At 44.2% G+C, this 72,089-nt stretch overlaps 3 protein-coding genes and 1 pseudogene across 3 annotated transcripts; 2 read left to right on the top strand and 2 right to left on the bottom strand.

The window, feature by feature from the left end:
• Nucleotides 1–9,678: 9,678 nt before the first annotated feature.
• Nucleotides 9,679–10,410, top strand: LOC115643073 (olfactory receptor 52R1-like). Its single transcript, XM_030546884.1, has one exon. The coding sequence runs from the start codon at nucleotides 9,679–9,681 to the stop codon at nucleotides 10,408–10,410; it is 732 nt and encodes a 243-aa protein (XP_030402744.1).
• A 1,029-nt stretch (nucleotides 10,411–11,439) lies between these two features.
• LOC115643072 lies at nucleotides 11,440–37,401 on the top strand (annotated as a pseudogene).
• A 4,195-nt stretch (nucleotides 37,402–41,596) lies between these two features.
• LOC115643076 (olfactory receptor 52R1-like) lies at nucleotides 41,597–42,589 on the bottom strand (the record flags this gene model as incomplete). The annotated part of the gene is made up of 1 exon (XM_030546886.1): nucleotides 41,597–42,589. A coding segment is annotated over exon 1 (987 nt), but the record flags the coding sequence as incomplete, so codon positions are not given.
• Nucleotides 42,590–61,422: 18,833 nt separating this feature from the next.
• Nucleotides 61,423–62,370, bottom strand: LOC115643081 (olfactory receptor 52M1-like). Its single transcript, XM_030546890.1, has one exon. It carries the CDS (start codon nucleotides 62,368–62,370, stop codon nucleotides 61,423–61,425), a length of 948 nt encoding a protein of 315 aa, XP_030402750.1.
• Between the last annotated feature and the right edge of the window lie 9,719 nt (nucleotides 62,371–72,089).

The following is a 72,089-nucleotide window of genomic DNA, read 5'->3' as shown; positions in this document are numbered from 1 at the left end:
GTGGCCAGAAGTCATTGCAAAACCTTGTGGTGCCATCAGGTTTGGGCACCAGCACGACTGGGCTGGACCACTGACTGTGGGATTCTTCGATGATCCCCAACTCCAACATTTTTTTTACTTCTGCTTTTATTTCCTCCCTTTTTGCCGCTGGCACCCGATAGGGCCTCATTGTTCTTCTGGTCCCAGGGTTCGTGACAACGTGGTGATATATCTTGGTTGTCCGACCCAGTTTTTTCGAAAACACATCTTGGTTCCAGAAGATCATCTCAGAAACCTCATTCTTCTGGTCTAGTGTTAAATCAGGAGACACTCTCGCCTGTTTGGAAGGCTTATTTTCCTGGGTTAGGTCTTTTTGGACACTTATGCATGCTTCTTGTGCATGCCAGGGTTTCTGAAGGTTGATGTGATAAATCTGTTCTTGTTTTCGGCGTCCTGGCTGCCGCACCTTGTAGGTTACTTCTCCCACGGGTTCAACCACCTCATAGGGCCCCTGCCATTGGGCCAGAAGCTTGCTTTCTGCCGTGGGTACCAACACCATCACCCGATCCCCTGGTTGGAACTGTCGGACTTTTGCCTGGTGATTGTAATAGGTTCTCTGGGCCTCCTGGGCCTTTTCCAAATGTTCCCGTACAATAGGGGTGACACGGGCTATCTGGTCTCACATCTCTATTACATGTTCTATTATATTTCTCCTCTCATTGGGTTCCTCTTCCCAGATCTCTTTGGCGATGTCTAGTATGCCATGGGGGTGACGCCCGTATAATAATTCAAAGGGGGAAAACCCAGTTGAGGCCTGAGGTACCTCCCGGATAGCGAACATAAGGTAGGGTAGTAGGGTGTCCCAATCCTTCCCGACTTACTACCTTCCTTATCATAGCCTTGAGGGCTCGGTTAAACCTTTCTACCAATCCATCAGTCTGCGGATGATAGACTGAAGTTCTCAGGGTATGTATATGGAGCAGCATACAGAGGTCCTTCATTAGTTTTGACATAAATGGGGTTCCTTGGTCTATTAATATCTCCTTTGGTAGCCCCACTCGGGCAAAGATCCCCACCAGCTCTTTGGCTATTGTTTTAGAGGCTGTGTTCTGCAGGGGGACAGCTTCTGGGTAGTGAGTAGCATAGTCCAAAACAACAAGTACATATTGGTGGCCCCGACCCGTCTTCTCCAGGGGTCCATGGCTATTTGCTCAAAGGGGACCTCTATAATGGGAAGGGGTACTAAAGGTGCCCTCATGTGGGGATAGGGACTGTGCAGCTGACACTCTGGGCAGCAAGCACAGTACCTCCGTACTTCTTCGTGTACTCCGGGCCAGAAGAACCGTTGTAGGACTCATGCCAGGGTCTTCTCTACACTCAAATTCCCCCCAAAAAGGTGACTATGAGCAATATTTAATACAGCATTCTGGTGTTTGTGAGGTACTAGGATCTGCTGTATCTTCTGCCCCTGTACTGGTGCAAACCGGTATTAGAGATTCTTCTTCATTATGAAGTAGGGTCCTGGTCCCTGGGTTTTCCCTTCCATGGGGACCCCATCTATTTCAGTCACCTCCTTCCTAATGTTGTCATACCTTGGCTCTTCGGCCTGGTCTAGTCCAAAATTTCCTCTTCCGGGACTAATCTGTCCAAGATCTAGGGGCCCAGTCTCTGTTGCCTCTACTGATTCAGAAATGCTAGGGTGGGGGTCAGACTCAGGTGCTTCCCCCTCCGGGGTGGCCTCCTTTTCAGCTGCTCGGGTCCGCCTGCCTACGAAAGCGACTCTCTGGCTTTGAGTCATTATTCAGGTTCCAAGGCCTTAGCTGCCCTCCTTTCCCTTTTCGACTTTGTACCATGACTGGGAATGGAAAATAAATCTGGGAATATTTCAGAGAAAACCGGCGGTTGACAGTCTACTATGGAGGCCTCACTAACTTCAGGGTTCCCTTTTCCTCCAATCATCCTACTGGGAGTAAGTTTCCAAACCCTGGGAAGTCCCTCCCTATGAGCACCAGGTATGGGAGTTTAGGGACTACACCTGCTGCTACCTCAGTAGTGTTCCCCTGAATTTCGAGTTTTACTGGGATGGTGGGGTAATAACCAACTGTCCCTTGGACGCATGTTATCCCCATACGCTTAGCCCGCAGCAACTGACTACACTTCACAAGCTTCCCCGAGACAAGAGTGATAGCACTCCCCGAATCAACCAGTGCCGTGGTCTCTACCCCATTTAGCTTTACTGGTCTGGTGTACATATGTGGGGTTAGTGAGACCCACACAAGGTGGATTAGGTAGCCTGGGTCTGCCCAGTTCCCCAGGTTACACTGCATCGGCTCCTCAGTACTGGGACACTGTGCAGCTATATGTCCCCATTCCCCGCAGGCATAACATCTGTATGGAGCCCTAGGCATTCCCCGGTCTCTTGGTTTGGGCAGTCCAACCTCATGATCCTCTTCTCTCTCAGTTCTCTGACTCTTTGTGGCGTCTGGTGAGCCTTCAGCCCCTCTCTTTTTCCACCTGGGCTCCCCTGGTGGCCCCATCACCTGAGCTCTAGGGCTTGGTGCTGCTAGTTTAACCCGGGGTGCTTCTTCCTTAACTGGTTGGGTCAGCTCCCTCACCGTCCTTCGTCTCTCTACCAGTGCAACAACCTCATCATAGGTGGAGGGTTCGTTCTGGCTTACCCAGGCACGAAGGTCTGGCATCAGTCCCCTCATGAATCGGTCGATGACCAGAACTTCTAGTATCTCTTCTGGACTCCGGGACTCCGTTTGCAACCACTTTCCTGCGAGATGGATGAGGTCATACAACTGGGACTGTGCGGTTTTGTTTTCCTGGTACCTCCACTCGTGATACAGCTGGGCCCGCATTGCAGTCATTACCCCGGATCTGGCCAGGATCTCTGCTTTCAGCTGGGGGTAGTCTGCTGCAGCCTCTTCAAGCAGATCATGGTAGTCCTTCTGGGCCTCCCCACACAGGAATGGGGCAAGGATGCCAGACCACTGATCTCGAGGCCAGGCCTCCCATAGGGCTGTCCTCTCAAAGGCCAAAAGGTATGCCTCTACATCATCCTCCCATGTCATTTTCTGCAGCCAATGGCTGGCCCGTATGAACTGCGTCCCATCATGGCCATGGTTCAGCTCTGTAAGGGTCTTTACCTGGTTTATCAGTTCTTGCAACATAGCTCAGTCTTGAGAAGCCTGGTCCATCAGCAGGCGATTAGTCTCTTGCTGCAGCTGCATTGCCTCCTGTTGGGCAGCTGCCTGGACACGGGTAGCCTCTTGATGGGCCGCCGTAGCTTGTATCAATGCTCGCACTAAGTCTTCCATTGTGGTGAAAAAAATAAATCCTCTACCTTTTTTTTTTTAAATCACCCTCCTTTTTCTGCCGTGCTGTGCACACTAAGATCCCACTTCTGACACCAGTTGTGACAATGTTCCTCCTCTACCTTGGGGGGGTCCTGCGCTTATTGGCAGATTTGCTCACCTCAGTGATCTCCCCCACAGTCTGGATCAACTCCTCCTGTGTCTGATCAGGAGTTGGGAGGTTTGGGGGGAACCCGGGCCCACCCTCTACTCTGGATTCCAGCCCAGAGCTCTATGGATTTGCAGCTGTCTATAGTGCCTCTTGTAACAGCTGTGTGACAGCTACACCTCCCTGGGCTATTTCCCCAAGGCCTCCTTGTGACGATGCAGTTCTGGCGGGACCCAACTGAGAGTGCCAATTCAGGACCAATTACTTAAACAGGACAGTAACAGCCCTAGGCTGGGGTTTTTCCACCTCTAAGGCAAACCAAACCAGCCAGACAAAAATGACTTTGGTTTTACCCCACTGGCTAACCACAAGTCACACAAGCAATTTCCTTAAACACTCCAGTCTCCCAGTATCACCACCAGTGCCACTCGTCCTGGGGATGAATGGTTATGAAAACCAACACCCCAGTAAAAGAAAAAGGTTCTCTCGATCCCAAGGGACCAAGCCCCAGACCCAGGTCAATATACACATCAGATCTTACCCACAAATCACACTGTTGCCAATCCTCTAGAATCTAAAATCTAAAGGTTTATTTATGAAGGGAAAAAGATAGAGATGAGAGCTAGAATTGGTTAAATGGAATCAATTCCATATGGTAATGGCAAAGTTCTTAGTTCAGGCTTGTAGCAGTGATGGAGTAAACTGCAGGTTCAAATCAAGTCTCTGGAGAACATCCCCAGCTGGGATGGGGCATTCAGTCCTTTGTGTAGAGCTTCAGTTTGTAGCAAAGTCCCTCCAGAGGTAGGAAGCAGGACTGAAGACCAGAGGGAGATGAGGCATCAGCCTTATATAGGCACTTCCAGGTGTAAGAACACTTCTTTGTTCTTACTGTGGAAAATTACAGCAAAATGAAGTTTGGAGTCACATGGGCAAGTCCCTGCACACCCTGCTGGGTTACAAGGCATATCTGCCTCCTCTCAATGGGTCAATTGTGTAGCTGATGGTCCTTAATGGGCCATCAAGCAGGCTAAGCAGAACTAACACCAACTTGTCTGGGGTGTTTCCCAGAAGACCTCAGGAGCCAGATGTGTGTTAATACACAGAGAGTGTCGCCTCCTGTTCTTGGATTTCAGGGCTTGGCTGTTAACGAGTGAGGGGGATTGGAACTGTTACCTTCATTTAATTTGCTGGAAAGCATAGAGGTGATAGTGTTCCTCACTGGAATAATTATTAATTTTTTTCTACATGAGCAAGACATGTTTTCTCCTAGCTTTATTAATGAAGTTAGTTGAACTGTTATGGCTGAAACTTTCAAAAAACAATTCAGCCAGAAGCAGAAACCCGGTATGGGAATTTTCAGTCCAAACAGTGACAGTTTGGTAAACTTATAAGCAACTGAAAATAAGGTCTTCAAATTGAACATGTCAGACTGCCCTAACTAAAAGAAGTGCCACCATCACTATGTAAAATGGCCAACCCTAAGAAAATAAGAACATAAGAATGGTCATAATGGGTCAGACCAAGGGCCAATCTAGCCTAGTATCCTCTCTTCTAACAGTGGCCAGTGCCAGATGCTCCAGAAGGAATGAACAGAACAGGCAATCATCAAGTGATCCATCTCCTGTCATTTATTCCCGCCTCTGGCAAACAGAGGTTAGGGACATCTTCCCTGCCGATCCTGGCTAATAGCCATTGTTGGACCTATCCTCCATGAATGTATCTAGTTCTTTTTTGCACCCTTTTATTTCTTGGCCTTCAAAACATCCTCTGGCAAAGAGTTCCACAGGTTTGTGCATTGTGTAAAAAAATACTTACTTTATTTGTTTTAAACCTGCTGCCTATAAATTTCATTTGGTCACCCCTAGTTCTTGTGTTATGAGAAGGAGTAAACTATCTACTTTCTCTACACCAGTCATGAGTTTACACACCTCAGGCATATCTTCCCTTAGTTGTCTCTTTTCCAAGCTGAAAAGTCCCAGTGTTATTCCTCTCTCATCACACAGAAACGCTTTGTAATAATTTTTGTTGCCGTTTTCTGAACCTTTTCCAATTCTAGTATATCTTTTTATGAGATGAGGTGACCATATCCTTTCACAAAATTCAAGATGTGGGCATACCATGGATTTATATACAGACAATATGATATTTTCTGTCTTATTATCTATCCCTTAATTATTCTCAACATTCTCTTTGCTTTTTTGACTGCAGCTGGACACTGAGTGGATTTTTTCAGAAAACTATCCACAATGACTCCAAGATCTCTTTCTTGAATGGTAACAGGTAATTTAGCCTCCATCATTTTATATGTGTAGTAGAGATTATGCTTTCCAATGTGCATTACTCTGCAATTATCGATATTTAATTTCTTCTGCCATTTGGTTGCCCAGTCATGCAGTTTAGAGAGATCCTTTAATTGTTCTTTGCATTTGGCCTGGGTCTTAAGAATCTTCAGAAATTTTGTATCATCTGCAAATTTTGCCACCTCACTGTTTACCCCTTTTTCCAGATCATTTATGAATATATTGAATAGGACTGGTCCCCGAACAGACATCTGGGGGTCACCACTATTTATCTCTCTCCATTGTGAAAACTGACCATTTACAACATTTATACTATCCTTTGTTTCCTATCTTTTAGCCAGCTACCAATCCATGAGAGCATCTCTCTCTTATTCTGTGGCAGTTTAAGAGCCTTTGGTGAAGGAACTTGTCAAAGGCTTAATGAAAATCTAAGTACCCTATATCCACCAGATCTCCCTTATCCACATACTTATTAACCCCATCAAAGAATTCTAGTAGATTAGTGAGGCGCAATTTCCCTTTACAAAACACATGCTCACTCTTCCCAAACAAATTCAGTATATCTACATGTCTGACAATATTGTTCTTTATTATAGTTTCAACCACTTTGCCTGGCACTGAAGTCAAGCTTACCAGCCTGTAATGGCTGGGGACACCTCTAGAGCCCTTTTTAAAAAATTGGCATCACATTAGCTATGTTCCAGTCATGCATGCCATTATTAACCCCAGTTCTCTCAGCTTCTCATCGTAAGTCTTGTGCACCAGCCCCCTAATCATTTCCATTACCCTCCACTGGACTCTCTCCAAATTTGTCCACATCCTTTCTGTAGAGGCGGGACCAAAACTGGATGTAATACTCCAGATGTGGCCTTACCAGTGCTGAATAGAGGGGAATAATCACTTCCCTCAATCTGCTGGCAATGCTTCTATTAATACAGCCCAATAAGTCGTTAGCCTTCTTGGCAACGAGAGCACACTGCTGACTCATATCCAGATTCTCATCCACTGTAATCCCCGGCTCCTTTTCTGTGGAACTGCTGCTTAGCCAGCTTGTAGCAGTGCATGGGATTCTTCCTTCCTAAGTGCAGGACACTGCACTTGTCTTTGTTGAACCTCATCAGATTTCTTTTAGCCCAATCCTCCAATTTGTCTAGCTCACTCTGGACCCTATGTCTGCCCTCCAGCGTATCTACCTCTCCCTCATCTTAGTTTCATCTGCAAACTTTCAGAGGGTGCAATTAATCCTATCATCCAGATCATTGATAAAGGTGTTGAACAAAACTCCGCTTCATACCAGTTGCCAGCTAGACACACAGCCGCTGATCACTGCCCACTGAGCCCGACAATCTAGCCAGATTTCTATCCACTTCATAGTCTATTAATCTAGTAATCCATACTTTTTTATCTTGCTGGCAAGAATACTGTTGGAGATGATATCAAAAGCTTTCCTAAAGTCAAGATAGATCATGTCTACTGCTTTCCCCATATCCACAGAGCCAGCTATCTAATCATAGAAGGCAATCATGTTGGTCAGGTATGACTTGCCCATGGTGAATTCATGTTGATTGTTCCTGATCACCTCCCTCTCTCCAAGTGCTTCAGAACTGATTCCTTGAGGACCTACTCCATGATTTTTCAAGGGACTGAGGGGAGGCTGACTGGCCTGTAGTTCCCTGGAGCCTTTTTCCAGTCATCCAGGACCTCCTCCAATCATTATGAGCTTTCAAAGATAATAGCCAATGGCTCTGCAGACAAATCAACCAGCTACTCTAACACCCTCAGATGCTGTTCATCCGGCACCATGGACTTGTTGTCTTCCAGCTTTTCTAAATACTCTTGAACGACTTCTTTCTCCACAGAGGGCTGGTCACCTTCTCTCCATGCTGTGCTGCCCAGTGTAGTAGTCTGGGAGCCGACCTTGTTCGTGAAGACAGGGGCAAAAAAATCATTGAGTACTTTAGCCTTTTCTACATCCTCTGTCACTAGGTTGCCTACGCCATTTGATAAGGGGCCCACATTTTCTCTGACCTTCTTCTTGTTCCTAACATACCTGAAGAAACTCTACTGGTTACTCTTAACATATCTTGCTAGCTTCAACTCCAAGTGTTATTTGGCCTTCCTGATTTCACTCCTGCATACCTGAGAAATATTTTTATATTCCTCACTGGTCATCTGTCGAAGCTTCCACTTCTTTTTACCTCTTCTTTGTGTTTAAGATCAGCAAGGATTTCACTATTAAGCCAAGCTGGCTGCCCACCATATTTACTATTCTTTCTACACATCGGGATGGTTTGTTCCTGCAACCTCAATAAGGATTCTTTAAAATACAGCCAGATTCCCTGGACTCCTTTCTCCCTCATGTTATTCTCCCATTATACATTCAAGTTATTATGGTGTCTTTAAAAAGTTTCCAAGCAGCTTGCAGGGATTTCACTTTTGTCACTCTAACCTTTAATTTCTGTTTAACTAACCTCCTCATTTTTGTGTAGTTCCCCTTTCTAAAATTGAAATGTGCTCACTTTATTACTACGTCAAGAATTGCCTCTCCTCATGTGGGTTCCCAGAATAGCTGCTCCCAGAAGCATCCTGTCCTTAGGTGACATGTACCCAGTTAATGTGGGAATAGTTGAAATCCCCCATTATCAATTAGTTTTTTTATTTTAATAGCCTATTTAATTGCCCTGAGTATTTCATAGTCTCTGTCACAATCCTGCTCAGGCGCTCTGTAATATACCCCTACCGCTGTATTCTTATTATAAGACATGAAATTTCTATCTATAGAGATTCTTTGGTACAATTTGATATAGTTAAGATTTGTACTTCATTTGATTGTACACTTTCTTTCATATATAGCATTATTTCCCCACCAGCACAACCTCTTCTGTCCTTCCAATATATTAGTACCCTTGTATTACTGTGTCCCATTGATTATCCTCATTCCAACAAGTTTCTGTGATGCCTCTTATATCAATCTCCTCATGTGATATGAGGCACTCTAGTTTGCCCATTTTGTTATTTAGAATTTTAGCATTGGTGTATAAGCATTTTAAAAACTTTAGTCCTTTTAACTGTCTATAATTACAGGATGTAATTGAATGGGACACTTTTTCATTTGATTGTTTCTCATGAGATCCTGCCTGTATTTTATCATTTTCCATCTTCTCGTCCTCAGTAAGACTTAGAGAATCTCCATTAATAGATCAGACCCTTAGGGATGTCTTTGTCTGAACCACGTTCCTCTGCACCTGTCGGCTTTCCCCGAACTCTTATTTTAAAAACTTCTCTATGACCTTTTTAGTTTTAAGTCCCAGCAATCTGTTTCCACTTTGGTTCAGGTGGAGCACATCCTTCCTGTATAGACTCCCCCTTTCCTAAAAGTGTCCCCATTTGTGAATCCCTTTGAGCTAAACGTTTTAATCCAATAATGGCTGAGCGACAGAGTGGGGATACAGTCTTGACAGGAACAATATGGATAAACAGTATGCAGAAACATGTTTCCTGCTGGTGCCTATTAAGGTTTCTCAGACCATGACATGTAGGAATTAGTGATGCAAGGGGCCCCTTAAAATTTGGAATTGGCATTACTAGGGTCTGTTGCTCATAATTCATTTCATGTGAAGAGTGACCAATCTGCTTCACCCATGGGAAGAGCCACCCGTTAGCATAGGAAGTAGTGTCTCACATTAACATTGTCTCTCCATCCAGGCATTTGTACAGCGACCATCACCTGAGAGCCTGGGAACATACAGAAAGTTTGGGGAACGTACAGTACATGCAGGAGAGATATTTCTGCTTTAGAACTGGTCACCTTCTCCCCTACTGCATGTCAGATTCCAACACAACCCACTTCACCAACCCCTCCACCTTCATCCTGCTGGGCATTCCTGGCCTGGAGGCTGCCTACGTCTGGATCTCCATCCTCTTCTGCACCATGTATGTCACAGCAATCTTGGGGAACTTCACCATCCTGTTCACTGTGAAGACAGAGCCGAGTCTCCATGGGCCAATGTACTATTTCCTTTGCATGCTGGCCATCACCGACTTGGTTGAATGTACGTCCATTGTACCCAAAATGCTGAGCATCTTCTGGTTCAATTCCAGAGAGATAGATTTCAGGTCTTGCCTCACTCAGCTGTATTTCATTCACTGTTTCTCAGGGATGGAGTCTGGGATCTTCGTGGCCATGGCTTTGGATCCATATCCCTTCCTGGTAAGGCAGTGGCCTTATTGCAGAACCAACATCATCCCCCAGCCGTACTGCGCACACATAGCCGTGGTGAAGCTGGCCTGCGCTGACACCCGCATCAGTAGCTACTATGGCCTCTTTGTGGTGTTCTGTGTGATGGGTCTGGATGCGATTTTCATTGCCCTGTCTTACACCCAGATCCTCAGGGCCATCTTCAGCCTCCCCACAAAGGATGCCAGGATCAAGACTTTTGGGACCTGCATCTCCCACCTTTGTTCCATCTTAGCCTTTTACATCCCAAGTCTCTTTTTCTCCCTCATATACCGATTTGTTCAGAATGTACCCCTGCATTTCCACATTCTCATTGCCAACGTTTACCTCTTGATGCCCCCTGTGCTAAATCCCATCATCTACGGGGTGAAGACCAAACAGATCCGGGACAGGCTGCTCCGGCTCTTTACTCGTAAAGGGACCTAAAATTTTCTCCTGGTCCTCTGGCTCTAAGACCTCCAAGCAGAGCTGGCTGGTGATGTGGTGCTGGAGAGTCAGAGAGACGTTAAATCCTTTTCTGACCTTACTATGCTATGTTGGTGTGGAAAATTAGGGAATTGATCTATATACTATTCATAGAGTTGACACCTTTCTAATCATTGGTAAATGCTCCCCCTCTTCAGCTGTGGCCCCAAACCTGTCACATGAAAAAGAGCCATTTCAGATTTTCCTAGGAATGGCAATTTTTTCCAGTTTTTTAGGCCTCACCTCAAATTGCTAAAACCATTCAATCATTGTTTCAACAGACAATCATTCACAAGTTTATCTCAATAGGCAACTCTCCAATCTGCCCAGTACAAAAAACAAATGAGTCGTGTCATCTTACCATTGACTATCAAAAGTTGAATCAAGTAACTCCAGCTTGTACAGCTGTTGTATGCAAAATGCCTGACCTGATTAAATCTATCAATCCCGAAGGAAAAAGATTTTCTACCACGTGTCTAAGAAAAGCCAACGTTGCCCAGCTTTCACAGTAGAAGGGGGTCAGTTTCCATTTCAAGTCTGGCCCCAAGGGCTACATAAAAATTCATCCATTTTCTATGGGTAAATGAAATGAATTTTATCAAGGTTTTCAGAACCCTCTATTCTATTTTAATATGTAGATGACATTTGCTTAGCAACAGAAACTCAAGAGAAACACCTAGAGTATCAGCTGAACTTTTTCAAATCATCAAGGACACAGGATTAATGGTCCAAGCAGATTCCTTTCTGGGTATCACATTTTCTCAAGAAGGTCGATCACCTGCACACCAAAAGATGGATTCAGTTCGGGAACTACCCATGCCCACTAACATAACTGCTTTACATTCATTCTTAGGTTTTGCAGGATACCATGGAAACTTCATCCCTACCTTTGCCCACATTGCACTTCCACTCTATAAACTCTTGAAAAAAGAAATTGCTTGAATTTGGACAAACAAACATGCAAACATAGGGACATGATCTATTTGGTACATGACGTACCATCAGAAGGCCGTCAAGTGGTCGAAGAAAAACATGCAGTGCCTCAACTCGATAGGTTGGTGGCCATGCATGAAGGCAAATGTACAGCTGTACAGTAAAAATTGTTCAGTTTGTTCACAGAATAATCCTACTCCAACAGAATAGAATGCTCCTTTAAGATCCCAAATATATGAAGTTCCATGGAAACCAATACTTTCTGGTTGTCATTAACATTCTCTTAATAGGCGGTAGCATTTCCTTTAAAAGCAAATACGCTGTAGCCACAGCAGAGGCTCTGACTGACCAAGTATTTTCTCATTGACATCTCCCTGCTAGGGTGGAGTCAGACAGTGGAACACAGTTTACTGAACAAGTTTTCTAAAAAGGCCTACATTTATTAAGAGTGCAACAAAAATTCGATATCCCATACAGATTTCAATAATCAGGGATGGTAGAGTGAAAAAATCATACCATCAAACATACGCTGCAAAAGCTGGTAGATGCTAATGGACACAGTTGAGACCCCCTGATTCCTCTCACTTTAATGGCATTCAGGGAATCTCCAGCTGCCTCCACAAATCATACACCCGGTGAAGTTATAACTAAACAAACTATGCATGTGCCAGAGCATCTTATATATCATGCCAGTGGCACACAGCTAAAGGGAGTAAAGCTTGGAACCTGTCTGGAAGCATTACAGAAACATCTGAATCAGGTAGTTTGCAAATTGGAAAAATTCAAATGAAAGGCAAGAGCCTATTTTGACAAAATTAAAAAAAAAAAAGCTTGTGAGGTTGGAAATCAGGTTACGCTTTTATTCTATGGTGGATCTGAACAACACAACTTGTGTAACCCATAACCTGGGCTATTGACTATTGTGGACAGATTAAGTGCCTCTGTGTATAAAATTAAAATTGTACCAAGTACCAAAAAAGTACATAAATATCACAATGCGAATCAGCTAAAGCAGTATCTGAAGGGAAATATCTTTCCACAGGCACCAGAACCAAAGATGGTGCAAGAAAGCCAACACAAAAGAGCTCAGTGACAGACACAATAAAAATGCCACTCGCACCTACAGTAACCCTATATGTCTGCTTGAATGCTGCAGATGAGCTGAATCACAGGCAGGTTCTCCACCAGAGACACAAAATGGTTGCAGTGGAGTAAAATGTTATTGTGGGACTAAACTCAGATTTGCCTATTAAGGCTAAAAATTCACAGATAACAGTGACTTGGATACAAGAAAGAGTAAAACCAGGCCAAGAGTCATTTAAAACATCAGGCCTGTCAACCGAGATTTTCTTTAATTGGAATTACCCACCAGACCAAGAACAATTCATAGCTAATATTTGAGACAGGACACTCTTTACCGCACGGACTAATGATACAACTGTAACAATGTGTAAGGTACACAATCTTATGTCAGATTTGTATAGACTAGGGTTACATGTAACATTAAAAGATAAACAAAAACTTGTATTATGGAAAAATTTCCCACAGAAACATACTGTTGCCCGGAGACATTAAGTAGCCGAATGCCTCATCATAGGTTTTATCAACAAGTCAAAGGAAAAGTAGGGAAACATATAGTTCTTGCCTATGATATAGAAGAAAATAAACAAAAGCCTTATGTAGATTGGAAAAAGGATCGTTCCTTTACTGAAGATAGGATAGTCAACCAGACGAAGGACAATTCAAATCTAAAATTTTGGACAGAACACTGTTAACTGCATGGACTAATGACACAATTCTAACAATCATAGAATCATAGAATATTAGGGTTGGAAGAGACAAGTTTTGTCTCAGGAGGTCATCTAATCCAACCCCGTGCTCAAAGCAGGACCAACACCAAATAAATCATCCCAGCCAAGGCTTTGTCAAGCTGGGCCTTTAAAACCTCGAAGAATGGAGATACTACGCTCTCCCTAGGTAACCCATTCCAGTGCTTCAGCACTCTCTGAGTTGAAATAAATGTAAGATACAAAATCATATGCTGGGTTCATATAGACTAGGATTATATGTAACATTGAGAAATAACCAAAAGTCTTATGTAGATTGGAAAAAACAAAATCTTTCCCTTACTGAAGAAGTCTAGCAGGGGAGAATGTAAAACATATATCTCAGGAGAAACGCATTCTTTTCCAGCCAGTGGTGGAATTCCATATGGATTATGGGAAAATAGAACCAGATGTCGAAGCTCAGTAAAAGGTGGAACAATGGCTATTCATGACTCAAAACAGGAGGATGAGAGAGAGTCTAAGACCTGTATCAAAATTAAAATTTGGATGGAACTGGAGTTTTTAACAAATACTTGAAGATGAAAGTATAGGCAATAAGAGTTAAAAGGGACCGTGAACCTCAAAATTCAGTAAAATATCCAAAATTACAGGAAGGGCCTATTAGTGGTCTGACTGCCACAGCAGTGCCACGGGTGTTAATCAATCAGGTATATTTCATGCATAACCCTGTTGTGTTAAATCTATCTTATTGGCAAATAAGAAAGTTCAATTCCTGCAGAAACACCAAGGTGGCATTTGTTTTTTTCCTCAGTACACTGTGTGGATAAGGTTACTGCTTATCAACAAGTGCAAGATATAATTAATTTGGATTGAAGAGAACACAATAATCTGCATGCTCCTAGAAGAAAACACAAACACCAAATCAACTGGAAATCATAAGCAGTATTACAAGGTTATGTGGTACAAAAACCTCAATTTGAAATAAGGAGAATGTTGAAAAAACAAAACACAAATTAAGTCTGTACTTTAGGAAGAAGTTAATCAGGTAGTTGATTCAATATTGAAAGGGATTTATGGATTATCAACTAAGAAAAAATTGACTGTGTATAACATGCATAAAATCACTAGATTATTTAATAAAAACCAAGAGAAGATTAATCAATTGGTAAACTACAATAATGATCAGAACAAAATTCATTATCTTGGAGGAAAACTTAGTTGCTTTCAATATTTAGAATGAAAAGGGTATCAAAATTGATTCAAAACCAGCAAATTATAAATTGGTATTGTCCACAGTATATTCAAAGGTATGGAGAAGAAAAAGTTGAATGCCAAATGGATTCTAAAAAAAAATGTCATTTGGGGCAATCAGAAACCTAGGGTTTATGACCTCACATCTGAATCATGGTGTGTTTAAAAAAGACCCTGCGACATGTCATAATTCTTATATATATATTTTGTTCAATATATTATTACTATTATCATTGTGTTTGATCCAGATAAGGCTGGTTTTTGATCAATTGGCTACTGTCCAATCCATAGGCCACCTAGAAAATATTTACAAGGAACAAATGCAAGTACTTCTGCTAATAGTGTATCGCTACAATACCCAAACACGGAAAGTACCACAGATTATTTGTTGCTCTCAAAAAAGGCATCAGTGGATCTCTAGGTGCAATGTGTTTGAAGTAATAACTCCACTAGGTGGTCTGCTGAAAATGTGCCAACAATATTCCCCGGCAGTGAATGTGACGCAAGCATCATGCCCAGTACAACCAACTAAATGGAGATCTGTAATGGGACAAACGGCCTATGCAGAAAAACAACAACAACAAACAGTATTACATGGTAACCATCATAAAGAATTTTATCATGGTCAACGTAGACCAAATTTTTGTTTAAAAACACAGGTACACACAACAATTGGTCATACAACAATACCTCCGATACCCACTTTTGAAAAGTGGGTGTTCACCCACGAAAGCTCATGCTCCAATACATCTGTTAGTCTATAAAGTGCCACAGGACTCTTTGCTGCTTTTACGGATCCAGACTAACACGGTTACCCCTCTGAAAATAAAATTGTTATTCTTAATAACCCTGGCTATCAGGATTTGATCAGACAAAGCACTCTGATCTTTCACAGCTATATATCACCACTAACATTACTGCTGAAACAATTATTAGAAAAAAGAAATTAATATTTAATTTAAATTAGCAATGCCATGGATAAAGCAAAACAAGCAATTATCAAAATTTTAGACCATGATAATTCACAAGATAAAAGGAATGAGAATCGGATGGAAAGGATGGATTATTTGCCATAGTACCCTTAGTATGTGCACCATCATTGCCTTCTGTTATATGGGAGGAAAATTTAAAATAATACGTGTGATGGGCTAACCCCTTACCACCTATACTTTTTATTCCCTTACTTATGTGGTGAACTGTCACAACACCAGCAACAGCCAGGCACAATAGGAGAGAAGGGTGTAAAGAGATTGAGACTTATAAAGAAATACAGAGCATGAGTCCACATCCAATTCCAGAAGCACCCTATGATTACAGTCACGTACCACAGTGCAGAGGAGTGATTACTACAGCAATTGAAAGAGTCCCAAAAGAAGGAACTAAACCCTAGTAATAATGTAAATTAATGACACGTGGATAAAATTAAGTTACATATAATCTTTTAGGCATACATTTCAAATGACATATACAATTGGATTATTAATTAATTAATTAATACCATTGCTGTATGTTGGTATATGTATGTGACCGAGCACTTATTATCTAATCATCATTTGATAATGAGATAACTCTCCCTCAGCGTAACCAGTAATTTTAGTTTCGTATTCACTTATTGTGTGGTGTTATGATTAGTCAATACGTTATACTCGGTGTATTTACTCTATGTTAATCAAAATGGACATACAGAAATTGGTTTATGGAATTATAAAAGTATAAGATTAAGCAAAACATAAGGATGAGTAATAGCTAAAGGAAGTAGGTGAGAAATCAGACAAGCTGAAAAACAAGGAAACTGTAGGCTAAATCCAGTAAGATCTAGCCAAACTATTTAAGGCCTTAGATTCAAGAAATGGCCCAGGAATGACCTAAGGCCCTCACATTCTGGTGACATTGCGAAAGCAAATTCAGAAAAGGTTAAAATTAAACATAAAATTTCTGCAACAATGAAATGTGTTCATAACAGGTGCCTGACCCACAAGGCGAAGGTGGCACATCACCCTACACAGCCTGTAGAATCCAGAGTCCCCCGTGTGGGGGACAATAACAGCGCCTACATGCACAGAAGTAGATATAGTCAAAGTTAGTGCATAAAAAGAGGTGCCCAAGAATAGCAAATTGAGCTCCCTGTGGGAGACTCCAGCAGGAACCCGTATTGACAAACAATCCATGTATGGGCCAAGAGACTATGAGAGGGACAACACACTCACACACCTCCTAGGAGGATGTGAGAATGTTTATAGTAACAGTTAGTCAATGGTACTGATACGTTTTTGGAATTATATACGCTGTTACTTTCATGATTTGACATAAGCCTTTGACAAGGACCCTCAACAAAGGCTCTTACATAAATTAAGTTGTCATGGGATAAGAGGGAAGATTCTTTCATGGACTGAGAACTGCTTAAAAGACAGGGAGAAAAGGGTAGGAATAAATGGCAAATTCTCAGCACGGAGAGGGGTTACTAGTGTTGTTCCCCAAGGGTCAGACCTAGGCCTAATCCTATTCAACTTATTCATAAATGATCTGGAGAAAGGGGTAAACAGTGAGGTGGCATAGTTTACAGATGATACTAAACTGCTCAAGATAGTTAAGACCAAAGCAGACTGTGAAGAACTTGAAAAAGATCTCACAAAACTAAGTGTTTGGGCAACAAAATGGCAAATGATATTTAATGTGGATAAATGTAAAATAATTCACATTGGAAAAAATAACCACAACTATATATACAATATGATGGGGACTAATTTAGCTACAGCTAATCAGGAAAAAGATCTTGGAGTCGTTGTGGATAGTTCTCTGAGGATGTCCATGCAGTGTGCAGAGGCGATCAAAAAAGCAAACAGGATGTTAGGAATCATTAAAAAAGGGAACAGAGAATAAGACGGAGAAAATCTTATTGCCCTTATATAAATCCATGGTACGCCCACATCTCGGATACTGTGTACAGATGTGGTCTCCTCACCTCAAAAAAGATATACTGGCACTAGAAAAGGTTCAGAGAAGGGCAACTAAAATTATTAGGGGTTTGGAATGGGTCTCATATGAGGAGAGATTAAAGAGGCTAGGACTTTTCAGTGTGGAAAAGAGGAGACTAAGTGGGGATATGATAGAGGTCTATAAAATCATGAGTGGTGTGGATAAAGTGAATAAGGAAAACTTATTTACCTGTTCCAATAATATAAGTACTAGGGGTCACCAAATGAAATTAATGAGCTGAAGGTTTAAAACAAATAAAAGGAAGTTCTTCTTCATGCAATGCACAGTCAACCTGTGGAACTCCTTATCTGAGGACGTTGTGAAGGCTAGGACTACAACAGTGTTTAAAAGAGAACTGGATAAATTCATGGAGGTTAAGTCCATTAATGGCTATTAGCCAGGATGGGTAAGGCATGGTGTCCCTAGCCTCTGTTTGTCAGAGGGTGGAGATGGATGGCAGGAGAGAGATCACTTGGTCATTGCCTGTTAGGTTCACTCCCTCTGGGGCACCTGACATTGGCCACTGTCGTTAGAGAGGATACTGGGCTGGATGGACCTTTGGTCTGACCCCGTATGACTGTTCTTACTGTATTGGTAACTTTGATGAAATTACTAAAGGAGAAATGCTCTTGTAATTGTATGTGTTATGTGCTTGTGGTTTTCTGTATTCCTATGGGCTCTGGATCTAAAACAAATGGAGATAACTTTGTTGAACTTAAGACTGCAGCCGCCAGAGCTGAACCCAGGGAAGGGTGATTAACTTTAAATAGAATAAAAGCTACAAATCTTAAGCGAACACATTTGCTAGGATTGGGATTATCAATCTCTCACTTTGACTGATGATACAAACAGGCTTACAGATTCTCACTCCCTTCCCCTGTTCAAAGTCCTTTGTTTTCCAGAAGTTCTTTCAGGTGTTGAGCTATGGGGAAGCGAAGACAAATGATGATGTCACTCCTCATTGTTTATAGTTTCTTCCAGCTTGCTGGAAAGTCTGTGCATGTGACATGGTTGGTCCACTCACATTGGCCAAACACTTTCCATTGTATCCATGCTCCCTCTGAGGAGGCTTCCTTATAGAGAGTCCCTGTGTCAGTGGATTCTTCCCTGGATGAATGCAGATTACAGAAATTAACACTGTCTGGCTACTCTATTGTCGTACCCAAATGGCTGCTTTTGTGTGTTTCCAGCCTCACACCATACTTTAATAACTCATACATAGCAAGATTTCTAATGCCACATACAATGATAGCAATGAGCTCTTAATATTTAGCAGATCAAGACTTTTAGAATGATACCTCACAAGACATACTTAGTACAAAACTTATCATAATTCCATCACCACCGGAAATATGAGGAGATAACTGCCTCTGTGGATGAGGGGAAAGCAGTGGATGTGTTATTCCTTGACTTTAGCAAAGCTTTTGTTACGGTCTCCCACAATGTTCTTCCCAGCAAGTTAAAGAAGTATGGGCTGGATCAATGGACTTTAAGGTGGATGGAAAGCTGACTAGATTATTGGGCTCAACGGGTAGTGATCAATGGCTCCATGTCTAGATGGCAGCTGGTATGAACCGGAGTGCCACAGGGGTTGATCCTGGGTCCGGTTTTGTCCAATATCTTCATTAATCTGGAGGATGGCGTTGACGGCACTCTCAGCAAGTTTGCAGATGACACTAAACTGGGAGGAGTGGTAGATACGCTGGAGGGTAGGGATAGGATACACAAGGACCTAGACAAATTAGAGGACTGGACCAAAGAAATAAGATGAGGATCAACAAGGAGAGGTGCAGAGTCCTGCACTTAGGTCAGAAGAATCCCATTCACTGTTACAGACTAGGCACCGAATGGCCAGGCAGCAGTTCTGCAGAACAGGACCTAGGGGTTACAGTGGATGAGAAGCTGGATAAGAGTCAGCAGTGTGCCCTTGTTGCCAAGAAGGCTAATGGCATTTAGGGCTGTATTAGTAGGAGCATTGCCTGCAGATCGAGGGACGTGATCATTCTCCTTTATTCGGCATTGGTGAGGCCTCATCTGGAGTACTGTGTCCAATTTTTGGGCCCCACGCTACAAGAGGAATGTGGAAAAATTAGGTAGAGTCCAGTGAAAGGCAACAAAATGATTCGGGGGCTGTGGTATATGATTTATGAGGAGAGGCTGAGGGAACTGGGATTATTTAGTCTGCAGAAGAGAAGAATGAGGGGGGATTTGATAGCTGCTTTCAACTACCTGAAAGGGAGTTCCAAAGAGGATGGATCTAGACTGTTCTCAGTGGTAGCAGATGACAGAACAAGAAGCAATGGTCTCAAGTTGCAGTGGAGGAGGTTTAGGTTGGATATTAGGAAAAAACTTTGCACTAGGAGAATGGTGAAGCACTGGAATGGGTTACCTAAGGAGGTGGTGGAATCTCCTTCCTTAGAGGATTTTAAGGTGAGGCTTGACAAAGCCCTGGCTGGGATGATTTAGTTGAGGATTGGTCCTCCTTTGAGTGTGGGGTTGGACTAGATACCTCCTGAGGTCCCTTCCAACCCTGATATTCAACGATTATATGATTTATTTTGTCCTTCATTCTCTGTGTGACTTTTCCCAATTCACATCTCCCTGTTCCTCAGTTGACCAATCTGTATGATGGGGATATATTCATAGTGATTTTCCTCTGCTACTTATTTTGAAGATCCTTTAGTAAAAGGTGCTACAGGATATGATGATACTCATTACAGATCTGTGATCTATTAGTGACATCCCCATGTACCTGCAAAAAGAGCTCACATCTCCCATCAGTCATTTATCTCTCGATATCTCTGTTTGCTACAATGCATCCCCCCTTGGCATTTGCAGGGCATCAGGCCCTGTGGAGATCTAGGCATTAGCCCTTGTTTTCTTAGCAATCAACTATAATTCTTAATTTACACAAATGCACAGAGCAGCCAATTCCTCTCTGACTCAGCACAGAGCCTCAGAGTTCTCATCTCCCTTTGGAAAGGTTTGTTAATTACTGATTACTCCTAAAGCTGCATAAAGGATACAGAAGCCCAGACAGGCTTGTCTCCAGCCTGTTTGCATCCAGAGGCTCCCCTAGAGGCTGAGTGAACTACACTGCGATTGCACAGAGCTATGTTATAAATAGTGCACATCTCTGTGTCACTTTCAGTGTGGGATGCTGCTGCAGATGCTGGAGGGACAGAGGTGTGGGACCTGGCTACGTGAGAGAGATTCCCAGAGAAGACGCTTCCATCTCACCATTCACAGGTACTCATCTTTTGCTGAAGAGCTCACCTGTCCGACAAACCCAATAGAACACAGGCATGATGGGATAGAGATTAGGTCTGTGATCCTTTCCGCCATGCACAGGTTTTAAACATCCCAGGTCTCTGGACACAGGTGGTGAGTTTGCTGCAGTATCACTGGCCAAATTGTCCCTCTTCGCTGCTCCCTCCAACCCAAGCTGATGACCTCCAGCCTATATGTGTCTGTATTTCAGTGACACAGTGGATCCTTCAGCATGAAAGATGTTAGTAGATGGACAATAGAAGGCCAAATTCAGAGGCCATGGCCCAGAGTTTGCTCAGGCCCCACTGAGGCAAAAGTCTCCTTGGAGTTAGAACTCAGAAAAGAGCTCAGGAGCCAGCTGTGCGTTAATACACAGAGAGTGTCACCTCTTCCTCTTGGATTTCAGGGCTTGGCTGTTAACGAGTGAGGGGGAGGGGAGCTGTTACCTGACTTTAATTTGCTGGAAAACATAGAGGTGATAGTGCTCCTCACTGGAACAATTCTACGAATTTCAACATGGGCAAGACATGTTTTTTTATAGCTTCATTAATGAAGTCTAAAGAATTGTAATGAGATGTTGCAGACGACAGTTAATAGTTCTGCAATTTCACATACGGGTTCCTTCAGAACTCTTGGGTGAATCCCATCTGGTCCTGGTGACTTATTACTTTTTAAATTTTTAAATTTGTTCCAAAACTTCCTCTTATGACACCTCAATCTGGCATAATTCCTCAGATTTGTGACCTAAAAAGAATGGCTCAGGTTTGGGAATCTCCCTCACGTCCTCAGCCGTGGACACTGATGCAAAGAATTCATTTAGTTTCTCCACAATGGCCTTATTGTCCGTAAGTGACCCTTTTTCATCTTGATTGTCCAATGGCTCCACTGGTTGTTTAGCAGCTTCCTGTTTCTGATGTACTTAAATAAAATTTTGCTCTTAGTTTTTAGTCTTTGGGTAGTTCTTCAAATCATTTTTTGGCCTTTCGAGTTATATATTGACACTTCATTTGCCAGAGAGTTTATTCTTTCTGTTTTCCTCAATAGTATTTATCTTCCACTGATTAAACAATGCCTTTTTGCCTCTCAATGCTTCTTTTACTTTGTTGTTTAGCCATGCTGGCACATTTTTAGTTCTTGTTTTATGTTTTTTAATTTCGGGTATACATTCAAGTTGTGCCTCTATTATGGGATCTTTAAAAAGTCTCCACACAGCTTGCAGGGATTTTACATTTGGCTCTGTCCACTTTAATTCCTGTTTAATTAACCTCCTCATTTTTGTGTAGTTCCCCTTTCTGAAACTGAACACTACATTCTTGGGCTGCTGTGGTGTTTTCCCTAGTACAGGGATGTTAAATTCAATTATATTATGTTCACTATTACCAAGCAGCCCAGCTGTATTTACCTCTTGGACCAGATCCTCTGCTTCACCTATCACTACATCAAGCATTGCCTCTCCTTTTTTATTTTCCAAGAATAGCTGCTGCAGGAAGCAGTCCTTCAAGGTGTCAAGAAACTTTTTCTCTGCAACATGTCCTCAAGTGACATGTACCCACTCAATATGGAGATAGTTGAAATAACCCATTATTAGTTAATTTTTTGTTTGTTTGTTTGTTTTAATTTTAGTAGCCTGTTTAATCTCCCTGAACATTTCACTGTCATGATCACAATCCTAGTCAGGTGGTTGGTAATATATCCCTACAGCTACATTCTTACAATTTGACATGGAATTTCTACCCATAGAGATTCTATGGAACATGTGGATTCACCTAAGATTTTTACTTCATTTGATTCTACATTTTCTTTCACATATAGTGCCACTCCCCCACCAGCAGGACCTTTTCTGTCCTCCCGATATATTTGATAGCCTGGTATTACTGTGTCCCATTGATTAGCCTCATTCCATCATGTTTCTGTGATGCCTATTATATCAATATCCTAATCTGATACGAGGCACTCTAGTTTGCCCATTTTATTTTTTAGAATTTTAGCACTAGTATATAAGCACTTTAAAATCTTGACTCCTTTTATCTCTCTGCCATTACAGGATGTAATTGAATGGGGCACTTTTTCATTTGATTTGATCCTGCCTGTATTTTATCATTTTCCATCCTCTCGTTCTCACTAGGACTTAGAGAATCTCTATTAATAGATCCTTCCCTTAAGGATGTCCTTGTCCAAACCACATCTTCCTCTGCAGCTGTCGGCTTCCCTGCAGTTATTAGTTTAAAAAAACTGCTCTATGATCTTCTTTAATTTTAAATCCCAGCAATCTGGTTTCATTCTGGTTCAGGTGGAGCACATCCTTCCTGTATAGGCTCATCCTTTCCCAAAAGTGTCCCCATTTGTGAATCCTATTCAGCTAAACACTTTTATCCAATAATGTCAGTGGCAATGAGTTCCACAGGCTAAATATGGATTCTGTTAACAATTTTTTTTTCTCGCTGTCATGTGTTCAGACTTTCAATGTAATTGAATGTTTCCCTGTTCGTGTTATAAGGACACAGTAAACATCATTGCCTGATCCACTTTCTTTACTGATAGATTCACAGGGTTCAAGGTCAGAAGGCACGACAAAATCATCCACTCTGTTCTCCTGTATAACACAGGCTATTACATTTCACCCAGTTACCCCTGTCTTGATCTCCAGGACTTCTGTTTGACTAAGTCCTGATCCTCACTAGGAGATGACATTGTAAAATCATAGAGCCACAGGATGAGAAGGGGCCACAAGGGTCGTCTAGTCTAACTGCCTGCCATGATGCAAGATTTATTATGACTAAACCACCCCAGACAGATGACTTTCCCTTCTCCTTTAGAAAACCTCCAGCGAAGGAACTTCCACAACCTCCAGAGGTGTCTGTTCAATTGTTCTCCTATTCTTACTGTTAGGAAGGTTTTTTCCTGATATTTCATCTAAATCTGCTGTTCTGTAGTTTGAACCCATTGCCTCTTCTTCTGCCTTCTTCAGCAAGATAGGGCAACTTTCCTCCAGATTTTTATGGCAGCCTTCCAACTATTTGAAGACTTTGATTATGACCCCAGCTTAATCTCCTCTTTTTTTCAACTAAACATGCCAGGTTCCTTCAGCCCTTGCTCATATGGCTTGTATTTCCTCCCTATCATCATCTTTGTCACTGCCCTCTGGATCCCCTCCAGGTAATCTACATATTAATTCCTACTGTGACTTGCATGCTATCCCTCCGCTAATACAATCTAACATTGCATTTGACTTTCTTTGAAGTAGCAGAAAAAAATCCAACCTCTGAGGCCTGTGAGTTTATTTTGAATTTATCAGTCTTTAATATAATTAACCCTGCACCTGTCCACACAAACTTTACTTCAATATAAAGTAACTGCGATAGAAATTGGAGGATTCTCCAACTCCCCATGTCTGCAGATCCAGAGAGTCAGTCCTGCCTGGAATATCATGGCAGCTGGAGGCTTCTGCCTCAGGCTGCTCTCCTCAGTCAGCAGCACCACGCGATCGCGCCTACCCCTTGCTACCAGGGCTCACAATCAGACACTTAGACTTCTACATTTTGCTGCAAATAAAAAAATTAAGCTGCCATTTAGAACTGTCCCCCAACATACATATCCTGGGACATTTTGTATTTTACCAGTGTCAACAAAAGGCCCACACACAAATGGAGATTCAGTCCTGCCTGTGCTTCTATCCTAGTGCTTGTCACAGATTCCCATTTTCAGCTACGGTCTGAGCAAGTGCAGAATGGTGGTTCACTCTACTTTGCTGTAAGCCAGTCGCCCTCCCCTCCCACCTTTGATCTCCGCTTGCAGAGGCAATGAAGTCAATGTTGTTTATTATTCATGCATTCTTTATTACTGCATCACACAAATGGGGGGATAGCTGCCACGGTAGCCCAGGAGGAGTGAGGGAGGTAGGAAACAATGGTTGGGGTTGTTGCAGGGGCACCCTTAGAATGGCACACAGCTCATCATTTCTGTGGGACGTCTGGGGCTCTGACTCAGACTGGACGTTTGCCTCTCTAGTTCTTTAGTAGGCTTGCTTGATATTCTAGGCAGGACTAACTCTCCATTAGACAAAACTTAAAGAAGAGAATGACCTGGGGAGTCATTCTCATTTTTGTCCATGCACCCCCGACTGACCTCACCGAAGCTGGCCAGGAGCACCTATGATAGCAGCAGATTGTACAATATGACTGGTAACTGTCTTTGTCAACTTGCAAAGCAGCAGACGGTACAGTAGACCTGGTAACCGTCTTTGCTAACTTGCAAAGGCAAGGGGATACTGCTGTGTAGCACTGCAGTACCGCGTCTGTCAGCAGCATCCAGTAGACATACGGTGACAGTGAAAAAGGGCTGAACAGGCTCCATGGTTGCAGTGCTATCGCATCTGCCCAGGCAATCCAGGGAAAAGAGCGCGAAATGATTGTCTGCTGTTGCTTTCACGGAGGGAGGATTGAGTGATGACATTTACCCATAACCACCCTCGACAAATTTCAGGCATTGGGATCTCAACCCAGAATTCCAATGAGTGGGCGAGACTGCAGGAACTAAGGGATAGCTCTGGAATAGCTACCCACAGTGAAATGCTCCGGAAGTCGACGCTAGCCTCGGTACATGGACACAGACTGCCAAATTAATGTGTTTAGTGTGACCATGTGCATTCGATTTTATACAATCTGTTTCCAAATATCGGTTTCTGTAAAATCAGAATAATCCCATAGTGTAGACATACCCAGAGAGATGTAGTTATATCAGTCTAATCCCTGTGTAGACACCATGAGCTCAACAGAAGAATTCTTCTCTCAATCTAGCTATCATTTCTCAGGGAAGTGGATTACATACACTGATGGGAGAACCCCAGCCATTAGTGATAGACTCTACACTGAATTGCTATGACAGTGCCACTGTAGCATTCCAAGTGTAGAGAAACCCTCAAGCAGATCTTCTAGAAAAGGGACTAGTCTGGATCTGCAGGCATGGGGAGTTGGAGAATCCATCACTTCCTATCGCAGTTTCTTCCAGCGGTTAATCACCCCAGCTTCCAGTCACTGGTTCTTGCTCTGCCTTTCTCTGCTATATTATAGATCCCATTATTACAATTGAATGTGAATAAATGAAGCTCGTTAAGTCTTTCACTGACAGGCATTTTCTCCAGCCTCCAATAAATTTCATAGCTTTTTTCTGCCCTCTCTCCAATTTTTCAACATCCCTTTTGAAATATGGACCCTGCGACTGGACGCAGTCAATTTCACCAATGCCATGTGTGAGGTAAAATCCTTCCCCTGCTCCAACACACCACTCCCCTGCTTATGCACACAAGGATCATGTTATATCCTTGGGGGCAGTCGGTTTAGGAAGAAATCACTTGAGGCCAGACAGCAGACAGCTATAAAAACTTCCATTTATTTACGCACACAGAGCTCATCTAACCGGCTGAAGCAGGCTAGGCTATCCCCTAATAATCTAACTCAGTTGCCATGGGAACAAAAACCATGACAACCAAATACACAACATATTCATTCCCCCCTAATAAGAACATCCCCTAAATAAAACACACACTAGACTAGAGAAGGAGGGTAGACTGGCTCCATTCCCGGCTAAACCCTGGGGATTATTTTGCCCCATAACCATGGGTTCGCCCTAGCTAAAGATCCAGCTGATGACAAGACCTTCTGTCTCTAGGTGGATTACGGTGAACTCCTGGTGTTGTCGCACGCAAAAGTACCATGGGCTCAGGGTCCGCAGCACGAACAGGTGAGGAGGTGGTATCAGCTCGCGCTGGGCAAAGGGGTATCTCAGCCGTTGGCAATAATGGAGAACAGTCAGAAACAGGTGATTCATGATTTGGTGTCTCACCAGAAGAGGTGAAATCAGATCACTCAACAGCAGATGTGTCCTGAGGACTGGCATGACCTGGCAACAGCTGATCTACATGTCGCCACCAGGTTAGATTCTCTGCAGTCCGGACTGTGTAGGAAACAGGTCCTGTTTGAGTGATGATCATGACAGGGACCCATTTAGCTCTGGAAGTATAATTCTGAGCCAAAACTGGCTGTCCCGGGCTAAAGGTTCGGTCTTTTGCTCTGGGTGCCCGTCTGATGACTTGATATTGCTGCTGACGTTGCACAATTTGTCGGGGTTCAGAAGGTTTCAGCAGATCAAAGCAAGTGCGCAGCTGTCGTCCAATCATTAGAAAGGCTGGAGATGCCTGGGTCGTAGCATGAGGTGTGTTTCTATAGGAAAGTAAGACAGTATCCAGACGCTTTTGAATGGAGTGTTGTCCCCTTGCTGATTTCAAAGCGTGTTTCATTCTCTGCACAAATCTTTCAGCTAATCCATTGGTGGATGGATGATATGGTGCTGAAGTGATGTGGTGTATCCCATTTGCCTTCATAAAATTTTGAAACTCCTGAGAGATGAACTGTGATCCATTGTCGCTCACAAGTTGTTCTGGAAGATCGAAACGACTAAAGAGTCCCCGTAGTTTTTGGATAGTACTCTCTGCAGTAGTGGACTGCATTATAGAGACTTCTGGCCATTTAGAATGGGCATCTACTGCCACCAAGAACATGCTTCCTTCAAGGGAGCCAGCGAAATCAATGTGAATACATTGCCACGGGATTTCAGGCCAGTCTCATGAGTGTAGGGATGCCCACTGTGGTGCATTCCTCACACTCTGACAAGACATACAAGCTTTTGCTTTCTCTTCAATAGCATTGTCCAATCCAGGCCACCAAAAATAGCTTCGTGCAATTTCCTTCATGCGCACAATTCCACAGTGACCGGAATGTAGCTGTTCTAACACCTGTGATCTCAGTGATGGTGTAATAATGACACGTCTCTCCCACAACAAACAACCAGATTGGACCGATAACTCCGTCCTCCTGGACATGTAGGTAACAAGGTCAGGTGAGACCGGAGAGGTTTGTCGAGATTTTCCATGCATCACCAGGTCCATAACTTGGGACAATACTGGGTCAACGTGAGTTGCCTTCTTTATCTGAGTAGCAGTGATGGGTGTATTCTCTACCTGTTCAAAGTAGAAGATTTCCTTTTGGGCACTATCTTGATGTTTGACCGGCAAAGACAACCTGGAGAGGCCATCTGCATTGCTGTGCAGAGTGGATTTCCAATATTTGATTTCATATGTATGTGCTGAAAGTAACAATGCCCAACGTTGCATACGACTAGCAGCTAATGGGGGAATGCCTGTGTAGGGTCCAAAATTGACGTCAGAGGTCGATGGTCTGTGAGAAGAGTAAACTTTTGCCCAAACAGATACTGATGAAATTTCTGAATTCCAAAAACAATTCCTAGTGCCTCACGTTCGATTTGGGCTTAGATAGTTTCTGCTTTGCTTAGAGTGCGTGAAGCAAAAGCAATAGGTGTCTCTTCTCCCGAAGGCATAACGTGTGACACAACTGCTCCCACTCCATAAGGGGAGGCATCGCAGGCCAATTGTAGGGGTAAGGATGGATCAAAGTGCGTTAGAACTTCAGAATTTAGCAATGCATCCTTAGCTTTGTTAAATGCAACATCACAGGCTTCAGTCCACTTCCAGGCCTTGTTCTGCCCCAGGAGCTCATGAAGTGGTTATCAGTAGTCCTAGAAATGAGCGCAGCTGGCTTACATTTCGAGGTGGGGGAGCCTCCACAAAAGCATTAACTTTTGCATGGGCCTTATGAAGACCTGCAGAACCAATGATATGTCTCCAGTGTTTAACAGAGAGCTTGAAGAATTCACACTTGACTTTGCGAACTTGTAGGCCATACTCTTCCAGGCTTTGTAGAGCAGCCTCTAAATTCTTTAAGTGATCCTCTTCATTCCTTCCAGTGACCAGGATATCATCCAGATAGCACTGAACTCCTGACAAGCCACACAAGATCTGGTCCATAGCCCTCTGGAACAGGGCGGGAGCAGACGTTATTCTGAAGGTTAGGCGACAGTATCAATAAAACCCTCTATGAGTCACAATAGTCAACAACTCTTGGGACTTTTCATTGACATGCTTCTGTAAATATGCTTGACTCAGATTAATCTTACTGAACTTTTGTCCTCCAGCCAAGCCTGCGAAGAGGTCATCGATGTGGGGAAGCGAGTATTGCTCTGCACACAACACTGGGTTGACAGTGATTTTAAAATCACCACAAATCCGGAGAAAGCCATCTTTCTTCACTGTTGGGACTATAGGAGTGGCCCATGAGCTACAGGGTTAGACTGGTTTCTTCTTTAGTCAGCCGGTGCACTTCTGCCCAGTTCAGCTGAATCTTTCCAAGCCAGGACCTACCCATTAAGGCTGGGTAGTTACCTCTCACCACAAACAGTGGCAATTTAGCAGCCTGTCCATTGAGCTCCACCTTAACATCAATAGTGCCCAGCATGGGCACAGCTTCCCCCATATAAGTCTTCAGAACAGTTTTTGTTGCCTCAAGCGGAAGATGCTGTAGCTTTTCTTTATACACAGTCTCAGAGACAAGCGAGACGGCTGCACCGGTGTCCAGTTCCATGCGTACAGGTTTGCCGTCCAACAACGGGGTTATCCAGTATTCATGTGAGCCCACCGCCAAAGACAAAACATGCAGTGGCACTTCCTCTTGCGATGAGGTGTCACCTTGATCATCCTGGTCTGCTCTAGGGTATGCAAGGTTCCTCTTTTTGTTGGCCAGACCACAGGCCTCTTTTTCTTTTGTTTACAGGCACACTCACTGTGTCCCTTTTTGCCACAATGTCGACACACCAGGTCCTTACACCTGCATTCTGATGCCTGGTGACCCGGCTTACCACAGCGGTAACATTCCTGACTCTGCACAGTTTTGTGGGTAGGTTCTTGTGACACTTTTTGCACCCTAGGGGATGCACCGATATATTGTGCCTCCCTTGTAGCCAGTTCCATGGAGACAGCAATGTCAACAGCCTCCTCTAATGTAAGCTGAGCCTCTGTCAGTAGGCGCTTCCGTATAGTTTCACTGTACAGGCCACACACTAACCTGTCACGCAGGGCATCATTTAACATCTCTTTAAATTCACAGTGTTCTGCTAGCTTTTTTAAAATTGCTACAAATTGTACAACTGTTTCATCTTCTTTTTGGTCTCTTGTGGAACCGATATCTTTCAGCAATTACCAGTGGTTTTGGGGAAAAATGAGACCCCAGGATTTCCACAACGTCACTGTAAGATTTAGTCTCAGGCTTACCAGGGTGTAGTAAGCTGCGTAGCAGGGAGTAGGTTTTAGCCCCTACAACACTTAAGAATATTGGCACCTTCTTCGCTTCTGTAATGTCATTTGCAATAACAAAGAGCTCAAAATGCTCAGCATACACAGGCCACTGCTCTACATTCTCACCAAAAGGTTCCAGTGGCCTGCTCAGAGTAGCCATGATTTTTAGTTTCACTTTCACAGTCAGTGCAAACAAGCAGTTTTTTGTTTTTTTTTAATTTGACTTCTACTTCCTTCTGTTACTGAAGCAGCACCAGAATCCCACCCTCGTCGCCACGTGTTATATCCTTGGCGCAGCCGGTTTTGAAGAAATCACTTGAGGCCAGACAGCAGACAGCTAAAAAACCTACCATTTATTTACACACACAGAGCTCACCTAACCCGCCGAAGCAGGCTAGGCTATCCCTTAATAATCTAACTCAGTTACCATGGGAACAAAAACCATGACAACCAAATACACAACATATTACATCATCGTTTTTAGCTGCAGCATTGCACTGGGAGCTAATGATGAGTGTGTTGCCCGCAGTGACCCCTTAATCTTTGGAAGGTCTCTTCATGTCATAATATTTTTTTTGGAGATCTGGTGCTGATTGACTGTGTACTTCTGGTTCCGAATGAGATGTGTGGTGCATCAGTCAGTTTGTAACTCTGGCGTTTGTAATTGTAAGGTTCTATTACACATGTTCTTTAACATCTTCCTGGACAGCTAAAGGCCTGGAGAGTGTTTCATCACCTTAGTGATATGAGCACCTCATGCTGCTTCTTTACAAATGCAGAACAAATATATTTTTGAATACATCTCCTTTTTCTGCAAGATTAACAAGTTTACTTTCTCCCTCTAGGAATCAGTTTAAAACTTTGTCTAGGATGTCTTTGGTTCTTTATATACTTAATAACCTCCTTTTTGTGATCCTGAACACTGTCTAGCATGGATTTTTCCCTTGTGTTTTTAACAATTTGTATTGTTTTCTGTCTATTTCCCATTTCCCCATATGCTCTTCTTGGATCTCCCCTCTCATCTGCTGCCTTCACTTTGCCACTGAACTGGGGTTGGTCCAAAGTTCTCTATTTTCTTGACTGTGGCATCGTGACTTTTTGAATATTTAATCAACTCTTCTGAAAGAACTGCCAATTTTCCTTCCTGTTTTTTTGTCTATATTTTTCCTCCCAATCAGTTTTGTTGACTATTTGCCTCAGCTTTGGAGAATTAGCCCATATGAAGTAATAACTGTCTATAGACATTACTGGTTGGGAACTCTTCTCTGTTTGTCCATTTAAATGTCATCAGATCATTCTTCATTTTGCTCTCCGCTATCATACGCCTCCTTCTTTCTCTCTTCTCTAAACAAAACAGTCCCATACTTTTCAATCTGTCTGCACATGGCAACTGTTTCAGAGAGACTGGGTAACCAGAACTGAGCACAAACCCAGAGCAGAATATGCTTCATCCCATTCCTTAGGTATCCGAACGTTGTCTTTGTTTTCCCACTTCTGAGAACAAGCATTTGTTTCTATGGAACTGCTGTCAATGACGCCCACTGAGGTATGGGCGTTCATACCTCCCGGGATGAACGGTCAGGGCGACAGATGGGTGTCTCTGTCCCCCTCAGCAGAGAGTCTCCAACCACCACTGATAAGAAACGTAGGGTAGTGGTGGTTGGAGACTCTCTGCTGAGGGGGACGGAGACACCCATCTGTCGCCCTGACCGTTCATCCCGGGAGGTATGCTGCCTGCCAGGGGCCCGTATCCGAGATGTTACAGAGGCATTGTCGAGGATTATCCGGCCTTCTGACTACTATCCCATGCTACTCATCCATGTGGGCACAAATGATACTGCAAGGTGTGACACTGAGCAGATCAAGAGTGACTACAGGGCTCTGGGAGTACGGGTTAAGGAGTTTGGAGCGCAGGTGGTATTCTCTTCGATTCTTCCTGTTGAAGGTAGGGGTCCGGGCAGAAACAGATGCATCGTGGAGGTGAATGCCTGGCTGCGAAGATGGTGTCGCCAGGAGGGCTTTGGCTTCCTCGACCACGGGATGCTATTTGAGGAAGGACTGCTAGGAACAGATGGCGTTCACCTTTCGAAGCGGGGAAAGGCCTTATTTGCGCACAGACTGGCTAACCTAGTAAGGAGGGCTTTAAACTAGGTTCGACGGGGACAGGTGAGCAAAGCCCACAGGTAAGTGGGGAACAAGACCTGGGAGATGGGTTGGAAACAGGAGGGAGCACGGGCTATAATGGCAGAGAGGAAGGAGGGTCAGGGCAAAGCTGGGAGGCAAGATCAAACCAGTATCTTAGATGCCTTTATACAAATGCAAGAAGTATGGGTAATAAGCAGGAAGAACTGGAAGTGCTAATAAATAAATACAACTATGACATTATTGGCATTACTGAAACTTGGTGGGATAATACACACGACTGGAATGTTGGTGTGGATGGGTATAGTTTGCTCAGGAAGGATAGACAGGGGAAAAAGGGAGGAGGTGTTGCCTTATATATTAAAAATGTACACACTTGGACTGAGGTGGAGATGGACATAGGAGACGGAAGGGTGGAGAGTCTCTGGGTTAGGCTAAAAGGGGTAAAAAACACAGGTGATGTCGTGCTGGGAGTCTACTACAGGCCACCTAATCAGGCGGAAGAGGCGGATGAGGCTTTTTTCAAACAACTAACAAAATCATCCAAAGCCCAAGATTTGGTGGTGATGGGGGACTTCAACTATCCAGATATATGTTGGGAAAATAACACCGCGGGGCACAGACTATCCAATAAGTTCCTGGACTGCATTGCAGACAACTTTTTATTTCAGAAAGTTGAAAAAGCTACTAGGGGGGAAGCTGTTCTAGACTTGATTTTAACCAATAGGGAGGAACTTGTTGAGAATTTAAAAGTAGAAGGAAGCTTGGGTGAAAGTGATCATGAAATCATAGAATTTGCAATTCTAAGGAAGGGTAGAAAGGAGTACAGCAGAATAGAGACAATGGATTTCAGGAAGGCGGATTTTGGTAAGCTCAGAGAGCTGATAGGCAAGGTCCCATGGGAATTAAGACTGAGGGGAAAAACAACTGAGGAAAGTAGGCAGTTTTTCAAAAGGACGCTATTAAGGGCCCAAAAGCAAGTTATTCCGATGGTTAGGAAAGATAGAAAATGTGGCAAAAGACCACCTTGGCTTACCCTTGAGATCTTGCGTGACCTACAAAATAAAAAGGCGTCATATAAAAAATGGAAACTAGGTCAGATCACGAAGGATGAATATAGGCAAATAACACAGGAATGCAGAGGCAAGATTAGAAAAGCAAAGGCACAAAATGAACTCAAACTAGCTATGGGAATAAAGGGAAACAAGAAGACTTTTTATCAATACATTAGAAGCAAGAGGAAGACTAAGGACAGGGTAGGCCCACTGCTCAATGAGGAAGGGGTAACAGTAACGGGAGACTTGGAAATGGCAGAGATGCTTAATGACTTCTTTGTTTCGGTCTTCACTGAGAAGTCTGAAGGAATGTCTAGTATAGTGAATGCTTACGGGAAGAGGGTAGGTTTAGAAGAGAAAATAAGGAAAGAGCAAGTAAAAAATCACTTAGAAAAGTTAGATGCCTGCAAGTCACCAGGGCCTGATGAAATGCATCCTAGAATACTCAAGGAGTTAATAGAGGAGGTCTCTGAGCCTCTAGCTATTATCTTTGGGAAATCATGGGAGACGGGGGAGATTCCAGAAGACTGGAAGGGGGCAAATATAGTGCCCATCTATAAAAAGGGAAATAAAAACAACCCAGGAAACTACAGACCAGTTAGTTTAACTTCTGTGCCAGGGAAGATAATGGAGCAGGTAATCAAAGAAATCATCTGCAAACACTTGGAAGGTGGTAAGGTGATAGGGAATAGCCAGCATGGATTTGTAAAGAACAAATCATGTCAAACTAATCTGATAGCGTTCTTTGATAGGATAACGAGCCTTGTGGATAAGGGAGAAGCGGTGGATGTGATATACCTAGACTTTAGTAAGGCATTTGATACGGTTTCGCATGATATTCTTATAGATAAGCTAGGAAAGTACAATTTAGATGGGGCTACTATAAGGTGGGTGCATAACTGGCTGGATAACCGTACTCAGAGAGTAGTTGTTAATGGCTCCCAATCCTGCTGGAAAGGTATAACAAGTGGGGTTCCGCAGGGGTCTGTTTTGGGACCGGTTCTGTTCAATATCTTCATCAACGATTTAGATGTTGGCATAGAAAGTACGCTTATTAAGTTTGCGGATGATACCAAACTGGGAGGGATTGCAACTGCTCTGGAGGACAGGGTCAAAATTCAAAATGATCTGGACAAATTGGAGAAATGGTCTGAGGTAAACAGGGAAGTTCAATAAAGATAAATGCAAAGTGCTCCACTTAGGAAGGAACAATCAGTTTCACACATACAGAATGGGAAGAGACTGTCTAGGAAGGAGTATGGCAGAAAGAGATCTAGGGGTCATAGTGGATCACAAGCTTAATATGAGTGAACAGTGTGATACTGTTGCAAAAAAAGCAAACATGATTCTGGGATGCATTAACAGGTGTGTTGTAAACAAGACACGAGAAGTCATTCTTCCGCTTTACTCTGCGCTGGTTAGGCCTCAACTGGAGTATTGTGTCCAGTTCTGGGCACCGCATTTCAAGAAAGATGTGGAGAAATTGGAGAGGGTCCAGAGAAGAGCAACAAGAATGATTAAAGGTCTTGAGAACATGACCTATGAAGGAAGGCTGAAGGAATTGGGTTTGTTTAGTTTGGAAAAGAGAAGACTGAGAGGGGACCTGATAGCAGTTTTCAGGTATCTAAAAGGGTGTCATCAGGAGGAGGGAGAAAACTTGTTCACCTTAGCCTCCAATGATAGAACAAGAAGCAATGGACTTAAACTGCAGCAAGGGAGATTTAGGTTGGACATTAGGAAAAAGTTCCTAACTGTCAGGGTAGTTAAACACTGGAATAGATTGCCTAGGGAAGTTGTGGAATCTCCATCGCTGGAGATATTTAGGAGTAGGTTAGATTAGTGTCTATCAGGGATGGTCTAGACAGTATTTGGTCCTGCCATGAGGGCAGGGGACTGGACTCGATGACCTCTCGAGGTCCCTTCCAGTCCTAGAGTCTATGAGTCTATGAGTCTATGTTTTATTTCGGATGATTTCCCCGGGCACATGTCTTGGCAATGGTTTGGGTTTTTTTTCCAAATCTCAGATTTTGAGCAAGCAGGTGAATTTAGAACTCCTTACAGCATGGATATTTTACCCTGGGTTTCATTCCATTAAGGAACTGTGATAAATAAAAGGGTGGGGGTAGCTTCCTTTGATGGACACCCAGCAAGGCAGTTAGCTGTAAAATCCCTCTTGGTAGCTGTTCTTTACTTGCTTTACCTGTAAAGGGTTAAAAAGTCCCTCAGGTAAAGAAAAAAAGTGGGCCCCTGACCAAAAGAGCCAATGGGAAGGTAAAACTTTTTAAAATTGGTCAAGAAACTTTCCCTTTGTCTGTTGTTCTCTGGGCAGGAGGGATTGAGCAGACATGCTATAGGCAGTGTAAGCCCGATATGATCATACATTATCAGATTATGCCTAGAACCACTTATCTGAACTTCAAATGTGTAAGTAGATCAGAATGTTTAACTAAACGCCATCAGGATTATTTCTTTTATTTCTTACTGGCTTGTGGACTCTTCTGTGATCATCTCAGATGCTTTTGTAGGCTCAAAGCCTTTAAGGTGGCCTCTCAAGAGAGCTATTTTGGGTGCTTGATTTTGAAATTGCTCTTTTAAAATCTAGCAAAAGCCTAAGTTCCAGATGTATTTTCTTTCTTTTTACTTTTAAGAACATTTACCTTTTTTAAGAATAGGATTGGCTGTTTGGTGTCCTAAGAGGTTTGTGCATATTGTTTGATTAACTGGTAGCCACAGCTAATATCCTTTGTTTTCTTTCTCAGCTCTTCCCTGGATGGTACCCCTCAGGGAAGAAGTCACAAGTGCTCCTTCCTGGGATCAAAGGGGTGGGGAGGGGTTGATTTTGGGTGGTGACAGCGTTTGCCAAGCCAAGATAGGCGAAAATGTGAAACTTTGGGAGTTTAGTACAAGCCTTAAACCTTAAGGTAAATAATATTTTTTTAAAATTCTTGTGGGACCCACAGCTGCACTGGGAGTGACAGAGTTGGGATTCAGCCTTAAGAGGAACAATGATGGAGAACCAGTGTTCACACTCACGTTTCCTGCTGGTGCCTATTAAGGTTTCTCAGAGCATGACATGTAGGAATTAATGATGCAAGGAACCCCATACAATATGGAATTGGCATTAGTAGGGTCTGTTGTTCATAATTCATTTATCGAAATAATGAAAATGTCATTTTTCAGTGTGTGAAGAGCCACCAATCTGCTTCACCCATGAGAACAGCATCCAGGAGCGCGTGTAGTGTCTGGTATGAATATTGACTCTCCATCCAGGCATTTGTACTGTGACCATCACTCTAAAGCCTGAGCACATACAGGAAGTCAGGGAACCTTATGATACATGCACTAGACACCGTTCTGCCTCAGTGTTGGACACCTTATCTCCTACTCCACGTCAGATTCCAATGTAACTGACTTCACCAGCCCCTCCACCTTCATCCTGCTGGGCATTCCTGGCCTGGAGGTGGCCCACGTCTGGATCTCCATCCCTTTCTGCACCACGTACACCATAGCCATCTTGGGGAACTTCACCATCCTGTTCGTTGTGAAGATGGAGCCGAGACTCCATGGGCCCATGTACTATTTCCTTTGCATGCTGGCCATCACCGACCTGGTTGTATCTACGTCCATTGTGCCCAAAATGCTGGCAATATAGTGGTTTGATTCCAGAGAGATCGATTTCAGTTCCTGCCTCATCCAATTATACTTCTTTCACTGCTTCTCAGTGATGAAGTCTGGGATCTTTGTGGCCATGGCTTTTGATCGCAATGTGGTCATCTGTGATCCCCTGAGACATTCCACCATCCTGACAAGCCCAGTGGTGGCCAAGATCGGCCTGGCCCTGATGCTGCGAAGCAGCATTGTTATACTGCCATATCCCTTCCTGGTAAGGCAATGGCAATATTGTAGAACCAACATCATCCCCCAGCCGTACTGCGCACACATAGCCGTGGTGAATCTGGCCTGCACCGACACCCGTGTTAGTAGTTACTATGGCCTCTTTGTGGTAATCTGTGTGATTGGTCTGGATGTGATTTTTATTGCCCTGTCCTACACCCAGATCCTCAGGGCCATCTTCAGTCTCCCCACAAAGGACACCCAGATCAAGACTTTTGGGACGTGCATCTCCCATCTTTGTGCCATTTTAACCTTTTACATCCCAAGTCTCTTCTTCTCTCTCATGTTCCGGTTTGGTCAGAATGTGCCCCTGCATTTCCACATTCTCATTGCCAAGGTTTACCTCTTGATGCCTCCTGTGCTAAATCCCATCATCTACGGGGTGAGAACCAAACAAATCCGGGATAGACTGCTCTGGCTCTTTACTAATAAAGGCACCTAATTTTTTTCTCCTAGTGCTCTCAGATTTCCATGCAGAGCTGGCTGATGATACAGTCAGAGAGACATTAAATCCTTTCCCAGCCTTACTATTCTGTGCTGATGTGGCAAATTATGCCCAAGTCATAGAGTTGCCACCTTCCTAATTGCTGATAAATGCTCCTCCTCTTCTGCTGTGGCCCCACCACTGTTGCTTGCAAAGTAGCTATTTCAGATTTTCCTAGGAATGGCAATTTTTTAAATTTTTTAGGCCTCACCTCATATTGCTAAAACCATTGAATCATTGCTTCAGCAGGGAATCATTCGTAAGTGAATTTCAGTATGCAGCTCTCCAGTCTGGCTCCTACAAAAACCAAATGGGTTATGGCATCTTACTATTGATTATCAAAAATCGAATCAAGTGACTCCATCTTGTACAGCTGTTGTGTGCAAAATGCCTGACCTGATTAAATCTATCAATCCCAAAGCAAAATGGTTTTCTACCATATGTCTAAGGAAAGCCAACGTTGCCCAGCTTTCAGAGTAGAAGGGGGTCAGTTTCCATTTCAAGTCTGACCCCAAGGACTACATAATAGTTCAACCATTTTCCATGGGCAAATGAAATGAATTTTGTCAAGGTTTTCTATTTTGAAGTGTCAGAATCCATTAGCAATGGATGTAAGAGCTTAACTACAGTTTCTCCTGAGAACTTTTCATCTAGGCCCAGAGTCCACAGCTTGGCTTGGGCTATGGGGGCTGGCTAACACAGAACCCTACATAGCTAAGAGGAAGCTGGGGTAAACAAGTAACCTTGTGAGTTTCAAGTTAGTGAGCGGAGTTAGTAATTGGGTGTCCTTATTGCGAGTTATAGACCCATGAAGTGCTGGGAAAGGCCTCATGGTTACTCCCTAATGCAGGAAAGAGATAGTGGTACAATACCCCTCAGATCCCAGACAGAGTTCAGTGAGAGGCCCAATATTATAGACATGAGTTAAGACAGCCTCCCCTCACAGATGTATGCCAATCCCAGCCTACAGAAATGTAAGGGTAAATTTATAAAGAATCGTTAATTTTAAGTACTAATTACTGCCTTTTGCTTTAAATCTCCAGGAATGTATCAATTGGTCAACTGTGCTACCTCATTCCCCTGGAACCCCAAATTGGGATTTAACCTATACACTTTAATATACATAGTCTGGGGGTAATTACCTGTATGTCAGCAGTATGTTAATTTAAGCCTTGGACGGAACCATTATGTAATCTTTCAGACCATTGGCTTATTGTGCTTATCTTGTCTTGCTGCTAGAAACTATCGAAAGGCTTGGGAAAACCCATTCCTGTTGCTTCTCTCCGCCCAATGAGCACCCTATATAATCTATTGTAATTAATTGTTCTGTAGTGTCTCTAAGCCTAACAAACAAAGTGACACTCCGCCAGTGCTGTGCATAATAAACTTATGTGCTTGACTCTACACAGTGTGAAATATTGTTCCTTCAATTTCAATATGTAGCTGACATTTGTTTAGCAATAGAAACTCAAGAGAAACACCTGGAGTGTCTAATTGATTTTTTTCAAATCATAAAGGATGCAAGATTAAAGTGTATCCAACAAAGGTATGACTAATGGTCCCAGAAGTTTCCTTTCTGGGTATTACATTGTCTCAAGGAGGTCGATCACCTGCACAACAAAAGGTGGATTCAATTCAAGAACTATCCATGCTCACAAACATAACTTCTTTACCTTCTTCCTTAGGTTTAGCAGAATACTATCGAGACTTCATCCATAACTTTATTCACATTGCAGGTCCATTCTATAAACTCTTGAAAAAAGGAGTTGCTTGAATTTGGAGAAACAAGCATGTAAAAGAAGGGAAATGATCTATCTGTTACATGACATAGCATCAGGAGGTCATCAAGAAGTGGGAAAAACCATGCAGTGCCTCATCCTAATAGGTTGGTGGTCATGCATGAAGGCAAATGTACACCGGAACTGTAAAAATTGTTTGGTTTGTGCACAGAATAATCCTACCTCCACAAAAACAAATGTGCCTTTAAGATCCCAGATATATGAAGGTCCATGGCAGACTCTGCGAGTTGATTTTTTGGACCTTTACCTAAACTCCAAGGGAAAACCAATACCTTCTGGTTGTCATTAATCCGTTCTCTAAACGAGTGGCAGCATTTCCTTTAAAAGCAAATACGCTGTAGCCACAGCAGAGGTTCTACCTGAAAAAGTATTTTATCGCTGAGAATTTCTTTTTAGGGTAGAGTCATACAGAGGAGCACACTTTACTGGACAGGTGTTCCAAAATGCCTGCAATTGTTAGGAATGCAAGAAAAATTGCATATTCCATACAGACCTGAATCATCAGGAATGGTAGAGTGAAAATATCGCACCATTAAACATATGCTGGTAAAACTGGTAGATGCTAATGGATGTAATTGGGACACCCTGCTTCCTCTCATTTTAATGGCATTCAGGGAAACTCCAGTTGCCTCGACAAATCATAAACCCAGTGAAGTTATAACTAAACAAACTATGCACATGCCAGAGCATCTTTTATATCATGCCAGTGACACACAGCTAAAGGAAGTAAAGCTTGAAACTCGTCTGCAAGCATTACAGAAACATCTGAATCAGGTCCACTTCCAGGTAGCTGCCAAATTGGAAAAATCCAAACAAAAGGCAAAAGCCTATTTTGACAAAAATGAAAGAAAAAAAATGCTTGGGAGTTTGGAAACCAAGTTATGCTTGTATCTTATGCTGTACCAGAGCACAGTTGATGTAACCCATACGATGGGCTATATACTACTGTGGACAGATAAGTGCCACTGTGTATAAAATTAAAATTGTACAAAGTAACAACAAGGTAGATAAATATTACCATGCGAATCAGCTATAGTGGCAAAAGAAATATCTTTCCACACGTACCAGAAGCATTAACAGTAATTGCGCAAGAAAGCCAACACGAAAGAGCTCAGTGACAGACATAATAAAAATGCCACTCGCACCCACAGTAATCCTCTACTTCTACTTGAATCCTGCAGTTCAAACTGAGTCACAGGCAGGTTTGCCACAAGAGACACAAATGGCTACAGTGGATCAAAATATTGTGGTGGGACTAAACTCAGACTTGTCTATTCAGGTCAAAAATTCACAGATAACAGGTTCACAGTGGTATCCGTGTTAGTCTGTATCAGCAAAAATTACAGGAGTCCTTGTGACACCTTTGAGATTAACAGATTTGTTTGGGCATAAGCTTTCATGTGCTAAAACCCACTTCATCAGGTACCTGGAGTGGAAAATACAGTAGCAGATATATATACACAGTAGATGAAAAGATGGGAGTTGCCTTACCAAGTAGGGGATCAGTGCTAATAGGATAATTCAATTAAAGTGGAAGCAGGCTATTCTCAATGGTAGAGTATCAAGGGAGGAAAAATCACTTTTGTTGTGGTAGTGAGGGTGGCCTCCTTCAAGCAGTTGACAAGAAGGTGTGAGTAACAGTAGGGAAATTAGTATGGGGAACTTAGTTTTTGTAATGACACATCCATTCCCAGTCTGAGTTGCCAGAGAGGGTTGAAGTGTTCTCCTACTGGTTTTTGAATGTTATGATTCCTGATGTCAGATTTGTGTCCATTTATTCTTTTACATAGAGACTATCTGGTTTGGTCTGCTTCTTACTACTGAAGGAACCTTGCTGCAAACTGAAGCTCTGAACAAAGGACTGAACGACCCATCCAAATGGTGGTTGTACTCTAGATACTTGATTTGAACCTGTAGTTTGTTCCATCATTGCTAGAAGAACTTTGCCAATATGTGTGTAATTGATTGCATTTAACTCATTCTAACATTCATCTATATTTCTTTCCTTTTATGAATGAACGTTTGGATTTTAGATTCTAAAGGATTGGTAACAGCGTGATTTGTGGGTCAGATCTGATGTGTATATTGACCTGGGCTTGGGGCTTGATTCTTTGGAATTGAGAGAACCGTATTCTTTTATTGGGGTGTTGGTTTTCATAACTATTCATTCCCTGGACGAGCGGCACTGGTGGTGATACTGGGACTTTAGTGTCTAAGGAAATTGCTTGTGTGACTTGTGGTTAGCCAGTGGGGTAAAACCGAAGTCTTCTTTGTCTGGCTGGTTTGGTTTACCTTAGAGGTGGAAAAACCCCAGCCTAGGGCTGTGACTGCTCTGTTTAAGCAATTGGTCCTGAATTGGCACTCTCAGTTGGGTCCCACCAGAACAGCGTCGTCACAGTCCCTTTATGAGAAAAGAGCCAGAGCAGCCTGTCCCCGATCTGTTTGGTTCTCACCCCGTAAATGATGGGGTTTAGCATGGGGGGAACCAGGAGGTACATGTTGGCCATGATAATGTGAAAATGCAGGGGCACATTGTGGCCAAACCTGTGTGTGAGGTAGGAGAAGAGAGCTGGGACATAAAAGGATAAAATGGAACAGAGGTGGGAGATACATGTCCCAAAAGTCTTGAGCTGGGCATCCTTTGTGGGGAGGCTAAATACGGCTCTGAGGATCTGGATATAGGACATGGCGATAAAAAACGTATCCAGACCCACCACAGAGACTGTCAAAAAGAGGCCGTAGTAAATACTGACACGAATGTCAGCGCAGGCTTGCTTCACGACGGCTATGTGCTCACAGTATGTGTGGGGGATGATGTTGGTTCTGCAATATGGCCACTGCCTCGCCAGGAAGGGATAGGGCAGTATAAGCATGCTACTGCGCAGCACCACAGCCAGGCCAATCATGGCCACCACATGGTTTGTCAGGATGGTGGAATGTCTCAGGGGATCACAAATGGCCACATAGCGATCAAAAGCCATGGCCACGAAGATCCCAGACGCTATCCCTGAGAAGCAGTGAATGAAGTACATCTGGGTGAGGCAGGCACTGAAATAGATTTCCCTGGAATTGAACCAGAAGATGCTCAATGTTTTGGGCAGGATGGACGTGGACAGGACCAGGTCGGTGATGGCCAGCATGCAGAGGAAATAGTACATGGGCCCATGGAGGCTTGGATCCCTCTTCACGATGAGCAGGATAATGAAGTTCCCCAAGATGGCTATGGTGTACATGGTGCAGAAGGGGATGGAGATCCAGATATGAGCCGCCTCCAGGCCAGGAATGCCCAGCAGGATGAAGGTGGAGGGGTTGATGAAGTCGGTTGTGTTGGAACCTGACATGGAGTAGGGAAGAAGGTGTCCAACTCTGAGGCAGAATGGTGTCTCCTGTATGTACCATATGTTCTTCCCACTTCCTGTATGTGCCCAGGGTCTAGCGTGATGATCGCAGGACAAACACCTGGATGGAGAGACAGTGTTAATATGAGACACTACATGCATTACTGGGGGCTGTTCTCATGGGTAAAGGGCTGATTGGTCACTCCTCAAACACTGAAAACTGGTATTTTCATTCTTCAGAGGAATTAAATCTGAACAACTGGCCCTACTAATGCCAATTCCATACTGCATGGTGCTCCATGCAGCAATCAATCCTGCACATCACGGTGCAGGAAATATTAATAGGCACCAGCAGGAAACACAACTGCAGATACTGGTTATCCATCACTGTTCCTTAATGCAATGAAAGCCAGGCTAGAGTGTCCATGCTGTAGAAAGTTCCTCATTCACCCAGATGCTCAACATCTGAGAGTGGGGAAAAAATGAGTTTTTTTGCAAAGACATGTGCCAGGGGATAGATCCCAGCTAGAGCACAGTTCAGGGAAAAGACCCGGGCATCACTGATAGCAACCTCACAGAAACACTTGCGCATTCCTAGCAGTGGCCAAACAAAGACAATGTTCGTATGCCTAAGGAATGGGATGGAGAATAACCTGCTCTGGACATGTTCTCGGTTGTTGTCACTCAGTCTCTTAAAGGATATAGCACACAGAAAGGGGATTTCTGAGACAGGTTATGAGAATGGGGATGGTGCCAGATGTGGACAGACTGAAAAGTCTGGGACTGTTCAGTTTAGAGAAGAGACAAAGAAGGGGGCATATGATAAGGAGAACAAAATAAACAAATGAACTGATTACATTCAAATGGAAAAATGGAGAACAGTTCCCAACCAGTAATATGTATAGACAGTTCTTCAAAGGGGCTAATTCCCCAAAGTTGAGGCAACATATCAATAAAACTAATTGGAAGGTTAAATTTAGACAGAGAAATGGGAATGAAACTTGGGAGTTCTTTAAATGTATTAGATAGCTAAAACTCCACAATAACACAGCCAAGAAAGTGGAAAACTTTGGCTAAAAACCTAGTTCAGTAGCAAAGCGAAGTAAAGGCAGTAATTGGGCCCGGGGGGGGGGGAATGAGTAACACATAACAAATTAGAAAAAGGGAAAATAGATAACAAACAATACAAATTGGAATTAATGAAAATTTATAAGTAATGTGAAAGATGTCAGGGAGAAATCTGTGAGTGGCATGGCTAAGGATCAAAAAAAGGAGATTATTAATTGTATTAAAAAGAAAAGAAAGCCTAGAAAAGGTTTCAGCCAATTCCTAGAGGGAGAAAAGAAAATTGTTAATGTTGCAGGAAAGGCAGAGGTGTTCAAGAAATATTTGTGTTCTGCATTTGGAAAGAAGCAGTATGAGGTATTTATATCACATGAGGTGATGAAATATATATATATATATATATGAATATGAAAAAGCATATATAGAACAGTACTATGTTAAATTTAAACTATCAAAAATAAAGGGAAAGCTTTAAAAAAAGATTTGACAAGATTAGAAAACAGTGGAAGCTGGTATGGGATTAGTTAAAAAAAAAAAAGTCTAGGAATATAATTAATGCCTGTCAAGAACTGGGTTTATTTAAAACAGATCTCATCAAATAAATCTGATTTCATCATTTAATGAGAGAACACATTTGTTTGAACAAGGGAACCACATAGAAACACTACACTTTGATTTCTCTGAGTCATTTGATTTAGTAGGGGAAAACATTCAGATAAAAAAATCAACACTATATAATATCAGTAAAACACATGTTAAATGGACTAGAAACTGGCTAACTGATAAGCGGTCTCAGAAAGCAGTTGTCAATGGGCCATTGTCAGTGAATCAGGCTGTTTCTGGTGGGTTTCTGCAGGGATCAATTCTAGGCCTGATGCTGTTCAGTATTTTCAGCAACGATCTGGAATCAAATAGAAAATCACTGCAGACAAAATTAGCAGATGACCTAAAGAATGGCAAAGTGGGAACAATGAGGAGGCCAAGGCAGGTACTTTGATGGATCTGGGGTGTTTGGTGAGCTGGGTTCATGCAAACAAAATGTTTTTATGCAGACAAATGCAAAGTTATCCTCTCGGTACAGGCAATGCAGAGCTGACCCTCAGACTAGGGCCTGTATTATGGAGCGCAGGGACACTGAAAAGGATTTAAGGGTCATTGTGGACAACCAAATCATTGTGAGCTCCCAGTGCAATGCTATGCCAAAAAGGTGAAGTGGTCATTGGCTGCATAAACAGGGGAGTGGTGAGTTGGAGCAGGGGAAGGATTTTACCTCTGCACGTGGCACTGGTGAAACCAACTGCATAAAGTCCTGGGACCCACATTTCAAAAAGTATGTTGAAACATTGGAAAGGGTGCAGAAAAGAGCCACAAAAATGAATTGAGCCTGGAAAAAATGTCCGATGGTGAGACACTCAGAGACCTTCATTTATTTATCTTAAATAGTAATAACCATCTCTTTAATCTGGCCAAGAAAGGCATAGCAAGGCTGGAAGCTGAAGTCATACAAATTCCAGCTGGAATTAAGGACCCAATGTTTAGCAATGAGCATAATTAACCATTAGGACAAACTGCATTGACCTCCAGCTGAGGCATGATTTCCCTTTACAAAAACTTTGTTGACTCTTCCTCAAAAAATTATGTTTATCTATGTGTCTGACAATTTTTTTCCCTACCATCATTTCAACCCGTTTCATAGAATCATTAAGGGACCTCAGGTGATCATCTAGTCCAACCCCCTGCTCAAAGCAAGACCAATCCCCAAATTGCCCTCTCAAGGATTGAACTCACAACCCTGGGTTTAGCAGGCTGATGCTCACACCAATGAGCTATCCCTTCCAGCCCCACACAAAAGAAACAAAACAACTCTGCTTGAAGCAGGACCAATCTCCAGATTTTTACCCCAGTTCCCCAAATGAGTTCCTTAAAGAATTGAACTCACAAGCCTAGATTTCATAGGCCAATGCTTAAACCACTGAGCTTTCCCTCCCCTTACTTTGCTTGGTACTGAAGTCAGGCTTCCTGGTGTGTAATCGCCAGGATCACCTCTGGAGCCCTTTTTAAACAATGACGTCACATTAGCTGTCCTCCAGTCATGTGGTACAGAAGCTGATTTAAATAATAGGTTACAGAGTACAGTTAGTAGTTCTACAATTTCACATTCGAGTTCCTTCAGAACTCTTGGGTGAATCCCATCTGGGCCTGATGACTTATTGCTATTTAATTTATCAATTTGTTCCAAAACCTCTTCTAATGACTCCTCAGTCTGGGACAGCTCTTCACACCTAAAAAGAATGGCTCAGATTTGTGAATTTCCCAAACATCCTCAGCTGTGAAGACCGATGCAAAGAATTCATGTAGTGTCTCTGCAATGGCCTTATCATCCTTTACTGCTCCTTTAGCATCTCGATCATCTAGGGGCACCACTGGTTATTTAGCAGGCTTCCTGCTTTTGATGTACTTAACCATTTTTTTGCTATTACTTTTTGAATCTTTCGCTAGCTGTTCTTCAAATTCTTTTTTGGCTTCCTAATTATATTTTTTTTTACTTTGTTTGCCAGAGTTTATGCTCCTTTCTATTTCCTCACTAGGATTTAACTTACACATTTTGAAGGTTTCCTTTTTGCCTCTCATTGTTTTTCTTTTAGATTCTTGTTTATCCACAGTGGCACTTGTTTGGTTCCGTCACTATGTTTTTTGTTTGTTTGTTTGTTTTAGGTTGGGGGATACATTTAAGTTTAGCCTCTGTTACGGTGTCTTTAAAAAGTTTCCATGCAGCTTGCAAAGGTTTCACTTTTCACTCTGTACCTTTTAACTTCCGTTTGTTTCTGAAATTAAATGCTAAGCGTTGGGCAGATGTGGTGCTTTTCCTCCCATGTTAAATTTAACGATATTATGACAAGCGGTCCAGTTATACACGATCAAAGGCTGAAGAACTGGAAATGTTTAGTCTGGAAAAGAGGAGATTGAGGGGGGACATGGCAGCGGTCTTCAAATATTTGAAAGGCTGCCAGAAAAAAAAAGGAGAAATCTTGTCTCTTGTCACAAAGGGCAGGATAAGAGGCAAAAAGTTCAAAGTACCGGAAAGCAGATTTTGATTAAACCTCAGGGAAAACTTTCTAACTGTAAGAGCAGTAGGACAATGGAACAGATGCCACGACACGTCATGGGAGCTCGTTCAAAGGAGAGTTTCATAAGTAGGCTGGATAGTCACCTGTCTGGGATGGTTCAGCCCTTGGCAAGTGGTTAGAGCAGATGACCCTTGTGGTCCCTTCTAACCCTATGTAGACCTCAGTCACATACAAGCCATTGGGCTCAACCCCGGGGTAAGTGGGTCAAATTTAATGGCTTGTGCTATGCCGGAGGTCAGACTGGGTGATCTAATGGTCCCTTCAAGTCTGAAACTATATGAATCAATTGATAAAGAAAGTAGATCAGGCATTTATATTCACTGTGTTTCATAACACATGAACAAGGGAACATTCAATGACATTGAAAGTCTGAACATATAACACTGATAAAAGAAAATTGTTTGCTTAAATCACATTTGGCCTGTGGAACTCCTTGGCACAGACTTTGTTAGAGCAAAGAGCTTAGCTGAATGGGATTCACGAATGAATTGGCCATTGTAGGTGGTGCTATTGGCTGTCTGACACCTTCAATTAGGAGACCTGATTTTCAGTTGCTTATAAGTTTGCCAATCTTTAACCATTTGGACTTAAATTCCCCATGCAGTGTGTCTGCTTCTGGCTGAATTGCTTTTTTTAAAATTTCAGGCATAACAGTTCAGTCGACTTCTGAAATGAAGCTAGGAGAAAACATGTCTTGCCCATGCTGACAATTTTTTATAATTATTCCAGCAGATAAAGGTAAAGTAACAGCATACGCCCACCCACCCCCCTCAGTGGGGCCTAAGCAAACTACAGACTATGGCATCAGAAATTGACTTTTGTTTTCTACATCTGCTAACACCTTTCCTCCACTGAAATGCAGCCAGTTTGGGGCTGGAGGCCCTGAGCCGGGGTGGGCATAGCAAAGAGGGACATTTAGGTCAATGATATTAGAGCAAATTCATCCCCTGTGGCAAGAGCTCTAAGGTTTTTAATGGCTGCACAGAGAGGAAAGTACCACAAACTTACTCTCTATCTCATCACTCCACTTTTCACTGAGTTTGTCGAGGAGGTGAGCTCCTCAGCTAGAGATGAGTACCTGTGAATCCCGATATGGAAGTGTCTTCCCTGAGAGTCCCCTTCAGGTAGCCGTGTCCCACATCTCTCTCGCCCCAGCATCTGCAGCAACATCCCTCACCAAAAGCTGAGGGTGTGCAGTATTTATAATATAATTGTGTGCAGTCCCAGGAGGGTTCGCTCAGCATCTACTGGAGAAGAGGCATCTGAATGCAAACTGGCTGGAGACCAGCCTGTCTGTGTTTCTGTGCTCTTTATCCACTTTAGGAGTAAACAGTAATTAAGGGACTTCCCCAAAGGGAGATGAGAACCCTTGGGTTCTTGCTGAGTCAGATATGAATTGGCTGCTTTGTGCATATTTAAAAATTATAGTTGATTAGTAAAAAAAACTAGGATAATGCCAAGATCTCCATAGGGTCTGATACCCTGTAAATGCCCAGGAGGGATGAGTAGAGAGTAGACAGAGAAATCTGGAGATAGATGCCTGAGGGGAGACACAAACACTCTGCAGACACACAGGTCTGTTGTTAAGGGATCACAGATCAATAATTCTCACCAGTAGCTATCATTATACTGTGCAGCACCTTTCACTGAAGGATCATCAAAAAACCTAGCAAAGGAAAGTCACTATGAACATATCCCCATTTTAAAGTGATTTAGTTGGAGTTTAGGTCCTGCTTTGAGCAAGGGGTTGGAGTAGATGACCTCCTGATGCCTTTTCCAACCCTAACCATCTTCTATGAGAGGCTGATTTTTTGTGAGCTTGTGCTGTGTAGATCTTTCTATACAGTGCAAGACAGTATTATTTTAGGTTTATTCCCCAAAGGGAGTATTCACGTGAGTGCTGAGTGAATTCTCTCACACAGAGATGACTTCAGTTTGTGTCTGTAGCTGGGTGTGGCCCTACCTGTGTGTGTGTGCTGCAAGAGGCCGGAGAGCATAATTTAGCAATACAGGGAGAGGGAATCCAGGCTGATGGAGCAGAAGGGGCTCAGTGAAACCCCAGTACATCTGGAGACATCCCAGAAGGGGGGACCAATCCATCAGAGTCTCCAGTAGCTGCTCCGTACCAAGGGGCTGCACAAGATCAGGAGTGAGGATATATGGAACCTAGAACCCGCCCTCATAAGCTCTGTCACTTTTGGCAGCTTTCTTGCTGGGGAAACATTACCCGCACCTGGCCCCTGCGCAGTCCTTTGTTCTCCAGCTGATTAAGCATGATTGGCTGCCTGCGAGGCGGAGGGGAGGGGCATCCATGGTCCTTAGTTGCTAGATATCAAATGACTAGACAATCAGAGTGGCCCTTGTCTTCTCATCACACCTGTATCTCTGCAGAGTGCAAACCTTTTCCCACCTCTGAGTTAACGATACAGCCTGGAGGGGAAACTGAGGCACACACCATAGTCCTACAAAAATATTACAGAAAATGCCCGGTCTGTCACACATGTGAACACTGCAGAACTAATAGACCAACACAACCAAAAGCCTCGAATAATAGCACGTCTACTAGACAGACCCTGAAATAGGCTAGCAGCAGATTGCTGCGAATTCAGAGGACACCATTATCTATTTGCAGTGGATTATTTTTCTAGATATACATTGAAATTGCATATTTGAACGATACAACATGTTGCAGTGTGACCAAAAAATCAAAGAGCACATTCACCCAGGTTGGTATTGCAGCACAACTATTGGAGGACAATGGACCACAATTCACTGCGGCTGAAGTTAAATCTTTCCAAACAACATATGATTTTGAACACATCACTAGCAACCCACAAGCAACTGTAGAGGCAGAGAGAGCTGTACAGAGGGCCAAGGAAATACTGAAGCAGGAAGATCCATTCCTTGCTCTTCTGAGCTACAGATCAACACTCTTAGTAGTGATCAGCAGGGCCAGCTTTAGGCCGATTCCCCCAAATCGGGCCCCACGCCTAAGAGGGCCCCGCACCCAGCCAGAGCGCAGCAAGCCCCGCAGCTCTGCTCCCCCAGCTGGAGCACTGCAGCCCCACAGCCCCGCTTCCCCAGTCGGATAGCTGCAAGCCCTTGGCCTCGCTCCCCTGGCCGGAGTGCGGCAACCCGAAGTACCGCCAAAGACTCAGAGCGCTGCCCAGTGAGTACAAGCTCCATGAATCGGGCCCTGCACTTGCTAAAGCCGGCCCTGGTGATCAGCTATCAGCCATCTCAGCTCCTGATGCAAAGGCAGCTCAGGATAGTTGCAACCTTGGAAAAGAATTGAGCCTCAAAGCGGCTGGATCTCAGAAGAGTGGTCAGATCAGATCAACTAGCAAAAAGAGCTTATGGACACTTTTCTTACCGATGCCACTCAGAGAATTGCCTGATGGGAACCTAGTGACTGTGTTTGTGCCAGACTGGATGGAGGAACATGATGTAAAACTCCAGCTCCAGTAAAGAAAAAGAACACGTCTTTCTCCCCATCTGGGTTTATTTGGTGGTGCCTCCACCCCTCTCGCTCCTTCCTGGCAGGGTCACCGGGGCAGCATGGGAAGAAAATTCTAACCACAGGGTAACCCCCAGTTACTTGCCAGGTAGCTGGAGACTCCCAGGAAATAACACAGACACATGCAATGTCTTTAACACAGTCATTACATCAAACAGCAGGTGAATGGAACAGAAGAGGGTAAAACACTATCCTCAGGGCCACTGGTGCCCACACTGATAATACCCGTGAATTCCCCCAGTCACGTGACCTGATACAGCAAAAGTCATATTAGTGTTCATGGGTAGACGTACCTTGGAGGGGCCCTGGATGACCTGCGGCCATGCTACCTTCTGTGCAGGCCGCAGTTAGCAATGTGGCTGACTGGGCTCCGCACAGCCCAGAGGACTCATATGTGGGATAAGGTGGCAAGTCTCACCTAGGGATCTGGGGGCTCATTCTGCCTGGCTGGGGGAAGTTTCACCAACAAAGTTCTACAAACTGGGAGTCACCTTGGAGCGGCAAAGGCTCAAACTGGGGCATTTGCTGTCAGGTTCCCCAGAGACTAGTTCTCAGGAGGAACCCTGCATGCAGGCCTGGGACTCACCAGCCCCCAGCCAGTCCTGCCCTTTCCCTGGCTGGCTCCAGACGGTTCCTAAAATGGCATCCCCCCACTCCTGAGCTCCCAAGAGGAGGGCATTAGGGTGGCCAGATGAGATGAAGAAAATATCAGGACACATGGGGGAGTGGGGAGTCCATTGGCAGAGCAAAGAAAAAAAAAAGCCGGATGCTGCCAGCAGAGTGAAATATCGAGACAATATTGGGACAACCACCCAAATATCGGGATGGTCCCGATTTTATCGGGACGTCTGGTCACCCTAGAGGGCATCTCACTCCCTATTGGTTGCTTAGTAGACTCTGAGCCTGCAGTGGCTTCCCCCCCGCAACCACATGCACCTCTCTGAGCTACCAGCACAGGGAGCCCCAGGGACCTAGGATAGCTCCGTGGGGGTTACATTTGCTTTGCTCACAGATAGCACCTTCCACCCAGTTCTGAAATGCTCTATGCACCTTTATGGAGCTACACTCCCACTGCGATGCAGAAAAGCAGTAGAATCTCCTTTTTCATGGCAGAGGAAACTGAGGCACAGACAGGGGACTAGTGATTTTTGGGGGGGTCTCCATTTTGGGGGACACTATTTGAGATATCTTAAATGGTGATCTTTTCAGAGATGGCTGAGCAGCCACCTTCTGATGAGGAGTCCTGGGGGCGGGTATGTGTGTGTGTCATGTTCTGTAGTCAAAGCCAGAGGCATCCCACATGATTAGTCACATCTGAAAATCTTGGCTGGAGTAACTTGCCCCCAGTCAGCCAAGGAGTCCTTGGTACAGAGAGCCCAGCTCTGTGCTGCTTTGGGTATTTCAGCTTCTCAGCGCGATTTGCTCTTTCGCTGCAGTGCAAGGAGCCATGGTCTATCTCAACCCAGGCCTGTCCCAGCAGGACAGTGGGATCACCTTCTTGCTTCATGCTGAGCAAATGCCACTGGGTCACAGGCAGTCGGGAATGTCAGACAGACCCAGGACGCCAGACATGGTCTTGTTTAACACCCACCTTGGCTGTAGCCTTTAAGTGCTGCCGCAATACAAATGCTTTATAATAATAGTTAATGATTTCAGCTCTGCCACAGACTCCAGGTGTGTCCTTGGACAAGTTCATTAATCTACCCTGCCATTCCCCATCTGTAAAATGGAGATAATACTTCCCTCTGTCCCGGGAATACGGTCCTTGGGCAAGGCTCTGCTTCGACTTGGATGAGGACCATGGAAGGACCCAGCCTGAAGGAAGCACGTTCTGATGCAGTGAAGTTCAAGAAAAGCAGCTCAAGTGAAAACCCCAGAAAGCAGGAAACCGGAGCAGCTCCAGCAAAGGCCTCTGGGGCGCAGACGAAGAGGAGGAACGGGGCGAGCATGCAGCTGAAGAAGCACACTAGATTGCTAGGCAGCCAACTGAGTCGGATGAGAGGAATCATTCTCTCGACAGCGAGTCGTTCACACTGCCTGCCCATTCTTCCACTTACAGTTTATGGTTAGGCCTCAGTGGGCTTTTCGGTGTTAACGAGGGTTTCCGGAGCCAATGGCGCAGAAGATGTGCTGGAGGCACTTAAAGGGTTAATGTTGTAGGGTTCGCTAGGGAGGCAGATGTCTGCTGAGCCTCCTGCGTGATCCCTAACAAAGCTCGGGCCCCCATTGTAACTACCCAATCCTCTGCCTGTCTCCTCCCCATACCACAGCATGACCCACAACGCACTCATTGGCAGCGGTGAAACAAGTTGGTGGTTCTCAGCCTCTCAGGGTCTAGAACATCCTGGTTGGCCTGCACCATCCAGCCTCATTCTCCATCAGCAGCTGGTCACTGGAGTCCCTCGTGTGTCAGAGGCCCCTGCCCTCTCCAGCGCTGTGCCCTCACTGGGTAACACACGCCAGGCACGAGCGACACACCCCAGAATATCCCAAAGCCCAGTGGTTGGCGGCACGCTCAGGTGGAAGAACCCAGATCAAGGCTCTGCTCCTCTCAGGTGGGGGGGCTTAAAGCAGGGTCCTCCACATCCAAATCTACCTGGTTCTCAGCTCCAGGGGCGGGTCCATGGCTCTCAATCCCTGGCAGAAGGAAGTGAGTCCATCTGGCCTGGATGAAGGCACCTGGGTCCCTTTGAGGGTGGGGGTCTCACCATGCTCAGGGCCAGCTTTAGGCCAATTCTCCCAAATCGGGCCCTGTGCCCACGCTTAAGAGGGCCCCGCACCTTAGATGCCTTTTAATTTTTTATTTAAATGTACCTGGTGGTGCTCCGGGTCTTTGGCGGCACTTCGGTGGCGGGGGTCCTTCAGTGTCATGGAAGACCCGGAGTGAGTAAAGGTCTCCCGGCCACCGATGTGCCACCAAAGACCCGGACTGCCTCCGGATATTCAAATCAGGCCCTGCAGTCTGAAACTTGGTGGGATAATACACACAACTGGAATGTTGGTGTGTATGGGTATAGTTTGCTCAGGAAGGATAGACAGGGGAAAAAGGGAGGAGGTGTTGCCTTATATATTAAAAATGTACACACTTGGATGAGGTGGAGATGGACATAGGAGATAGAAGTGTGGAGAGTCTCTGGGCTAGGCTAAAAGGGGTAAAAACACGGGTGATGTCGTGCTGGGAGTCTACTACAGGCCACCTAATCAGGTGGAAGAGGTGGATGAGGCTTTTTTCAAACAACTAACAAAATCATCCAAAGCCCAAGATTTGGTGGTGATGGGGGACTTCAACTATCCAGATATATGTTGGGAAAATAACACCGCGGGGCACAGACTATCCAATAAGTTCCTGGACTGCATTGCAGACAACTTTCTATTTCAGAAAGTTGAAAAAGCTACTAGGGGGGAAGCTGTTCTAGACTTGATTTTAACAAATAGAGAGGAACTCGTTGAGAATTTGAAAGTAGAAGGAAGCTTGGGTGAAAGTGATCATGAAATCATAGACTTTGCAATTCTAAGGAAGGGTAGAAGGGAGTACAGCATAATAGAGACAATGGATTTCAGGAAGGTGGATTTTGGTAAGCTCAGAGAGCTGATAGGTAAGGTCCCATGGGAATCAAGACTGAGGGGAAAAACAACTGAGGAGAGTTGGCAGTTTTTCAAAGGGACGCTATTAAGGGCCCAAAAGCAAGCTATTCCGATGGTTAGGAAAGATAGAAAATATGGCAAAAGACCACCTTGGCTTAACCACGAGATCTTGCGTGACCTACAAAATAAAAAGGCATCATATAAAAAATGGAAACTAGGTCAGATTACAAAGGATGAATATAGGCAAATAACACAGGAATGCAGAGGCAAGATTAGAAAGGCAAAGGCACAAAATGAGCTCAAACTAGCTATGGGAATAAAGGGAAACAAGAGGACTTTTTATCAATACATTAGAAGCAAGAGGAAGACCAAGGACAGGATAGGCCCACTGCTCAGTGAGGAGGGGGAAACAGTAACGGGGGACTTGGAAATGGCAGAGATGCTTAATGACTTCTTTGTTTCGGTCTTCACTGAGAAGTCTGAAGGAATGTCTAATATAGTGAATACTTATGGGAAGAGGGTAGGTTTAGAAGATAAAATAAAAAAAGAGCAAGTAAAAAATCACTTAGAAAAGTTAGATGCTTGCAAGTCACCAGGGCCTGATGAAATGCATCCTAGAATACTCAAGGAGTTAATAAAGGAGGTATCTGAGCCTCTAGCTATTATCTTTGGGAAATCATGGGAGACGGGGGAGATTCCAGAAGACTGGAAGGGGGCAAATATAGTGCCCATCTATAAAAAGGGAAATAAAAACAACCCAGGAAACTACAGACCAGTTAGTTTAACTTCTGTGCCAGGGAAGATAATGGAGCAGGTAATTAAAGAAATCATCTGCAAACACTTGGAAGGTGGTAAGGTGATAGGGAATAGCCAGCATGGATTTGTAAAGAAGAAATCGTGTCAAACTAATCTGATAGCGTTCTTTGATAGGATAACGAGCCTTGTGGATAAGGGAGAAGTGGTGGATGTGATATATCTAGACTTTAGTAAGGCATTTGATACGGTCTCGCGTGATTTTCTTATAGATAAACTAGGAAAGTACAATTTAGATGGGGCTACTATAAGGTGGGTGCATAACTGGCTGGATAACCATACTCAGAGAGTAGTTATTAATGGCTCCCAATCCTGCTGGAAAGGTATAACAAGTGGGGTTCCGCAGGGGTCTGTTTTGGAACCGGCTCTGTTCAATATCTTCATCAATGATTCAGATGTTGGCATAGAAAGTACGCTTATTAAGTTTGCGGACGATACCAAACTGGGAGGGATTGCAACTGCTTTGGAGGACAGGGTCAAAATTCAAAATGATCTGGACAAGTTGGAGAAATGGTCTGAGGTAAACAGGATGAAGTTCAATAAAGATAAATGCAAAGTGATCCACTTAGGAAGGAACAATCAGTTTCACACATAAAGAATGGGAAGAGACTGTCTAGGAAGGAGTATGGCAGAAAGAGATCTAGGGGTCATAGTAGACCACAAGCTTAATATGAGTCAACAGCGTGATACTGTTGCAAAAAAAAGCAAACATGATTCTGGGATGCATTAACAGGTGTGTTGTAAACAAGACATGAGAAGTCATTCTTCCGCTTTACTCTGCGCTGGTTAGGCCTCAGCTGGAGTATTGTGTCCAGTTCTGGGCACCACATTTCAAGAAAGATGTGGAGAAATTGGAGAGGGTCCAGAGAAAAGCAACAAGAATGATTAAAGGTCTTGAGAACATGACCTATGAAGGAAGGCTGAAGGAATTGGGTTTGTTTAGTTTGGAAAAGAGAAGACTGAGAGGGGACATGATAGCAGTTTTCAGGTATCTAAAAGGGTGTCATCAGGAGGAGGGAGAAAACTTGTTCACTTTAGCTTCTAAGGATAGAACAAGAAGCAATGGGCTTAAATGCAGCAAGGGAGATTTAGGTTGGACATTAGGAAAAAATTCCTAACTGATAGGGTAGTTAAACACTGGAATAGATTGCCTAGGGAAGTTGTGGAATCTCCATCTCTGGAGATATTTAAGAGTAGGTTAGATAAATGTCTATTAGGGATTGTCTAGACAGTATTTTCTCCTGCCATGAGGGCAGGGGACTGGGCTCGATGACTTCTCGAGGTCCCTTCCAGTCCTTGAGTCTATGAATCTATGAATATCACACCTTCTGCTTGGATAGTCTAGTTTGTTCAATATCAATTATGTCTTTCAGCTCCTCCCCAAACCTTAACATGCATTGATTTACTGTTTTTCCTTCTCCCCTAGTATCTCCTTCGGTATGAAATCTCAGTGTAAAGTCATCTTTGGTGTCTTGGTGTGCCAGGGTCTGGTGACATAAGGATGTAAGGGGACTTTGCACTTTAGCTAGCCCTCTGTGGAGCTGCTTTCAAATCCCAGGATTATGCCCCTCCAAAAATTTACTCCCCATCCCTCTTCAGTGGTTTCCCTGTGATCCCCATTCCCAGCACTGGGACTTTTCCCATCCCCCTTTCCTCAAGGGTTGTGATCTGTGCTCTCCGGGCTAAGAGCTGTGTCTTTTCTCAGCAGCCCTTTCAGGGCTGCTATCTGTGTATTCCCAACCCAGGGAATTTCCTCCTTCCCTCTTTCAGGTGGGTCATTAACATTTTCACAAACAACCATTTCTTCTGCAGGATCTCGAAGAGACAGAGTTAGTTTTCACAAACACGTCAGAAACAAAGTCCTGAAAAATCGGGACCTGGATTGAGGTGCCCTCTGTCACCCCTCTCTATATCCCAGAGAGGTCAGTTGTGTGACTGCCCCCTGCCAGGATGCCAGTTACACCTTTGGCTTTGAAAACCTGAACAATAGGTTGGGTGGCTGAGTGCAAATATGCCGAACCAGCCATTCTATCCTGGACATTCTCCCCCATGTGACCAGTGAGGATACATTCTTGTACCCCATCTAGTCCTTCCCCAGTTTCCTTCTCTGGGCCCCCCTCTGGGACACATACCTCTGTGCTCTCCAGCCTGGGAGCTATCCCCTGCTCAGCTGTGAAAGGCTGACATAGAACAACTTGGATAGTTGTCTCACTTGCATATGCTACAACTCCCGCCTTTCCTCAGTGGTGTTCCCTCCTGCTGGGGTGTTATAGTAAACCTCACCCACTTTGTCAGTGGTCCCTACGATTCCATCCCCCTTCACGGGGTTCCGCTCCAGGACACAGCTACCTGTGCTCCCTAGCATTGGGTTTGCCCCTTGCTAATCTGCAATCTGGATATTTTTATCCCTGACAGACAATACAAACTCCTTCCTCACAAACTCCTTCCTCACTGAGGAGACTCTGTCTTCACCTCTAGGTCTCAACCATCCCCAGCCCTGGAAGCATCAACGCTTCCCCCTCCTGCAGACGAATCAAGGAGACTTTCTCCCATTCCCTCAGCAGTTCCTAGGACTTTCCCCTTTCACTCTGACGTCCCTGCAGAATGCTCCTTCTTGCGTCAGGATGCAGGACACAACTATTCCCATCTATAGACTTTGGGGGAGGTGGGAATCAGTGAAGTCACAGGCAATCGGTATTACTGCTCTCCGTCCTTCTCCTCAATGTCTTCTTGGTTTTGTTCCATAACTATTCAGTGCTCTGCCTGCATTCTGGAAACCTCTGCCTGATTTAGCTCCAAAATTCTTCTATGTTCTTGTTTTATTTTTCTACAGTCTGCAATGTGAACAGCTCCAATTTCATAATTGTTTCACTGTTTTCTCTCATTGTGCTGCTTTGCTGCTGTACTTCCCTTTCCTAAAATAAGCAAACAGAAAATAACACCTGGTAACCACTTTGACTGATCTCCAGCCGCCACACTTAACCTCTCACTTAAATTCTCCACACCAGCGTATGAAGTGCAAATCTCAAGCAGGACAAGCTGTGCATTTCACTCTGCTTGCAGTACTACTGTGATGGTCTGCCCCAGGTGCAACCTGGAACTGGGGAACTGATCCCTCTGGCATACCAATCTGGGCACCCCTCACACTGTGAGCCTGTGACAAGCTGCAACCCCCTTCAGGTCCTGCACTCACACAAACACTCAAAGTCAGGGACACACCCATCTGAGTTACATAAATGCTTTTGCCAGCCATGCATGAACAAAGCACATTGTTTTAGATAAACAAATATAAAACGGATTAGAAACAGAAAGATAAATTTAAGTGATCATAAGTAATAAGTGTGCAGATCAAAGTAGATTATCTACAAAATAAAACAAAATCACAATCTGAGTTCAATAAGCTAGATAGGATTTGAGTCAAGCAGTGTCTCACTCTGACAGTATAAACAGTTCACCAAGTTCATTTCTCCTTTCCAGCCGAGGACCACCTCCCCAGTAAAACTCTTTTTTTCCTGTAGTCATGTTTTCAGATATTCTGTTGTGGGGGGAGCGAGACCAAATGATGATGATACTTCTCTCTTTTTTAGTTTCTACAATATGAGGGAAAACTTCATTTTGTCCAAGCAAAAGCCCCCAGCATGGTTAGTGTAAAAGTACAGGCAGAAGATGGAGTCCAGTGTCACATGAGTTGGCCACATGACCCTACATGATACTATGAGTCATAGCAGGGACTATAACGCTCATTCTGGTGAGAACATCCCCAGGAAAGTCCATCAGGGGAGGATACATTTCTTCCATGGCCCACTGTGCTCACTGATGAGCCATGAACCTGAAAAGCCCATTCGCAGTTTGCTGGCTATACTGGATGTAAACTACCTTCTTCTGGTTGTCACAGGAGCAAACACATTTGAAATACAGGTACACAGCCAATATTCATACTTTAGATACAGAAATGACACATGCATACAAATAGGATAATCTTACTCAGCAAACCAGGATTTTTCTACAGACACCTCACATGATATATTTGATAGAAGATTCATTGCAATTATATAACGGGTGAACATGGGAGTGCCAGGGTGTTGCTTTAGGGTACAGCGTGTCACAGTAATATAGCTCTCAAACTAGAGCTTTCTAAGATCTACATTTGTGTAGATGTAGTGATACATCCATGTCCTGAAAAGACTACTGTACATTCTGGTGTGTATCACAGGAGGAAGGCAGAGGAAAGGAAAATGAAAGAGTGTTTTCCCCACTACATAGCACACAAGCAATACATTACCCTCTGAAAATGTCCTTCCCATTTCCCTTGTTCAGCGAATGTCACATGCACTTTCTTTTTGCCAGACCTCAGCCTCATACACATTACTGGATCAACAGACCATTTGCCAGAGTATCTAGGGAGCCATTTGTCCCGTCAGTCACCATCAACAACTTCATGGCAAATCCCAAAAGAACGTAGCCTCCTTGCAAACCGAGCGCTGCCCAGGTTGGTCTCTGGGAAGGTGATTAAGGGGGTCTGGTTGTATATTTATGCAGTGGCAATTTTGTCATGCCACCAAAATTTCCCTTGCCCATGTGATCACGAGCCATGTAGTGGACTTCCTTGGTAGGCCCAATTCAGAATTTGCTGGTCTTTCCCCCTAATAATGTGTCCCCAGTATGAAAGCTGCCAAAACCTACACAGCCCTGAGGGGGGCAGTTGCTGGCTTCAGCTTCAAATATCCTCAATCATGATCTTGTGCTGCCCCTTTGTATGGAGCAGCTACTAGGGACCACGAGCATTGAAAATATCAGCCTGGAGTTCCTCAGCCTTCCTCAGCCCCCTCCCCCATTCTCTCTCATCCACGGGAGCTGGGGTACCCATTGTTCCATAGATCTACTGCTGTGCAGCAAGCCTGCTGCCACGACATCCCCACAAAGGCTGCGGAAGGGAACAGGGCAGCAGCTGCTGCTGTACGAGAGCCTGCATCTTTCCAGCAGCCTCCAGCCCTGTCTATGCAGCACCCACCTGCCCAGCAATCCTTCCAGACAGGTTAATACAGAGCTGGTGGCAGTTTGCACTCAGCAGGTTGCTTAATGGTAACGGGCAGGGAATTAGTTTTACCTGGATTTATACAAAGACTAATGCGCACTGCATGGTGCTCAGCCAGATCAGCTCTCAGATGCAGCAATTCAGAGCGCTACACCTGCAATTCCACTGAAGCTGAGGGAATAACGGCGCCTTCAGCGTTTGTAACTGGCACCTAGCGTGGGATGCACATCAGAAGTGGCAGAGAGAGAGGGAGGTGTGTGGGCAATTCAATTGTTCAGGCAATTCTCTATATGCTCTGAGTGTCTTTAATGACCAACCTATTTGTTGACAGATGCCTCCACCCCAGCTTCCTGCCCCTTAGCACAAGGAGTGTGAGCAAAGAGTACAGTAAAAGCCAAAAGACATAAGGGTACAGACGGTTCATATAATCAAATGTGAGTTATTAGTTATGACACAGGATCAGAAAGGTTTATGCAACTAATAGGCTAATTGACCCAAACTGATATTCCATATGAGGAGAGATTAAAATGACTGGGGCTTTTCGATTTTGAAAAGAGATGACTAAGGGGGGATATGAGAGTGTAAATAAAATCGTGAGTGGTTTGGAAAAATTCAATAAGAAAATGATATTTACTCCTTCAAATAACACAGAAACTAGGGGTCAGCCAATGAAATTAGTAGGCAGCAGATTTAAAACAAACCAAAGGAAAGATTTCTTCACAGTTGACATGTGGAACACTTTGCCAGGTGATGCTGTGAAGGCCAAAGCTATATCAGGGCTCCAGTAAGAACGAGGTAAGTTAATGAAAGGTAGGTCCATAAATAGTTATTAGCAGGGAGCCAATGCCATGTTCTGTGTGTCCCTTGCCTCTGTTTGCCAGAAGCTGAGACCGTGCAATGGGGGATGGATCACTCAGAATTTTCCAGCTCTGTTCATTCCCTTTGAAGGATCTGGTATTAGGCACTGTTGTGAGATAGGATACGGGGCTAGATAGACCACTTGTCTTACCCAGTATCTGATGTTATATAGACCCCAGATGTATCTTCCCCCCTGCCTTAACGTACTGTACCCCACTCCCCTCCCAGAACTGAGAAAGAACCCAGGAGGCCTGATGGGGTCTCCCTCTTTGTGCAGAGTTAGTAACAAAGTAAGAATATACATTAAAACTTTAAACCTAACCACTGGCCTTAAGTGACTAGCCCAAAAAATGTCAGAACATGTTAGTACTAGAGCAGAGTAAGTGGATTATTAATATAATTTTATTACTTGAAGATAAGAATGGGATACATTATTCCTGTCAGCTAATTGCTACATTTCCTTTAAAAACATAAGATTTCAAGAGCCTAATTGGCCCTGGGAAGTGCAAATGCATCAAGGTGGGTGGGAGGTCATAATGGTCCAGTGAATGATAGGAGGAGAGGAGGAGAGGATTGAACAACAGAGGTGGGACCTTGGTGAAAGAAGTGGGCAGGACCTCAGGGATCCAGTTAACAGAAATTAGAAAGGAGGCAACCCTATAAGTTAATGAGTTCTATACAGACCGATTCCCCAGTCTGTCACACTGACACAGCACAGCAAGGCCAGGAAAGGATTCAATGTCACTTTGACTGTCCAGTAGGTGATTCAGGGAAGAGAGCCCAGCACCACATCACTAGCAAGCTCTGCTCGACGTGAGAGCCAGAGCACCAGGAGAAAATGTTAGGTGCCTTTATGAGTAATGAGCCAGAGCAGCCTGTCGCGGATCTGTTTGGTCCTCATCCCATAGATGATGGGGTTTAGCATGGGAGGCACAAGGAGGTACATGTTGGCAATGAGAATGTGTAAATGCAGGGGCACATTGTGGCAAAAACGGTGCAGGAGGGAGGAGAAAAGAGTTGGAATGTAAAATGTTAAGATAGCGCAGAGGTGAGAACCGCAGGTCCCAAAAGTCTTGAGCCGGGCATCCTTTGTGGGGAGGCTGAAGATGGCCCTGAGGATCTGGGTATAGGACATAGTGATAAAAAACACATCCAGACCAATCACAAAGAATGCCACAGAGAGGCTGTAGTAACTGCTGATGCGGATGTCGGTGCAGGCCAGTTTCACCACTGCAATGTGCTCGCAGTATGAGTGGGAGATGACGTTGGTTCTGCAATATAGCCACTGCCTTGCCAGTAAGGGATAGGGCAGTATGAGCATGATGCCGCGCAGCACCACGGCCAGGCCAGTCTTGGCCACCACGGGGTTTGTCAGGGTGATGGAATGTCTCAGGGGATGGCAGATGGCCACATAGCGATCAAAAGCCATGGCCACAAAGATCCCAGATTCCATCGCTGAGAAGCAGTGAATGAAGTACAGCTGGGTGAGGCAAGCACTGAAATCGATCTCTCTGGAATTGAACCAGAAGATTGCCAGCATTTTAGGCAGGATGGATGTGGACAGGACGAGGTCAGTGACAGCCAGCATGCAGAGGAAATAGTTCATGGGCCCATGGAGACTTGGTTCCCTCTTCACAATGAACAGGATGATGAAGTTTCCCAAGACAGCTATGGTGTACATGGTGCAGAAGGGGATGGAGATCCAGACATGGGCCGCCTCCAGGCCAGGAATGCCCAGCAGGATGAAGGTGGAAGTTTTGGTGAAGTTGATTATGTTGGAATCTGGCATGGAGTAGGGTAGAAGGTGTCCAGCTGTGAGACAGAATGGTGTCTCCTGGATGTACCGTATGTTCCCACAACTTCCCGCTTTTGTCCAGGCCTAGGGTGATGGTCACAGTACAAATGCCTGGATGGACAGACAGTGTTAATATGAAACACTGTATGCAATACTGGGGGATATTCTCATGGGTGAAGCAAATTGGTTGATCTTCACACATTGAAAAATGACATTTTCGTTATTCAGAGATAAGAATTATGGGGAACTGACCCTACTAATGTCAATTGCATATTTTATGGTGCTCTATGCTTCAATAATTCCTAGATGTCATGGTGTGGGAAACCACAACAGACACCAGCGGGAAACATCAGTGTGGATACTGGTTATTCGTCATTGTTCCTTAGACCTATTCTACACTGCCAAGTTTTTTTCGCCCAAAGGCAGCTTTTGGTGAAAAAAAAACAGTGAAGGTCTACACTCTGCAAAGCCACTTTTGATAATGGAACTCATCAGTTTCAGTCACACAATAAAACTATCTTGACGAGAGTTGTAAGGCTTTTTACACAAAAGTTTTGTCACTGAAGTGCCAGTGTAGATTCTTGCAATTGATTTTATCACAGCATTAGGCCTTAGGAAGATGTCCCACAATGCACATCCTCACCACTCTGGTCAAAAGTTTGAACTCTGCTTCCTTGCATCCAGGTAAACACCTTCCACCCTTCCCCTTTTAAATGCCCAGGAATTTTGAAATTCCTCTTCCTGTTTGCTTGATGTGGAGTAACCATGTTATACTCTTGGCCTTCACAACATCCTCTGGCAAGGAGTTCCACAGGTTGACTGTGCATTGTATGAAGAAATACTTACATTGATTTGTTTTAAATCTGATGTTTATTATTTTCATTTGGTAATCCCTAGTTAGAGCAACTAGACTGCAAATGTGAAAAATTGGGATTGAATGGGGGGTAATAGGACCCTATATAAGAAAAAAGACCCAAAAATCAGGACTGTCCCTATAAAATTGGGACATCTGGTCACCCTATCCCTAGTTCTTTTGTTATGAGAAGGAATAAACAACCCTTCCTTTTCTACTTTCTCTACACCAGTCATGGTTTTATGGACCTCAATCATATCTGCCCCTAACCGTCACTTTTCCAAGCTGAAAAGTCCCAGTTTTACTAATCTCTCTTCATAAGGGAACCATTCTGTACCCCAATCATTTCTGTTGCCTTTTTCTGAATCTCTTCCAATTCCAATATAACTTTTTTGAGATGGGGTGATCACATCTGCACCCAGTATTCAAGATGTGGGCGTACTATGGATTTATAGAGAGGCAATATGATATTTTCTCCCCTTTTATCTATCCTTTTCTTAATTATTCCAAGCATTCTGTTTGCTTTTTTGCTTGTCGCTGCGCATTGAGTGGAGAACTATCCACAATGACTCTGAGCTCTCCTTCTTAAGTGATAACAGCTAATTTAGACCCCATCATTTTATATGTAGAGTTGGGAATCTGCTTTCCTCTGGGCATTATTTTGCTTTTATCAACATTAAATTTCATCTGCCATTTTGTTGCCCAGTCACCCAGTTCTGAGAGATCATTTAGTAGCTCTTCACAGTCTGCCTGGGTCTTAACTATCTTTAGTAATTTTGTATCATTTGAAAATTTTGCCACCTCACTGTTTACCCCTGTTTCCAGATCATTTATGAACATGCTGACTAGGACTGGTCTCAGAACAGATCCCTGGGGGACACCACTATTTATCTCTCTCCATTCTGAAAACTGACCATCTATACCTACCCTTTGTTTCCCATCTTTTAACAGTTACCAATCAATGAGAGCACCTTCCCTTTTATCCCGTGACAACTTACTTTTGCTGAAGAGCCTTTGATGAGGGACCTTGTCAGAGGCTTACTGAAAACCTAAGTACACTAGGTCCACTGGATCCCCTTTGTCCACTTGCTTGTTGACCCCCTCAAAGAATTCTAATAGATTAGAGAGGCATGATTTCCCTTTACTGAAACCATGTTGACTCTTCCTCAAAAATTATGTTCATCTATATGTCTGACAATATTGTTCTTTATTATAGTTTCAACCAGTTTGCCTGGTACTGAAGTCAGGCCTACAGTCTGTAATTGCTGGTATCGCCTCTGGAGCCCTTTTTAAAAATTGGTGTCAAATTATCTATCCTCCAGCTCTAATCATTTGCAACAGAAGCTGATTCAAATGATCGGTTGCAGACTACAGTTAATTCTTCTGCAAGTTCACATTTGAGTTCCTTCAGAACTCTTGGGTGAATCCCATCTGGTCCTGGAGACTTATTGCTATTTAATTTATCTATTTGTTCCAAAACCTCTTCTAATGACACCTCAATCTGGGACAGCTCCTCAGATCTGTCACCCAAAAAGAATGGCTCAGGTTTGGGAATCTCTCTCACATCCTCAGCTGTGAAGATCGAAGCAAAGAATTAATTTAGTTTCTCCGCAATGGCCTTATCATCCTTGAGTGCTCCTTTAGTACCTGGATGGTTAACCTGGTTGTTTAACAGGTTTCCTGCTTCTCATGTACTTACATATTTTTTGCTATTACTTTTTGATTCTTTGACTTTTCATGAATTTTTTTTTGGCCTTCTTAATTGTATTTTGTATACAACATTTGGCACTGTTTATGCTCCTTTCTATTTCCTCACTAGGATTTAACTTCCACTTTTTAAAGGATGCCGTTTTGCCTCTCACTGCTTCTTTCTCTTTTTTGTTCAGCCGCTGTGGCTCTTTTTTGGTTCTCTTACAATGTTTTTGTTTTTTTTTTAATTTGGGGTATACATTCAAGTTGAGCCTCTATTATGGTGTCTTTAAAAAGTTTCCATTCAGCTTCCAGAGATTGCACTTTTAGCACTGTACCCTTTAATTTCTGTTTAACTAACCTCCTAATTTTTGTATAGTTCCCTGTTCTGAAATTAAATGCCACAGTGTTGGGCTGCTGTGGAGTTTTTCTTGGCACAAGGATATTTAATTTAATTATATTATGGTCCTATCACCAAGCGGTCTAGCTATATTCACCTTATGGACCTGATCCTGTGCTCCACTTAGGACTAAATCAAGAATTGTCCCTTCTCTGGTGGGTTCCAGGACCAGCTGTTCCAAGTGGTGTCAACTGCATATTGTCCTGAGGTTACATGTACCTGATCAATATGGGGATAATTGGAATCCTCCTTATTATTGAGGTATTTTTTTTATTTTAATAGCCTGAGAATTTCACATTCACTATCACTGTCCTGGTCAGGTGGTCAGTAATATATCCCTGCCACTATACTGTTACTATTAGAGCATGGAATTTCCATCCATAGGGATTCTATGATGTAGTTTGATTCATTCATGATTTTTACTTCATTTGATTCCATACTTTTTTTCACATATAAAGTCACTTCACCACCAGCACAAGCTCTTCTATCTTTCCAATATATTTTGTACTCTGGTATTACTGTATCACCGTGATTATTGTCATTCCACCAAGTTTCTGTTGTGCCTATTATATCAATATCTTCATTTAATATGAGGCACTTAGTTCACCCATTGTATTTTTTAGACTTTTAACATTGGTGCATAAGGGAACTTTCAATTACATTGACAGTCTGAACCTATAACACTGACCAAATAAAATTATTTACATAATATATATTTGACCTGGTGAACTCTTTGACACAGACATTTATTGGAACAAAGAGCTTAAGCGAATAGGACTCACAAATGAATTGCCATTGAGGGAGGTGCTGGTGGCACTAAGTTTAGTTAAGGCTGTCTGACACCTTCAATTATGAGATCTCATTCTCAGTTGCTCATAGGTTTACCAAATGTTAAGCATTTGGACTGAAATTTCCCATGTGAGGTGTCTGCTTCAAGCTGATTTTTTTTTAAAGTTTCAGTGATAACATTTCTACTGACTTTTAGAATGAAACTAGCAGAGAAGACGTCTTGCTCATGTTGAAAAATTCTTATCATTGTTCCAGTGAGGAGCCCTAGCACCTCCATTCTTTCCAGCAGATAAAAATCAGATAACAGCCCCCATCCCTTATTAATAGCCAGAGTCCTGAGATGAAAGAGGAGGTGGTGATAGTGTCTGTGCATTAACACAGAGAGGATTCCTGAAGTCTTTTCTCAGTTCTTACTCCAAGGGCAGAATTGCCTCTGTGAGGTCTGAGTAAACTAAGGGCCACAGCCTAAGAATTTGACCTCATGTTATACATCTACTAATATCTCTCATCCTGGAGGATCCCCTCTTCACTGAAATGCAACCACCTTGGACCAAAGGCCATCAACCAGCTGGGGAGCCACAGCAAAAGGTGATATTTTGGCATGTGATACTGGAGAAAGCTCATCCCCCTTAGCAAGGTCTTTGAGATGTTTACTGGGGGTGCAGAGCAGAAAGGAGAACAGACTTACACTCTATCCCACCCCACACCCATTACATTAGGTTTGTTGAGCTGCTGAGCTCCTTGGCAAGAGATGCAGTACCTGTGAATCCTGAGATGGAATCCTGGGAATGCCTCTCATATATCTGTGTCCCACACCTTTCTCACCCCAGCATCTGCAGCAACATCAGACAACAAAAGAAGACACAGATATCTGCACTCTTTATAATATGGCTGTGTGCAATCCCAGGAGAATTCGCTCAGTATCTAAGGGAGAAACGGCATCTGACTGTAAACAGGCCAGAGACTGGAGATACTCTTGCCAATCTCTCTCTTTCCCTGTCCGCACTTCTGTGTAAACAGTAAGTAAGGGCCCTTCCCAAAGGGAGATGAGAACTCTGGGGCTCTGTGCTGACTCAGAGAGAAACTAGCTGCTCTGTGTATTTGTGTATATTGAACAATTATAGTTGATTAGTAAGAAAATGAGGGATAATGGCTCTGTCTCCAAAGGGTTTGATATCCTGTAAATGCCCAGGTTTGGATGAATAGACAGTAGATAGACAGTAATGGAAAAGATGACCAAGGGGAGACATTAACACTTTCTGCAGCTACACAGAGCTTTTGTTAAGGTATCAGAGATATGTAATTCTCATCAGTACCTGTTATCATACTGTGCAGCACCTTACATTTAAGAATCTTCAAAACTCTTAGCAAAGGTATGTCACTATGAACACATCCCCAGTATACAGATAGGTAAACAGAGGCAAAGGGACTTTGGCCAAGGTCACAGAGAGAATGACAGACAGAACCGGAGAGTCCTGACTTCTCTGCCATAAGCACGGTCTCTCTGTCAGTAACTGAGCGCATGAGAAGAGGGAAATGGTCTAGAAGGACTTGTTCATTGGTGAGTGTGACAGACTTCTCCGGGGTGCAGCCACTGAGCCCTCCTGCATGCCAGTCTGTGCCCCCATCTCACATTGTGAGGATGTGGGAAGCCACCATCCTCCCTAGATATTGTAAAACTCAGACAGAGAGGCACCCAGTTACAGTTATATGAAAACTTTCACTTGACACTGGTGAATTAATAATAGAGAGACTCCAGCCAGCTGCACATGATGGTGAGGTGCTCAAGGGGTCCTTTCTGGTCCACTACCAAGGGGCCTGTTACCAGATGCATTACTCTGTGGCGAAGGCCCAGTGCTACCTCTGCCGGGTGATGGGGCATGTCTGGAGGGACTGCCCCTTGGCCTGGCATGGAGGAGCGTCCAGAATCCATGAGCCCCGGCAAGGTACCAGCCCCATCATTGCCAGCCCCCACTGGCTTCCTAGCACCCGGACCTGCCCCTCCTCCTCCTCAGTCCACAACTGCTCCCAGTCAGGCCCTAGGGGCAACCCCCAGAGCGCCCAGACAAGTGGGAGAGGCCCAACTCCGCTGTGTGCAGTCTGGTGGTGTCTATGGAGGAGGGTGCAGCAGGATTATTGGAAGGCATGGGAAAGGTCCCACCTTGGGGGGAGTTTCACCTCCCTCATGCTGCCCCACCACTACTTCCCAAAGTTCCCGTGCCATGGCCCCGTCCCCTGGCTCGACACCGAGGATACCATGGAAGGCTGGGTTCTAGTTCAGGGGAAGCAGGGCAAGCGGAAGGCTCAGGCTCCGCTCCACCCATCTGATGCAGAACCAGGGAGGGGGCCAATAACACCGAGCCTTCTGCCTTACCCCCAGGGGAATCCCATCCTCTGGAGCCAGCTGGGGATCACGGGGCAGCAATGGAGGGTAGCACCGCCCGTCCCCCAGAGTCCTTCCTTGAGGAGGCCTCTGATAGAGCCTCTCCTGACCCCTTGTCACCCGAGGCCCTTGCGAGCCCCGAGGTGAACGTCGCTTTGGGCACCAGTGAAGAGGTTCCCTGGGATGGTGGGGGGTGATCTTCTCTCCATTTTTGACTAGATAGAGGCCCTGAGTTTGACCCCAGTAACCCAGGGGGAGGACGACCCTCTGCCAGCGGGCCTCAATCTGGGCAACCTCATCCCAGCCCCCTCTTTCCCCATGCTCCCTTCCCCTACCCGCTGCTTCCGCTCCTGCCTCCGAGGAACCCCTGGACCAACCCGTCCATGGATGGCACCCCGCTACCGGATGCTGAGCCAATTGAAGTGACACTCAGTGCCATGCGGCTGGGACCTGAGTTACCAGGGGTATCCCTCACTGATGTGGGGCAGCCGTCCTCCTTCCCAGGTGGGGGTTGCCCTCCTGGCTGCTGCTACTGCTGTGGGGAGGACCCTGCTGGTGTGACCCTCAAAGGGGAGAGCAAGGCCCCATTTTTCCCATCATTTGTGGGGCCTTCTCTGGCTGGGTTGCTGTTGTCTTTGCTGCTGCTGGTGGTGCTGCTGAAGAGCCTGTTGCTGCTGCTGGGGCTGAGCTGGGAGAGGAGGAGGCCCTGCTTTGTGGAGGGGGTTTGTAACATCCTTGCTTCTTTGGTGGTAGGTGCCATTGTAGCGGGGAGCTGGGGCAGTGGCGTGGAGCCCTCCCCATGGCCTTTCCGCTCCCCTACTGCCACCACCATCACCCCCTCCATCTTCCCTATTACCACCTGGCTCTGCTCTCCACTCCCTAGCCCAGCAGTTTGCTCTGTCCTTTCCCCCATCTTGGGACAGGAGCAGCAGCAAGGGGGCTGTCATAAACAGATGGTTAAGGGTTAATGTCTCTTTTACCTGTAAAGGGTTAAGAAGCTGTCATAGCATTCCCTCTCAGATCTGAACCTTAGAGTTCAGAAAATGAGATACTAGCACCTGAATCCTCTAAGCTTAATTACCAGCTTAGATCTGATAGCACTGCCACCACCCAAAAATATAGTGTTTTGGGGCACTCTGACCTCCCCAACCTTCCCTGGGGACCCCAAGAACCCAGATCCCTTGGGTTCTTAAAACAAGGAGAAATAAACCATTCCTTCACCTTTTCCTCCCCAAGCTATCCTGAGAGATACTGATCCAACCTCTTAAATCACCATATAGAGAAGCATCTCCCTTCCCTTCCACAAAGAGGCAAACAGATTCAAGGAAAACAGAGAGAGATTCTATCTCTCCCCCCTCCCGTCTCCCCCACCCGTCCTGGTGAGTTATCCCAATCCCCTGGAATAAAGCAAGGGAAACAAGAAAAAAAAATCAATCAGGTTCTCTAAAAAGAAATCTTTTAATAAAAGAAAGGAAAAAGTAAAGAATTACCTCTGTAACTTCAAGATGTAAATATTATAGGGTCCTATAGCTTACAGACACCAGAAAGAGACTTTCCCCCCAGTACCAATACAAATCAAAATATTCCCAGCAACTACACATATAAAAGTTAACCAGCCAGATCCACAATTGCAAATAGAGTAAAACAATCAAAAAGCCTAAACCGCCTGTTTTTACTTACTATTTGAAAAGAAACTTAGAGAGCCTGTAGTAATGTCTGGTCTCTCTCAGACCCTCCGAGAGAAGAACACACAACGGACAAAGAACACACACAAAAGCTTCCCTCCACCCAAATTTAAAAGTATCTTGTCTTCTGATTGGTCTTCTGGTCAGGTGTCCAGTTCCCTGCTTGTAACCCTTTGCAGGTACAAGAGACATTAACCCTTAACAATCTGTTTATGACAGAAGCTCAGTAAACCTGGCTGACACCTGACCAGAGGACCAATAGAGGGACAAGATACTTTCATATCTTGGTGGAGGGAAGTCTTTGTTTGTGCTTTTTGTTTGGTTTGTTGTTCACTCTCGGGACTGAGAGGGACGGGACATGATTCCAGGCTTTCCCAATCTTTCTGAATCAGTCTTTCGTGTTTTAAAATTGTAAGTAATAGCCACACAGGCAGCGCGAATTAGTTTTATATTTGTTTTCTTAACTTGTAATTGTGTCCCTTTGCTGGAAGGATTTTTACCTTTGTTTGCTGTAACTTTGAATCTAAGGCTGGGGCCGGGGGTGTCCCTCTAGTTTATATGAATCTGAGTACCCTGTAAATCATTTTCCATCCTGATTTTACAGAGATAATTTTTACTTTTTTTCTTTCTTTAATTAAAAGCTTTCTTTTTAAGAACCTGATTGATTTTTCCTTGTTTTAAAATCCAAGGGATTGAGTCTGAACTCACCAGGGATTGGTGGAGGGAAAGGAGGGGGATGGTTAATTTCTCCTTGTTTTAAGACCCAAGGGGTTTGGGTCTGGGTTCCCCAGGGAAGGTTTTGGGGGAACAGAAAGTGTTCCAGACACTAAATTCTGGCTGGTGGCAGCGTACCAGACCTAAGCTAGTAATTAAGCTTAGAGGTGTTCATGCAGGTCCCCACTTCTTGTACTCTAAAGTTCAAAGTGGGGAAAAAACCTTGACGGGGAACTTGTTTTTCGGGTGCCCATGGGTGCGCATTTCCACTTCCCTCTCTTGGACTTGCCCTCCCTCCCCTGCTGCATTTGGCTGGTGGGCTCCCTTTTCCCTGCGTCGCCCTCTGCCCTGTGCTAGCAGCTGTTTCCCCCCTTTCCTTTGCTTCCTGCCCCGCCCACCCCCTGTCCACGGTATTTTTCCCTGCCCTGTTTTTTGAGAGGCCTCGTTCGTTGTAAGCCCCAGGTTAGTTTGCTTGCTCCACCCTTGTCTCATGGTGCAGGCGTTGCTGCCAGTCTGGTTGCTTCTGAGCCTGCGCTGTTTTCTGTCCCTTGCCTGTGACACACTCGTCCTCCCCCACCCTTCATTCCAGTCCCCTGCTGTTCGTCCCCCTCCCGGTTTAGCCTCTTCGCCTGGGAGCCCACGTTCTATTTCCAGCGCTGGAGATTCCCCTCCCTTCTTCAGTCACTGATGCCTTCATGATGGTTTAGTTCCCCCCCACCCCTTGCTTTCCTTTGGGCAGCCGGGGAGCCGGTTTCTTCATCCTGTGCTGGGAGTTAACTTCCTTGTTTTCCGGTGTCCCTTTGTGTTGGCACCCGTCCACCCTGCTTTCAGCCTAGCGGGTGGGTGTGGTAGCTGCTTCCCCCACTCCTCTACCCTCCCTTCCACCCCCTTGCTCCTTCCTTCCCTCCATTCCCCGTTCCCTTTTTCCTGCCCTAGTGTCTGTCCCTATCCCTCCCTTCCTGTAGTGGGTGATCCGGGGGGTGAGATGTCCCTGGACGCCTCTGCTGTTCCCTTTCAGTCTCCCTCCCCTGCGATGGCCCCCTCGACTACCACCACCAGGTTCCCTCTCAGCCCTGCTTCTGAGGCACTGATGGCAGCGGGAGCGGATAGGGACTCCCAAGGCTCCATTGCTGCTGTCTGCTGCCTCCACCTTTGAGACTGCTCCCTTGGCCAGTGGCAAGGGCCAGGGGATGAAGAAGG

This window comes from Gopherus evgoodei, unplaced genomic scaffold (assembly GCF_007399415.2).
Source record: "Gopherus evgoodei ecotype Sinaloan lineage unplaced genomic scaffold, rGopEvg1_v1.p scaffold_50_arrow_ctg1, whole genome shotgun sequence".
In the NCBI taxonomy this organism is placed as follows: Eukaryota; Metazoa; Chordata; order Testudines; family Testudinidae; genus Gopherus; species Gopherus evgoodei.
Note: the sequence above shows the minus strand (reverse complement) of the source record. Positions and strands in the feature narration are given on the sequence as shown.

Excerpts from the sequence above, each read along its gene's own strand:
- LOC115643073 (XM_030546884.1), top strand. The coding sequence starts at position 9,679 with ATGTATGTCACAGCAATCTTGGGGAACTTCACCATCCTGTTCACTGTG.
- LOC115643081 (XM_030546890.1), bottom strand. The coding sequence starts at position 62,370 with ATGCCAGATTCCAACATAATCAACTTCACCAAAACTTCCACCTTCATC.